The 72,089-nt window shown below is 34.9% G+C and overlaps 2 protein-coding genes and 1 non-coding gene across 3 annotated transcripts; all 3 read right to left on the bottom strand.

Moving 5' to 3' along the window:
* Positions 1-20,032: 20,032 nt before the first annotated feature.
* On the bottom strand, positions 20,033-21,613 carry LOC131182453 (NAC transcription factor 32-like). The gene is made up of 3 exons (XM_058152005.1): positions 21,291-21,613; positions 20,830-21,113; positions 20,033-20,742 (listed from the first exon to the last, which is right to left on the bottom strand). The coding sequence occupies exons 1-3, from the start codon at positions 21,547-21,549 to the stop codon at positions 20,206-20,208; spliced, it is 1,080 nt and encodes a 359-aa protein (XP_058007988.1). The 5' UTR covers positions 21,550-21,613; the 3' UTR covers positions 20,033-20,205.
* Positions 21,614-46,274: 24,661 nt separating this feature from the next.
* LOC131182423 (NAC transcription factor 32-like) lies at positions 46,275-47,791 on the bottom strand. The gene is made up of 3 exons (XM_058151971.1): positions 47,533-47,791; positions 47,072-47,355; positions 46,275-46,984 (listed from the first exon to the last, which is right to left on the bottom strand). Exons 1-3 carry the CDS (start codon positions 47,789-47,791, stop codon positions 46,448-46,450), a joined length of 1,080 nt encoding a protein of 359 aa, XP_058007954.1. The 3' UTR covers positions 46,275-46,447.
* Positions 47,792-55,874: 8,083 nt separating this feature from the next.
* LOC131182726 (small nucleolar RNA R71) lies at positions 55,875-55,981 on the bottom strand. The gene has a single exon (XR_009150987.1). It is a non-coding gene; the product is annotated as a small nucleolar RNA R71 (small nucleolar RNA).
* Between the last annotated feature and the right edge of the window lie 16,108 nt (positions 55,982-72,089).

Raw genomic sequence — 72,089 nt, 5'->3', positions numbered from 1 at the left:
TTGTAAGAGAGATTCTAGTGCATTATAACATATAATTATAGGTTCATTTAAGGTAAATCTTATTACTAATTGGGTGGCCATAGCATGCTATGCTAGGTGTTAACCATGGTCTATGAGGTTCATAAAATGATTTAGAGAAATCATTTATGGTAAGAAAGAGTTCTGATGATATTAAGAGTTGATATCATGTCTCATTGCCAATTAGTGATGAGCCTAGTAAGTCACACACATACACAAGTTATCACCTATTTAAATATGATTTAATTAATTAATTAAAGAGTTTAATTGATTAATTAAATAGATTTGGTTTGCAATAAAATTGCAAAGTCCTAGCATGACTTGAAACCAAATCTAGATTATTAGATGTGTAGTATAAATTAAATTTATATTTAAAGTGTTTAAATATGAATTTAATTGATGAAATTAATTAATAGAGATTAATAAATTAATTTATATTTGATATAAATTAATTAGAAGAAGAAAATAATTATTTTGGGTTAAGAACTCAAAATTAAGACACAGGGCATTTTGGTCATTTTGCAGTGTGACACGTGGCACCATGAGATGGTGACACATGGCATAACACATAAGCTTGCCAAATATTTTTAATCATGTAAGATGATTAAAATCAAGATTAAATATAGGTTTGACACTTGGCACAATGTGATTGGGTCACTTAAACCTAGAGCTAATCAAAAGGTGACATGTGGCTAGGGTTTAATGTGTTAACCTAGCTATTTAAGTGGGGTTATGAAAAGAAAACATAACCAGCAGCCTCTCCTCTCATATGTCACGCCACTTTGAGCCTCTCCAGCTATTTCTCTTCATCTCTCATCAATTCAAAGAGATTAGCCATCAATCTCTTGAATTAAGAACACTAGAAATTGTTTCTAGTGTCCTGTTTGCATCTCTAATCTCTTAAAAGGCAGAACTTGAATTTCTAATTAATAGAAAAGGCTTTAGAAGCTGTTCAAGGGCTGCCATAGGTGTTCTTGGTGTGGACAAGCTAGAGGGACAACATCTGGTGTCCTGAAGACGAATCTCAAAGGCGCAAACACGCTGCAGCACATCAAGAGGTTAGTGTAATCGTTCTTGATTTAATCTAGGGTTCTAAAATTAATCTGATTAATTTTAAAATCTTAAATGGCAAATACAGATCCAAAAACATATTAAAAGAGTTTTAATATGTTGTTTATCATTGAAATCAAATAGATAAAAATAAATCTTGCATGGTGCATGTGACCTTAGGTGAAAATTTTTGAATTCAATGGTATAATCTTATGTTTTTCACGCTTCCGTTCCTTCACACATAACCCAGTTTTTCCTTTAACAAATTCAAATTGTTAGCACAATTTGGGTCACTGAAACTGCCAACCCAGAAAATGACCAAATGAACAGTACGTGTTCATTTGGTCATAACTCTCTCTATACTGGTCCAAATGACCTAAAATTTTACCCATGGAAAGCTTAGACAGAGGGCTACACTTTTCATGAAGACCACTTAACCCAGTTTTGCCTTTAACCAATTCAAATTGTTAGCACAATTTGAGTCACTAAAACTGCCGACCCAGAAATTGTCCAAAAATATTGTCCCTTTGGTATGCTTGACCAGTTTTGGTAAAAATGCCATAACTTGGTTTGCAAAGCTGCAAATTGAGTGAAACTAGTGCCAAAAGTTTTATAAGACATAGCACAACAATTTTTATGTTTTGACAAAGCTCTAGAAACCATTGCATCCTAGGGAAAATATTAGCCAAAATTAGGAATTGAAATCTAGAAAATGTTAAGTTGAACACAGAATGCCATTTGATACCTGTGTGTTCATTTGGCCATAACTCCCACTAGGAAATTCCATTTGAGATGTGCCAATATGATCTAGAAACATGATACTTAGGGCTACAATATTGATTTAGACACCTTTGCCAAATTCTAAGTGTAAATACCCTAACAAGAGGGTCAAACATACTGCCCCGAAGTTGGTTATTGCCCTTATAAGACTGAGAGTCTAGGTTAATACACTGACTATAACTCACTATACCAAGCTTGAAAAATTATGAAATTGTACCTGGGAGTCCCTAAGACATAGAGGAACATATCTTGTGAAGGAACCTAAGTCTAAAAATGACCATAAAATGATCAAATGACCGGTCAAAGTTTATTGACCAGGAATTGTAAATTCTGGACAGCTTAGATGCAAAGGGACCAGTTATGGTATTTTGACCATAACTTGAGTTCTATAACTCCAAATTCAGTGATTCCAAAAACTGAAATTCAAGTTTAAACATAGAGAAGCAATTGTTATGAAGGAAGTGTGACTAAATAGACATCCTAACCTAGTCAAATTCATAGATAAAGATAACACATCAACATGAACCTAAAGAAAGGTTCATGGGAAAAATGCTATATATGATAATTAAAATACTCATAAGGAAAATTAAATATTAAAAATGATATGAATATGTAAATTGGGACTAATGTCCTATTAATATGAAATTAATGGTACTAATGAACAGTACTAAAAAATAGTAACAGTGAATAGTGCTAAATTAATTAAAAATGTTTAATTGCCCATAGTATACCTAGACTTATTTATTTAGTTTGGATAAATTGGTATACCAATTAGGGACTATAGATAGCAGTACTGCCTACCGAGAAAAATCATGAACTGACAATATATGTCTGGTATGATTATTCTACAGGCTATATGCCTACTTACTGGCCATCGTGCCTACTTTATTTCTGGCTTTACAAGCCTGACAATGGTCTCGTGCGACGGTGGCCTCGTGCACACGGATGTATACTGGGTAGACATATGGCTGTCTAACCCGTATACTCCCGTGTATCCAGCTTTTATAATTTGTTATAGGTTTCTTGGGCATTGATAATAATTAATTAATACTGAATATATAATAAGTAAACAGGAAAGATCCCAATAATTTTAATTGTTTCCAAAGTGTAAATAAAAAAAAATGTAAAAGACCCAGAATTTATGATTTGTAAATATTAATTCAATTGTTTAATTATTGTTATTATAAATTATGCACCACTAAGCGTTATGCTTAGCGCGTTGGTTTTCCATCGCAGAGGTATCGAAGATCGTGATCGCCACAGTAGTATTTGGACAGAGTTCCAACCAGATCTGCCACCGATCAGAGTCACCTCACCAGGCTATTGTATTTTGGTAGGGCCCATGTGTAGACTAGTATTTTGGTTCATTATGTCTAGTCATGATGTAATTACTAGTTTATGATGTATTTTATTTTGGACTTGAAATAAAAACTTGTAATTTATTATCTATGAATTTCTATATGAATGCAATAGATAATACTTCATTTTGAGATCTCATAAATAATTGTAAATGATATGATACATGAGAATATGATATGGAAATGTGTAAAATGAATATGAACATGTTAACAGGTGATTAGTGGAATCCGCCAGATGCTAATAAAATAAGGGAGGCTCTGTCCGGGTCTCCACAGAAATAAGATATATAAAAAAAAAAAAAATTCTACTCATATAATACATGTTTTAAATGACATCAAAAGTTTACAATAGATATGATAAAACAAGATAGGGTGCTCCGGCACCGAATGTGGCACTTCTTGCTCTGCTATACGGTAGACGGGTAAGGGGCGTCACAGCATTAGACTTTCCTTTCCTCCCCAATGTGCATGGCCCATGCACATTAGCAGGATGAGATATGACTAGCATGGATGGTATCCTTTCTCATATAGATGAACATTTGATCTTGTGTGGTTCACAGTGTTATGTCACATAATCATTACGTTCTATCATGCTTTTCTCATAAAAAACAGAGGATTTGCTCTATATATTTTGCTTCCACCCCCCCCCCTCTCTCTCTCTCTCTCTCTCTTTATGCACACACACACACACATACACACACACACAGACACACACACAACCCCACATTCAGTTTCTTTATATTTTGCGCTACATATAACCCACCCCTTCATCGAATTTCAGTGACTGCAATAGCTATGGTGTAGAAGAGCTCATTTAAAACCTCAAACTTATCCCTTCCTACCTTTTTGTCATTTGAAATTAGGAGAGACAGAACACTATTTAGTTCACAACTCCATTCTTTTCATCATTGCTTCAATCATTTTTCCATGGCTCCATTTCTTCCATCTTCATTTCACAATCTACCTGAGGAAGTATATTGGGTAATGGCAGCAACCACTGCCAATTGTTCAGAAATTTGGAAGGCCCCATCTGGAAATGACTAAGCAAACTTCTCAGAGTTTAGAGTACTAGGGATTGAATGGAAATGGAGATTCCGCAACGTCATTTGGAGTATGGGCAGTTGAGCTTGCGTGAAGTTCTTGAAATGGAATCTGTTTTGACTTTTTATTTTTATAATTTTAATAATTAAAAATTATTTAAAAATATTATAATATTATTTTTTATGCCACATCAGCATATTTAAAAAGGCGTTAGAAAAAATGCCTTCAATTGATAACGATGCATAACTATAGGGTATCACTTTGTCACGAACTAAATCTCAGACCCTGAAGTGAAAATTATGCAAAATAACATGATACTTTTTTATAATTTCCCTATTTTCTATATGAACATATGCATATATCAATTTTATGGCCCTAGTCATGCTCTAAAAGTCCATTCTCCAAAATCCTACCATTGCCTAATGCATAATGTGTGTGTTTGTAGTAGAAATGTAACTCAATGCAAGCCCACCCACCTAAATATTATCACACACAGGGGCGGGGGATATGTTTGTTTGTTTTTTTTTTTATCAATCATAATATATTAACGAAATATTTACATGGTGTACATACATAGAATATATATATAGTAAGTAAAAATAATATAAAATATTAAATTATAAAAATTTGTTATCAATTAAAAAATTATAATAAAATCTCTATAATAAATATAAATATTATAAAATTATAGTTTTGGTCATTATATAACTTAATAATATTAAATCCTTACATAAAATTTAAATTTTCAAAGTAAAAAAGTAAATATAAGCACCAAATAGTTAAATTATATGAAAATTAAGAAAAATAATAATCAATAAAATTAAATTGATATGAAAAAATTAAAGTAATACAAAATAATAAAGTAAATATATCGTAAATTTATATTTAAGTCCATCACATTAAAAATTATAGGAGAATTAGATTAATAATTTTACCTACTTGTACATATATATATATATATACATATATAATTACAATTACTAATCATTAATGGTTAATTACAATTCACAATTTAATTCAAAATAATTATATAATCAAATTAAAATATGATTTTTTTTATATAAATATGTAATCTCTCACTTCAAAATTTTAAAAATATTTTTAAAAAGGAAAAACCAGGTTTTGAATTTCCATTAAATTAAAAGTAACTAATTGATCGATTTCCCATGGATAGAAATTTTTTAAGTAAAAATGATCCTCTCGACGAAACATCTTTTTTTTTTTTTTTGAGCTGCTTTGAAGAAATATCCCATGATATGATGTCCTCCTGCATTGTATAATCGGACGCTGCCCGTTCGCTTTGTCATAGCAGAAGACTAATTTTAATCCTTCAAACTCGTCGGCCCTCGGTTTTTCTTATTTTTGTCTTTTTCACTTTCTTCAAAATTAAGAAGAAATGGCAGAAGCAGTGTTTTTTAACATTGCAAATGAAATCTTCAAGAAGTTAGAATCTCAAGCTCTTATTGAGATCGGGAGGTGGTGGAATCTTGAAGATGATCTTGAGAAACTCAAGAACACAGTTTCTACCATCCAAGCAGTGCTTCTTGATGCCGAGAAACAGTACTCACAGAATCGACAAGTCAAGGTTTGGCTCCAAAGGTTGAAAGAAGCAATTTACGATGCAGATGACTTGCTGGATGATTTCGCTACAGATGGATTGTCGGAGCAAGCGATGAGCGAATACAAGAATTCTGCAAAGGAGGCATGCTTTTGCTTTCCAACTTCAAAAAAGCATTTCTCTATGGTTTTAAAATGGCTCATGAGATTAAGAACATTAGAGAAAGGCTAGAAGATATTAAAGGGGATAGAGGGTGTGACGCCCCTTACCCGTCTATTGTATAGCCGAGCAAAAAGTGCCACATTCGGTGCCGGAGCACCGTATCTTGTTTTATCATATCTATTGTAAATTTTTGATGTCATTTAAAACATGTATTCTATGTGTAGATTTTTTTTTTTTTATATCTTATATTTGTGGAGACCCGGACAGAGCCTCCCCTGTTTTATTAGCATCTGGCGGGTTTCCACTAATCACCTGTTAAAATGTCCATATTCATTTCACACATTTCCATATCATATTTTGTTGTATCATATCATTTATAATTATTTATGAGATATAAAAATGAAGTATCATCTATTGCATTCATATAGAAATTAATAGATAATAAATTACAAGTTTTCATTTCAATCTCAAAGTTTAATCACAAGTCCAAAATGAAATACATCATGACTAGACATAATGAACCAAAATACTAGTATATACATGGGCCTTACCAAAATACAAAAGATCGGTGAGGTGACTCTGGACAGTAGTAGATCTGGTCAGAGCTCTATCAGTGCACTACTGGTGCTGCTGCTGCGGCTGCTGGGACTGATCTCCAGTACCTACGCGATGGAAAACCAACGCGCTAAGCATAACACTTAGTGGTGCAGAATCTATAATAACAATAATTTAACAATTTAAATAATAATGATAAATTCATAATTTTTGTGTCTTTTACATTTTTATTGCACTTTGGGAACAATTTAATTTATCAGGATCTTTTCTGTTTACTTATTGTATATTCAATCTTAATTAATCATTTTCAATGCCCAAGAAACCTATAACAAATTATAAAAGCTGAATGCACGGGTGTATACTGGTTAGACAGCCATATGTCTGTCCAGTATACGTTTGTCAGGCACGAGGCTAGCTGTCGGGCACGATACCCACTGTTAGGCTTGTAAAGCTAGAAATAAAGTAGGCACAATGGCCAGTAAGTAGGCATATAGCCTGTACAACAATCACACCATACATATATTGTCAGTTCATTATTTTCTCTATAATGGCCTGGCCCACTAGTGATATTGTCCGCTCCGGGCCGAAGCCCTCACGGTTTTAAAACGCGTCATTAGGGGTTACGAACTGCCAACTTATAAACCCAGCATCTCTCCCGTATTTTGTCGATGTGGGATTTGCCTAGGGTGTTACAATGCACCCCCCTTATGGGACTCAGCGTCCTTACTGAGGTTTGCCCCACCATCACTCAAGGTTGCATGCGGAGCGGCTCTGATACCACAAATGTAATGGCTCGGCCCACTGGTGATATTGTCTGCTCTGGGCCAAAGCCCTCACGGTTTTAAAACGCGTCACTAGGGGTTATGAACCACTAACTTATAAACCCAGCATTTCTCCCGTGTTTTACCGATGTGGGATTTACCTAGGGTGTTACAATCCACCCCTCTTATGAGACTCAACGTCCTCGCTGAGGTTTGCCCCACCATCGCTCAAGGTTGCACGTGAAGCAGTTTTGATACCACAAATGTAATGGCCCGGCCCACTAGTGATATTGTCCGCTCTGGGCCAAAGCCCTCACTGTTTTAAAACGCGTCACTAGGGGTTACGAACCGCCAACTTATAAACCCAACATCTCTCCCGTGTTTTGCCGATATGGGATTTGCCTAGGGTGTTACATTCTCGGTAGGCAGTATTGCTATCGATAGTCCCTAATTGGTATACCAATTTATCCAAACTAAATAAATAAGTCTAGGTATACTATGGGCAATTAAACATTTTTAATTATTTTAGCACTATTCACTGTTACTATTTTCTGGTACTGTTCCTTGGTACCATTAATTTCATATTAATAGGACATTAGTCCCAATTTACATATTCATATCATTTTTAATATTTAATTATCCTTATGAGTATTTTAATTATCATATATAGCATTTTTCCTATAAACCTTTCTTTAGGTTCATTTTGATGTGTTATCTTTATGTAGGAATTTGACTAGGTTAGGATGTCTATTTAGTCACACTTCCTTTATAATAAATGCTCCTCTATGTTTAAACTTGAATTTCAATTTTTGAATCACTGAATTTGGGTTATAGAACTCAAGTTATGGTCAAAATACCATAACTGGTCCCTTTGCCTCTAAGCTATCCAGAATTTACAATTTCTGGTCAATAAACTTTGACTAATCATTTGATCATTTCATGGTCATTTTTAGACTTAGATTCCTTCACAAGATATGTTCCTCTATGTCTTAGGGACTCCCAGGTACAATTTCATAATTTTCTAAGCTTGGTATAGTGATTTATAGTCAATGTATTAACCTGGACTCTCAGTCCTATAAGGGCAATAACCAACTTCAGGGCAGTATGTTTGACCCTCTTTTTAGGGTCTTTACACTTAGAATTTGGCAAAGGTGTCTAAATCAATGTTGTAGCCCTAAGTATCATGTTTTCAGATCGTCTTGGAACATCTCAAATGGAATTTCCTAGTGGGAGTTGTGGCCAAATGAACACATGAGTATCAAATGGCATTTTGGGTTCAACTTAACATTTTTCAGATTTTAATTCCTAACTTTGGCTAATATTTTCCCTTGGATGCAATGGTTTCTAGAGCTTGGTCAAAACATAAAAATTGTTGTGCTATGTCTTATAAAACTTTTGGCACTAGTTTCACTCAATTTGCAGCTTTGGAGACCAAGTTATGGCATTTTTGCCAAAACTAGTCAAGCATACCAAAGGAACAGTATTTTGGACTATTTCTGGGTTGGCAGTTTTAGTGACCCAAATTGTGTTAACAATTTGAATTGGTTAAAGGCAAAACTGGGTCAAGTGGTCTTCATGAAAAATGTAGCCCTATGTCTAAGCTTTCCATTGATGTAAATTTTAGGTCATTTGGACCAGAGTAGAGAGAGTTATGACCAAATGAACACGTACTGTTCATTTGGTCATTTTCTGGATTGGCAGTTTTAGTGACCCAACTTATGCCAACAATTTGAATTGGTTAAAGGCAAAACTGGGTCAAGTGGTCTTCATGAAAAGTGTAGCCCTATGTCTAAGCTTTCCATTGATGTAAATTTTAGGTCATTTAGACCAGTATAGAGAGAGTTATGACCAAATGAACACGTACTATTCATTTGGTCATTTTCTAGGTTAGTAGTGTTTGGTCATCTAGGTTTGGGCAGAGAATTGGTCATGATTTTGGCAAAATTTGGGCATGGTGTCTACATGAAAAATGGGCTATTTTGAGTCTATTTTCACCTCCAATTGGCCTCATACCAATTGGAGTCACACATTTTTAGTTATGGGTCAATAAACCCATTGGACTCATTGAGTCTAAACCTACAGAAAATTGAACACTCCCAACATCTCAATTCCTTCAACTTCCTTACTTCAATTTGCATGCAATACACTTCTATAAGCAACAATCTCAACTCAATAGGTCAATTTCAACATTTACACCAAGTCCTCAAGCATTTACACAAACCCTAGTTTTCAAAGTTTTAAATTTTCATAAACACTACACAATCAAACACCCAAACATTTCAACTCATCACACATTCTCATGGAACCATTTTTCATCACTTAAAAGCAACAAACTTCAAGTTCCATGGCTGCCAAAAATTCAAGGGTTCTTTCCTCAAGATTTTCTTTTTGTTTTAATGATATTTACGCTTGGCGAAACATGCTTTTAATGTTTAATAAAGAGAAGAAGAGGGATTAGTATACTAACCTTACTTGAGCTTCCCTAACTTCAATTTTTCTTACTTCCAATGGGTGTCTATAGCTTCCTTAGGGTGTAGGGAGTATTTTTTGTGAAGTAGGCTATGGGTTTTAGTGTGTGGAAGCTTGGGAAATCAAGCTTGGAAGCTTGATAACAATGGAGGAAATGGGGAAACAATGGTGCTAGCCATGTAGAGGAAGAGAGAGAGAAAGAGTGGAGAAGAAGATGGAGTTGGTGGCTTTTATCTTCTAATGTGTGTGTGTGTGTGTGTGTGTGTCTATATATATATATATATATATATATATATATATATATATATATATATATATATATATATATATTCTATTGTGTACTTAAAATTTTAAAATTTCCATAAACTTTTTTTTCTTTTCTTTTCTTTTCTTTTCTCTTCTCATTTTTCAAATTCAAATTCATAAATTTAATTTATGTTAATTATATTATTTCCTAATTTTAATTTGACATTTAGGTCAAAATTCACCTCTAGGGGTGAAATGACCAAAATGCCCTTCATGGTGCTCATCGGGTTATTTTTATTATTTTATACGAATTAATAAATTCTCTAAATTTTATTTTATTTTCTCAAAATTTTTTCTATATTTTTTTAAATATTTATTTCATTAATTTATGCCTCCTCACTATAGTTTAAGTGTAGTTCCAGATATCCTGACTGTCCGAACAGACATTAATCATCAGAACAGTAAAATATATGGACTACCTATGGTGAGGGCGTTACAGAGGGTTTCATTTGGATGAATGCCGAGTGGAGAATTCTCTAAGGATTAAAGAAAGGGAGCAAACTCATTCTTCTTTGCCAGAAATTGTTGTTGGTAGAGAAGATGACAAAACTGCAATTTTAGATATTTTATTGTGTTCTAATCAGGAAAAGAATTTATCAGTAATTTCAATAGTTGGAATTGGAGGATTGGGGAAGACCACTCTAGCTCAAATTGTTTACAACGATGAAAGAGTTAAAACATATTTTGAGCTAAAGGGATGGGTTTGTGTGTCTGAAAATTTTGACGTTAAACTCATAATTGAAAAAATTTTAGACTCTATGATTGGTCAGAGACCTGACAATCTTGGGGTGGATGCACTGAAAAACAAACTTCATGCGGAGATTAATGGAAAAAAGTATATCATTGTATTAGATGAAGTGTGGAATGAGGATGCACAAAACTGGCTTAGCTTAAGGGATGTATTAGTAGCAAGTGCAAAAGAAAGTAAAATAATAATAACCACACATTCCAAAATAGTTGCCAAAAGGGCACGTTCATCTTCAATTTATGAATTGAAGGGCCTATCTCCAGCTGAGTCTTGGTCATTGTTTAAAAAAATAGCATTTGATCAAAGGCAGAAACCAAGCTTGAGCCAAGAGGCACTTGGATAGGAGATTGTAGCAAAGTGTGTAGGGCTTCCTTTAGCTATAAAATCAATAGGAGCTTTGCTATATTGTAAAAATACTGAGTTAGAGTGGCGATCCTTCAAAGAATATGAACTCTCAAATGTGCAAGAAAATAATATCTTGTCAACTCTTAAGTTGAGTTATGATCATCTTCCATCTCACTTGAAACATTGTTTTGCTTATTGTGCCATTTTTCCTAAAGATTGTGAAATTGATGTGGAAAAATTTATATATCTTTGGGTGGCATAAGGGTATATTGATTCGTCCAATTCTAGCTAAAGTTTTGAAGAAATTGGTTTTTCATATTTTAAGAATCTTCTTTCTATGTTTTTTTTCCAAGATGGTGGGAGAGATAGACAGGGTAATATAGAAACCTGTAAAATGCATGATTTGATGCATAATCTAGCTATATTTATTGCTGGAGAAGAGATCATCTCTTCATCAGTATCAAATGAATGTGTTGGGAAAACAACTCGACATATGTCATTTTATCTTGATTATCTTCCAAGCAACGTTTTCAATGCAAAGAAGGCACAAACACTCCTTTGGGATGGACAATGCACACGAAATTTGGAAAGCCAAATCTTTCCTGAATTTGAATATTTACGAGCGGTGGCTTTAGGCCATTACAGAAGGGAAGTGCCAAGTTCCATTTACAAATTGAAGCATTTGAGGTAACTTGATTTTTCCTTCAGCAGAATCAGTGACCTTCCAAATTCAATTGCCAGATTACTAAACTTACAAGTTTTGATTCTTGTAAATAACCGGGTGCGTACAAGATTGCCAGATTCAATAGTTAGACTACCGAACCTGCAAGTGTTCATATTGGACTATTGTTTTATGCTTGAAGCACTACCAAAGGACATTAAACAGTTGGTAAATCTCAGGCATCTTAGCTTTTATCGTTGTAATTTTAGTCATGTGCCACTTGGAATTGGAGAAATGACTCGCCTTGAGAAATTATATTCATTTGTTACAGCTAAAAATGGTCCCTCCTTGGAGCCTGTTGTTGGACTGGGAGAATTAAATGGGTTAAACAATTTGAGAGGAGAACTAATAATCAGAAATTTGAGATACGTCATCAAAGATGGTGTATCTGAATTTCGTCCTGCCAATTTGGAAGAGAAGCAATATCTCCAGTCCTTGAGACTAGAATGGGTCATACACCCATTCAGCAAACCTTATTCTGGAGCAGCTTTTAACCCTATTGTGGATAATGATGATTATTATTATAAAAATGATGAAAAAGATCTTAAAAATGAAAATTTGGCATTGGATGTGCTAAGGCCGGACCCAAATCTCCAATGCCTATTCTTGTATGCTTATAGAGGAGTTGAGTCTCCAATATGGCTTCCTTCCCTTATAAATTTGGTGAAGCTTGAATGATTTTCCTGTAGAAACATCAAACATCTCCCTCCATTTGATCACTTTAATTCTCTTCAGATTTTGAAAATTCGAGAATTAGCTAATCTGGAGTACATAGATACTGATGAAAATTCCAATGATCTCTCATTGCCCTAACTTGATTTCGATGCCAACTTTTACATCCATTGAAGAACTTGATCTATATGAAGCCAACATCAAGCCATTAGAGCAGACATTGAAGATGTGGATTCCAATATCAGAATCTACCCCTTCTTCTTCTTCTTCTTCTTCTTCTTCTTCTTCAATTCCCTATGCTCTCTCTTAATTGAAAAAGATTGAAATGTCCGAGATTGTGGATCCAGAATTTCTGCCAAAAGAGTTGTTAGAATGTCTCGGCTCTCGCCAAGATCTTAAAATTGTTTATCATTGACCATGTTAAAGTCTCTGCTTGTAGTTTGCTTTCAAGGAGATGGGAAAGTAACACAGGGAGGACTGGCCCGAAACTGCTCACATCCCAAATGTTGTCTCCAGGGTTTTCCCAGATTGCATCTCTAGATTAGATAAGAATCTGGTTCCAGAAGCTCTTCGCATCACCAAATGAAGTCTCTCTGCTTTTTCAAGGGGTACATAATTATCTCTTCAAACTACTCTTTTTTAGAAACTCCTGCTGGTTCTTTTATTTAAGTGCAATTATTCTAATGTGTTTCTATATAGATGTTGCAAGTTAATTAACAATTTGGATTTTTCTTAGCGATAATGTTAAGCCTAGTGAGTGTCGCTAGGCTGATAATTAAGGGAAAATGAAATAGAGATGGAATTTTTATCACCAGGCTAGGAAAATCTTGCAATGCTCATTTTTATGTCTCATAACAGTTTTCCTTGGAGGTCTGTCACCCTGATTAGGATGAACTTCCTAGTGAGTTTCATTTGCAAAAGTTACTTATTTTCTTACTTTTCTTTTTCTTTTTGTTTTTATCTTTCCAGGAATTCTTTTTTTTTTTTTTTCCTGCATGTTTTTTAATTCAAGTGCAGTTATTCTAATGTGTTTCTATATAGATGTTGCAGGTTAATCAACAATTTGGATTTGTCTTAGCACAAATGTTAAGCGTAGGACTATTACTCTTTCTGTGCTGATAATTAAGGGAAAATGAAATGGAAGTGGAATTTTGTATCACCAGTTGGAAAAATATTGCAAGGCTTTTTTTTATGTCTCATAACACTTTTCATTGGAGGTTGAAAGAGATGAGACTCTGTGGTCTGTAACCATGATTAGGGGTGAACTTCCCAGTGAGTATCATTTGCAAGAGTTACTTATTTTCTGGCTTATTTCTTTTTCTTTTAATCTGTTCAGGAATTGTTAGTATTCAATTTCTGAATTTTTAGATTTATATTCTTTATATTTTGCAAGGAGCTCACCTTGTGAGCATGCCATGGTCCTTTGCTTTCTTGCTAATACTTGTGTTTCTTGTCCATCGAGGGACTTCAGGTTGCTGCCACTCTTCAATAGCTTGGGATTGTAGAATATCAGTATTGGTGGTTTTCTAGCCTTGCCAGAGTGCAAGCATAACCAGCTAGTTCAGATAAATACGATGCCTTCATAATTGTCGTGCAATTGAAGGATGGGTCAAGTAGCAGTTGATAAAGCTTCCTTTTGCTGCACCTTTGGATCTCCCCTTAATGCTTCGATGCTTCTCCTATTGCATTAGTTTGTGGTGATTTTATTTACACGACCTTCACCGTTCATGCCTCTGTTCGTGGGTCATTCGGGTCTGTCCTAGTTCTTAAAATGGGCTGCTATTTGAGTTGGGTTCTTTTGCTGCCTATTTTCGATTTGTAGGTACCCCTTTCGTGGTTGCAGATTTGGGGTTTGGAGGCTTTTGTGTGTGACCTTCCTACAAATTTTGCTGCAGATTGCTGCAGCGCTGGCTTGGTTCTGCAGATGCTTACACCATTAGATTTTCTTCTGCTGGCATTTGTTTGGTTTTGTTACCTGCATTTTTGTTTACTTGACTTTTGTAATGCAACTTCATTGTTGTCTTGTTAGTTTGTTTTGTACCTTTCCCTCTAGTTTTTTTCACTTAGCATGCCATTGCCTAGGTTGGATGTAAAGGGGATGCCTATCGGCTGGGTTTAGTTTGGCAATGACCATGCTTAGTTTTTCTTGGATTCAATTTATTAATAAAAAATTTTGCTTATAAAAAAAAAAATAAGCTTCCCTTTGCTTATCAAAAACAAAAACTGAAGTACAATTTTAACAAGGTGTTCACTAATTTTTTTGAATTTATAGATTTACATGGTCAATTATTTCCCACTTTTATTGCTATGCTATATATTGTCTGTTAAGCTTGCAAGTGCTTTTATTTGTTCCTTCATTTTTAATCTTATAATGAAAAGGAACATCTTCTAGTTAGCTGTAACCTTAAGCTCTTACTACTCTTAGTCTTATTAATTATAGGGGAATGGATGGATAGATCTCAAAAGTTTTTGTCACTCTTTGACCCTTCATTTTCCCTCTGTCTTTCTTCCATTTATGGTGTGATTTCTTCCTTTTCAAAATGAGATACTCACTGCTGTAATACCCAACAAGGATAAAGATGTTAAAGGTATTGTCTCACGCATACGACTTTAATGGATGATAGAGAGGATCAATATAGAAAACGTTCATCTATTCAGGTGTTCTTCTTATGATCCCTAACTAGATAGAAGTTTCATATTTTTTTTCATTATTTTCTCTCTAAAAGAAGAAATTAAAGCATTTTATTCTCTTTTTGCAAGCTTATTGACCCTCATCAAACTAGTAGTACTGTTGTCTCTCCCAGAAGGGAAGCGCATTGTGGTCCCTCTCAATATTCATCATAGGTGTAATAACTTGATGTCTTTACCAGACTAGATAGCCAATTTTACACATTGCTATCTTTAAAAGTCCATTACTTGTCATTATATGAAAGTGAATTTAATGATTTTTTTTCTAATTATTTTGCATATCTTCTCCTCCTAGGAGTTATAATTTTGATAGTTTAATACTCATATTGTCATTGCACATGCTAACAGCTGGAAAATGGAGAGGAGTGATGACCTGATCATACGATTTACATGTAATGATAAGTAGATGTTTGGAGCTAGTGCTTTCTTACTAAATTTGGGAAATGTGAAAAAGGAAGCAATTTGATGTGCTTCTTTAATTGTGTCTAGGCGTTGATCAAACGGTTGGTTCAACTTATGGAGCAGCTCAATCATCTATGTGCTTATTGCTTAGGATATGATGGGAGCATACATGACATTTGCAAATTTAGTATGGTACAAGATGAAGGTCTAAGATAGAAATTATATGAGCTAGTCTGGATTTTAATACTGGCAACTGAAGATAGTTGCCAACTCTCTATCTGTGTGCTTGTGAAAATTGTCGTAATGTGCTAGTGAATGCAAACTTTTGATTTTGAATTCAACAAACCTGTTCATTGTCTACAGAAACTGTTGTAATGTAGCTATATTTTTCTTTTATTTGATTTGGTTTTGACCAGAGCTGAAACTAAAGACTTTACAGCCTTGAAACAAATTTAATGTCAAAGGGAAAAAAGAAAAACAAAGAAGCAAATACGATGGGATTGCTCATTCTTTGTGTTTGCTCTCTTTGTTAATTATAAGAAAAAATTTGGTATCATGATTAAACAAAAAATGGTGGGAATTTCAATTTTTTAATATTTACAGTTAGAGGGATCTTGAGTCAATTTGTATGCACTGAGATTAAGTTTATTCTTGAGTAATTTTATGATCACATTTTCACATCAGCGGGTGTATTTAATATAAACAATTCTAGAGCTGAGTTGAATTTTGATAAATAAAATATGAGAGCTCTCATTTTTATTAATTGGACTAAATCTATTGGGTAGTAACCCAATTTATTATAACTTTTGTATTATTTATCCCTAATATGCATTTCTATGTGAAAATTTATTTTTCTTATTTGAATCAATGACAGTAAAAAAGAAATTTCCTTTTTTTTAAGGCTTATAACTTGAACTCAAGACCTTACAATTTTAAAATTATTATTTAAACATTATCTATATACTATCTTCCATTTTATCTTATATTTCAAATTTTAATAATTATATATTTTAAGATAAAATTATTTAGTTAAGCATTACTTAATAGTATTAATTATAACCAGAAAAAAATAATTAAAGTGAAATTTAAAATTATTATATTTATGAATTATATATGTCAAAAATTTTGAATATATATAATTATATATTATGATAATTTAGCATTACGAAAAATATGGTTTAAAACCAGAAAAAAAAAAGAACTAGAAAGTTCAGATAAATAAAATAAGACTTTCTAACTAAGGATACTCGTTAAAAAGCTTATCATAGTAGCGCTTCACCAGCCTTTGCTCCCAAGATGTATCCATATCATCTTCCTCAGTACGTATGAACCTTAAAAGGTTGAAGAAATAATTAATATACAAGGGAAATTTTCATATCAGGAAGGAGGAGAAATAGACTATGTAATGCATTACAAATTCCTAGAATTGATCCATAAAGTCCATGGTTCAATAGAAATATATTCCCAATTCCAGCTGCCTCAAACTATAACTCCCTTAACCATTTCTCAGTCTAACACTAAATCAAAGAGCTAAAATTAGAAGGAAAAAAATAAGTTGCAAGACAATATATAATTATGAATGCACAGTAATCCACATGAATTTTGTTAGAGACCAGCATACCTATATCCTTCTCTTAGGGTGTCCCGATCCGTTTTAACTGGCAATTTCACATTTGAAGACTTTTCTTTCCCTTAGAAGCTAACTGCATCAAATTGAACCCCCCAAAAATGGAACAAAAAATTCAAAACACAAGGATGATTGTAGCCTTCTTCCTTCCTCAGTGGAAGAGACTGTTCATCATCCATTTGCTGTAGGACATAAAGGATTTCACAAATACAAAACTCTCCATTTGCATAATTCCATTTATGTCCACCTTTCAGCTTAATAAAACAAATAAAGAATCTTTTAGGCCGAATACTAACAACTTCATTTTTCAAATTCTAAAGCTTCAAATCATCAACTAGCTAAACAGTATCGTACCATAATCGTTCAAGAATTTCTTGTGCCGATCGTAGGCGTTGAGGCCTCGAATGTGAGCTTGGTATTGCCTGTCTTCAGTACCCAAATCCATTGAAGAACAAATATCTACAGCAATACAGGGATCAAAATGTTAATTAGCATTGAGAAAGAGGAAAAAGGCGTCCAGATGGTACTGTTTTCTCTCTTCTCTGTCGTAGATTGCCAATTACAGATACCCAAAAGAAGCCACTTTAACCCCAGCTACTCTGTGGCTTTTGGACTTGAAGGAATTGCTGCTTTCTCCCTCAAGTCTTCGAGTTTTACATCAATTTGCAAATTAGGGCGGTAGAGAGGAGAGCTGGAAGGAAAACTGAACAGAATTACCAGGGAAATATACAGAGGAAGGAATATAGTGATTTATTTATGCTTTGAAGAAAAAAAAATAAAGATAAAGTTATTATATTATTATATTAAAAATAACTATTTATAAAAAAGGCATAATGAAAAAAAAATTAATAGTATATTTCCTTTCCGCTTAATTTGAATAGAAAACAAAATGATTCAAATGATTTTTCACAAAAAATTTTATAATTTTATTTTCTTTCTTATAAAATATGGAAATTAGACTTTTTATTTTTCATTTTCTTTTATTTTTATCAATAAAATAAGAGAGTTGCCTATTTTCTCTTTTCATACTGTTTCTTCTCTTTTTTCTGCCTTATAAAATGTCTTTATAATTTGTGTTAAATTAACGTTTCTAGTTTTTGTATTTTAAAAAATAAATAATTTTTTTTTTATTTTTTTATATAATTGACTTCAATCGAGATTTAAATTTAAAAATTTTATGATTTTAGAGATGACTCTAATTCTATTGAACCATAACTTATAAATATTTAAATTTCATGTTTTTTCATTATTTTTGTCGATATAATCAATAATCAATAATTAATAAATTAAAAGGTGATCGGTAAATAAAAATATTCATAATGATAAAATTTAAGCGTAAAATGGTAATTATCGTAAGATATTAATGTATTTTTAAGTTAAGGAAATCAATGAAAAGTTGAAAGTATATAATAAAATTAAAACTAAAAAAAATCTATTGAATAATTGAACCGTCAGATCGACCGAGTCATATCGAATCGCTTTTTTATCTGGCTCATTAATAAACTTAGACTAATTTAAAGGCTGATTCATTGGTTCACCGGTTCAATTGGCAGGTTTGATCCGAATTTAACAACTATGCATTTATATCTAAATTAAGAGATTTGCAAATAAGAAAAATGCTTCATTTGTGGTCTTATTTAAGAATTTTAACTCTTAAATAATAAGGTGAGAAGTCAATTCATTTTATTTTTATAAGTTATCTTATCCCTTGTTATTTTTGTTATTAATTTGGCTTCGATTGTGATTTGAATTTGAGATTTTATAGTTTTAAAGACAATTGCAATACTATTGAATTAAAGTTGGTTAATTGCTAACCCTTGGTTAGTTAGTGCCTTATAATTTTTATCTTAGAAATGGTGCTTTCAGAGAAATAAGGAGAATGGTAAGGAGTTGGTTGCTCACTCTTTCAACTCCCTGGACACATATACAAAAGGAAAGAGTCAAATATATAGAAATGAAAAAACAAAGCATATAGTCTCTAACCATGTCGCCGCAAACAAAGGTTCTCCAAGAAATCTCAGATGTGAAGATAATGCTCCCAAGCCACACACAAGTCCTAAGCACAGAAAATGGGTGATGAGATAGGAGGAAAAAGGAAGGGATGTTAATCTTGCTATAATCTCTCTCTCTCTCTTCTCTCTCTTTACTTTCTTGATGCTTCTAAGTCCCTTTCTCTAGCTTAGTTTCCATTCTTGTTCGGGTATCAACATGCAATTGTAAATTAAGCAGAAGGCTATTCTTGGGAAATGGATGCTGCATAATTTGCCAAACGTGCAATTTGCCAGAAAGATCTCTTTAACTTTAACCCAATAATAACAACAGGAATGCAGGCAGCTCGTATGCTTGTAATCTCCCGCATTTTTCATCTTATCTTGACACCTTCAGGACAACCAGGACCTGTTGCAAATATTATTGTATGCATTTCCAGTCTTTCTTTGATACAAGAGCAGATTTTTAAGGTTTTTGCAGTACTTCATATGTTGTTGTTTTTTCGCTGTTTTGTTTTTCAGGCTGGACTAGTGCTAGGTCCTTCATTGTTGTGCACAATCAAAAAACTTCAGGAATTCTTTATCCGGTCTTCTTCTATAGAATACTATCAACTTCTGACATTCAATTTTCGAGTCATTTTTTTGTTCTTGATTGGTTTGGACACAGACGTTCCTTGTATGAGGCGAAATCTGCGTTTGGCAAGCACTCTTGCATTTGAAGGTATAATTGCATGCACCCTTTTTGGAGCAGCTTCTGCAATCGCTATCCTCCATTTATTGAAGTAAATGGACATTGGTTATTGTTTTTCCATTGATTCTAGCAAATTCAATTTACAAAACTGGATGTTCCCTGCTAACTAACCAGTTATCATCATCCTATACATAAGTTGATCACCAAATGACTAAATAATTTCAAATCAGATGATGGTCAATCACTGTATATAACTAATTACTAACTATAGTAGACAATTGGAAATAATATCCCAATCATCCGGTGATAGTGATAGCTCGAACTCACAAGAATTCTCATTCAGATATTTAGATACGATGTCCTCTGTGGGTTGTATCTGGATGTCCTCTGTGGGATGTATCTGGATGTCCTCTGTGGGATGTATCTGAACAGGTTCAGGCATTGGTGGTGCCATACCAGTAGCATAAGTTCGATAAGATCCATAGTTGGCAGCTGCAAACATTGCTCGTTGATAATTGGCAGCTTCTAACATTGCTTGGTGATGATCATGATCGTTGATTGGAACATAAGGAGGATCTTCATAAAATGCACTTGGATTCTCTTGGATTGGGATTGAAACAATTTGCTTATTGTCATTAAGGGCGTTTGTGTAGGCTGGAGGATCGCTATTTTTGTCAACATCCCTAACAACATCAGCAGTTTGATCATCTAACTCTGCAGATTGTTCCTCATTTGAAAGTCGACTTCTCAAATTGTCTTTCGCATCCCTCTTATATATCTTGCATAAAACCACATTATCCAACTGCCACAGAAAAAGAATAGAGAATTAATCAAACAAAAGAAAAATTAATGAACAACAAACAAGAAATTTAAATATTTATTTAATTACCCTCATATCATCGGCACTTGTTTTGATTCTTGGAGGGGCATCACTGACCCTATATTCATGCATAATCCAGTTAGTCTTTGTACCATTTGGAGGCTTTCCCATGTAGAAAACAAGTGCCTTCCTATATCCAACCACAGCACCCTTATATTTAACAGCTTTATCCCCTCCAGTTGCCTTCCAGTATCCACCACCGGCATCTCGTTTTGGTCTACTTCCATTTGGATATCTCTTGTCCCTTGGTGTAAAAAAGTACCATTCTGTCTCCCCACATTGCCAATACTCCTCTGTTCATCAAAACAAGGAAAAGGTAAATCCATCGACAAAACATAGATTTAATCATAACATTGCAAAACAAAATCATAGTGGAAAAGAAGAAAAAAAATTATAGCATTGCAAAAACAAAATCATCGCGTAAATATATGCATAAGCATGGAAATAGGTTATGTTAAAGATCAAAGAACCTGCAAGCTTCTCGGGATTGTACTCATAAAGTTTAACCTCCATGATCTTGTTTGGAGGCAAGGGTTGATTGGCTATCTTTTTTTTCAAGTAATGAACGACAAGCTCTCCGTCCAAAGGGCGAAACCTATACCCGGGTGGAAAAGAATTAAAATAATCAATATCAATGAAGTTCTTTCTGTTGTTGTCATTGATGGGGTCTGTTCGAGGTTGACGAGTAGCGGTAACAGAAGCATTGGACTGCGGCTGTGTCACCTCCATAATTGGACTCTTGCGAGGAATTTTTTCCCGAGAAGACTGATGCAAGCTAACGTAAAAGTATTGAAATTCTCTCTCCCTCAACTTTCTCTCTTTTATATGAATAGACTTCTAATAAAAATTAAAATAACCCTAAAAGATAGATTTTCAAGACTTAATATTTATCTATTCTTATTAGAAACCAAGTTTGAAACTAGATAAGTGTGGGACACAAGTTTTTTTAATATCTGATAAACCAATCAAACTTCTAAGATTATTTAAATATTATCCCTATACTATCTTCCATTTTATTTTATATTTCAAATTTTAATAATTATATATTTAAAGATAAAATTATTTAGTTAAGTATTATTTAATAGTATTAATTATAACCAGAAAAAAATAATTAAAATAAAATTTAAGATTATTATATTTATAAATTATATCATCACACCTTATGATATGGATATGGATATTTATGAATTATATATGTCAAAAATTTTGAATATATATATATAATTTATTAAAAATTAAATTTCAAATGTTATATCTTTTAAATTCTAAATATTTTTTTAAAATAAAATTATCAATTAATCATTATCTATTTCTATCTTTCATTTTATTTTGTATTTCAAATTTCAAACGTTATATCTTTTAAATTCTAAATATTTTTTTTTAAATAAAATTATCATTTAAACATTATCTATTACTATCTTTCATTTTATTTTATATTTCAAATAATTATATATTATGATAATTTAGCATTATGGAAAATAAAAGACTACATTTAACCGTTGATAAAAATCAATTTATTTTAAATTTTTATTTTTAAATTAATTTTAAATTATTTTAAAAAATTAATTTTAGAATTTAAATAAATTTACATTTTTAGTCTAACTTTGACTAAACTTCTACCCAATTAAGTTTTTTTATTGTAATTTAAAATAATAATAATAATAATAATAATAATAATAATATAGGTATGAATTTTTTTTATTTATTTATCTAATAAACTAATCTTAGAAATTAATTAATTTAGTCGGTATATACATGTTACACAAATAGCAAAATATTTAGAAGAAACAAGAAACCATTGAATACAAAGCAAAATCATCCAATAGACTTGGATAGGAGTGAAACCCTATAATACGAGTGATTTGTGATAAGATTATCAAGATAGCATCTCATTTTGTTGTTGCAATCCTCATCTCATGTAACTAATGGGCTAATGTTTATCAGAGCGTTGCAACTCTTTACAATGGCCACTTCTCAAAGTTTAATCCACGCCAACTAAAACTCACTAGAGAGCTACAAAATACAAAATGGAGCATCCCTGTTTGTGCTAACAACATAGCAATAACAGGACTAAAATTCCAGAATACCAATCAACTCTCAAGACAGCAAAAGAAAGCAACAGGAAGCAAGCAGAGATCAAAACTCTGATTCATGTGGGCAATTTCTAAGAATTGATTGAATCCCCAAGATTACAAAGCCAGCCATAAGACCCCACTTTAACATCAAAGTTTAAATCTCAGCAGAATAAAAGAGCAAAGTGTGGAAATCAACAGTGTTCAGCCAACCTTGTATATATGTCTCTGAGTTTTACTCTTCACTTGCAGTTTAATGCATTCAGCTTCCATTAGACAGGCATTATTTCTTTGGAGCCACAAGGAACATGACATTGCAAAAAAGGACAGCTAAAATTCTTCTTGCATTTTCCACTAACTAGAGCCATCCATTAAAGAAATATTGATGCAAAATCCTTCGGGAAGCGAAAAACAATACCCCACCATTGAAGGAAAAGTTTCAGATGATCCTGCTAAATTGAAAGAGAAACTGTTGGGTGGATTGAAACGGATCACTACAAGGTGATTGAAACCATAAGCAGAAAAGGAGAAGGTTATAATAAAGGAGAGGAATCAACGGCTGGAGTGTTGCAAAAGGTCATTAATCCATAAAGTATCTTGCTACGGGTTCATCTGAATGAGAAAAAGACATACCCAACTGCTTTCCCATGTTGACAGCTTGCCAAGCTTCATCTGCTATGTCTAAGGAATATTCATTGGAATATTTTTCTCTTGGGGCGAGAATTCATGCGATGGATGTCACTATTTGCTGGCTTCACAATTCTTCCTGTTTTTGATCCTTTTTTCATTTTTCCGCCACCATTAAGCTTTGGGGAGATCTGAAATAAGTGATTCGCAGGGAGTGGGAGCTGGGCTGGGCTAGTAGCTATATAAGGAACCAGAGCTAAATGGTTTGGCTGGCTGGTGTTGTTGATTTGGCCCGGAGTATTGATAACAGTTGGAGAGGAAATAATGGGTGCAGGGAGGCTTACCAATTTCTAGAAGCTCTGAGTTAATAAAGGAAGATTGGCAACTGTCATTTACCGTTTGCTGTGTTGATTAAAGGTGCTAAGGGGTCCTCAAAGACAGGAGCAGCGTGCAGATAATCAGAATTCAAATTATGCTTATGCATTGGAGAACAAGATTCTGTTATCTGTATTTCAAATTCTGACGATGCTTCGATTTAAGATTTGTGGAGCTCGATGTTCTTTGGGGTTCCCAACTCGTCCCCATCTGTTTGGATGGCAAGAGTTGCCGAAGAATCGTTAAGGGAGAGGCGGCTATGGTGTTGGTTCAATAATTGATGTTGCTTATCATGCGTTGCAGATGAATTTTCATGATCGATGTAGTTGTCTTCAGAAAGGTATAACCCACTTGCACTCACATTCTCATTGCGCTTGCCAGATGCACCAATAGGGTTGTTTTCGGAGTCCACGTCAGCATCCGAACTTTCTGACAGGGACAATCGTCGTTCGTTGTTGGAGATTGGAGGTGAGAACAACTCATGGCATGGTTCTTCGGTGGCTCTGATATTGAATTTGACATGATCAATATCCACCTGAATGATTTTGTTAATAAACTCAGTAGAATCTGTCAAAATCAGCACTCTTGCGTAATCAAATCTTGATGTTGCTAGGGTTACGCCATCAAGAGGGATGAATTCTCCACAAAGACTTCCAACCCATTGAAAGAAATGTGAGGTCCGCGCATCCATGAAAAGACAAAGCATTTACATATAGATTGCTAACCTTCTTTCCATGAAAGGACAAAGCATTTGCATATTGATTGCCATGTTCGAAAACATTAGATCATGCATTTATTCTAAGTTCCAACTTGCTGATTTTTTTACCAAATGCTTAGCTGTCGTCTGTTCCCATTTATTTTCCGATCAATATTCTTGAATAATATAGAGAATAAAATTATTCTTCGGATTAAACAATGAAATACTATATCACCACCAAACTTGGCCAACCATACATCACTTTCAACTCATTAATCATATGCTATTATTATAATGCAATATGGTTTTTATATATGAATATTAAAAAAGGAATATGATTCCATAATTTATATTTCATAGAGACCACGCTCTGATGGGACCCATTTAGTCCGATATTCCTCTCTCTCTCTATATGTAAAAGAGTAGTTGATAGGAGTTGACACGTAAAATTATTATTTTTATACTAAATTTATTTTTTTATTTTTCTTTTAAATGTTATTTTTTTTATAATTAACTATCAAAACTCAAAATTTTTATTAAATTTATTATCTAAAAATTATTATATTATTTTTTTAATAAAAAAAATAAAATAAAAATATTTTTTATTTAATATTCATATGTATATATAGCGCACATAAAGTTTTCCTGATATTGTCAATAAAATTATGAAATTATAATAAATTTATTTATAAAACATAATATGTTTAATTTCGTTAAATTTTCTCTATTCTTTAATAAGGATTAATAATATTATTTTTAAAAATAATATTAATATTAATAAATAAAGAAAATATTTAATTATATTATATTTCCTTATTATATGCAGAAAATATAATAAAATTTTGATATTTAAAATAAAATGATGAAAATAACTATATAACTGAATCAATTTCAATTGTTTCCCTATTTTTAATCAATATTTTTATTATGTTATTATATTGTTATTATTTATATTATGAAATCTTATTAAAAATTTTGAGAAATTAAAAGTTTAGTCCATATATAAATAATAAAAATAAAATATAAAATAATTGATAAGAAAATTTGAGATATTATTTTATTTTCATATATTAAATTAAAAGAAAAATATATAAAATTAAAATTATTTATTTATTAAAATTATCAGTAACCACGTGTATTAGCATAGGTAATTATATATATATATATATATAAGTTAAACTCTTCTAATAGCTTGTTATATGGTATTTTAAAAAAAGAACTTGCTATGTGATATCTCAAATGATAATTTATATATAAAATATAGTTAATTAATTTCATTAAATTTTTTTTTCTATTAATTAATTATTCAATTATTTTAAATTATAATTAAGTTATTAATTATTCAATTATTTATATATAAATTACAAATTATTAAATGATTATCCTCTTGATGCTAGCTATTATCATTAAATAAGTTATAATATGTTAACACATATTTATTTTATATGCCTATAATTTTATATAGCATACACATATAATTTTGTTTTTAATTTCTTTTCCTTTTATACCACCTTTGATTCTTTTTAATTATTAATATTATTTTTTTAGAATAATATTAATATTTCTAAATAAAAATAATGTGACCACCGAACATGTGAAAGTGAACCGTTAATATTATATACCCTTTCATACCGAAAGCTTTGCTAATAATTCAATATAAAGTTGGACTTCGGCTTCCTCATTTATTTTTTTTTTATGTAAAATTATACATATTATATAACTCCAACGCTACCTAACTCATGTATTCATATAGTAATGCAATAGGGTTATTTTATAGGAGAAATTACAAAAAAGTACCCTGTGGTTATGCGTATTTTCACTTCAGAGTCTGAATTTTAGTTTGTGACAAAGTGATACCCTGTAATTATGTGCAATTATCAAATGAAGGCATTTTAACTAACATCGTTAAAATGTGATGACCTAGCATTAAAAACCAATATTATAATATTATTTTAATTATAAAAATAAAAATAGTCCCACTTAAAATAAAATTTTAAAACAAATATTTTTAATTATCATTCATTGTCGTCCTAAGCCCAAAAGTGGCATATGAGCTTTTCTTCGATGTAAATGTTCTTCCTACAGGTTTGCTATGCGAAAAATAAAGAGTTTGCTTTGGGTTTGGTTTATAATGCTTTAGAATCTTGGTGGCCTTGATCCTCCAATTGACCTTGTTTATCCCATTCTTGACCTGACATCGGTGTGGTGATTAAGAGAGAGCAACTTGACGGCCCTATTACACGATGAGTATGTGTATATATATATTTTTTTATTTTATAACAATAATACATAGGTGAAATGTTTCGCATAGTTGTAACATTTTCAAAATAAAAGCTTGTAGAAAAAACAAAAGCAAAATAAGAAAGAAACATGCGCTACAACCACTTTAGATTCTTCTCATCACACGGTTGTTATTATTGAGGATTATGTGGGCACCTCTCTACAGCTACAATTTTGCTCAATCTCAATACAACAGGTGGAGTTAGACATGTCAGGTCAACCACCTGATCCGAATGAACTTGGAGATGCATTGGACTTTCCTTTCCTCCCCAATGTGCATGGCCCATGCACATTAGCAGGATGTGATATGACTAGCATGGATGGTTGCCTCTCTCATATAGATGAACATTTGATCTTGTGTGGTTCACAGTGTTATGTCACATAATCATTACGTTCTATCATGCTTTTCTCATAAAAAAATAGAGGATTTGCTCTATATATTTTGCTTCCACCCCCCCCCCCCCCTTCTCTCTCTCTCTCTCTCTCTCTCTCTCTCTCTCTCTCTCTCTCTCTCTCTCTCTCTTTATGCACACACACACACACAACACCACATTCAGTTTCTTTATATTTTGTGCTACATATAACCCACCCCTTCATCGAATTTCAGTGACTGCAATAGCTATGGTGTAGAAGAGCTCATTTAAAACCTCAAACTTATCCCTTCTTACCTTTTTGTCATTTGAAATTAGGAGAGACAGAACACTATTTAGTTCACAACTCCATTCTTTCCATCATTGCTTCAATCATTTTTCCATGGCTCCATTTCTTCCATCTTGATTCACAATCACTGAGGAAGTATATTGGGTAATGGCAACCACTACCAATTGTTCAGAAATTTGGAAGGCCCCATCTGGAAATGACTAAGCAAACTTCTCAGATTTTAGAGTACTAGGGATTGAATGGAAATGGAGATTCGCAACGCGTCATTTGGATTATGGGCAGTTAAGCTTGCGTGAAGTTATTGAAATGGAATCTATTTTTACTTTTTATTTTTATAATTTTAATAATTAAAAATTATTTAAAAATATTATAATATTATTTTTTATGCCACATCAGCATATTTAAAAAGGCGTTAGAAAAAATGCCTTCAATTGATAACGATGCATAACTATAGGGTATCTGTGACGCCCCTTACCCGTCTATTGTATAGCCGAGCAAGAAGTGTCACATTCGGTGCTGGAGCACCCTATCTTGTCTTGTCATGTCTATTATAAATTTTAATGTCATTCAAATCAGGTAATTTATGTGTAGAAATTTTTTTTTTTATATCTTATTTCTGTGGAGACCCGGACAGATCCTCCTCTGTTTTATTAGTATCTGGCGGGTTCCATTATCACCTATTAACATATTCATAGTCATCTCACATATTTCCATATCATATTCTCTTTTATCATATCATTCACAACTATTTATGAGATTTCAAAATGAAGTGTCATCTATTGCGTTCATATGGAAATTCATAGATAATAAATTATAAGTTTTCATTTTAAGTCCAAAATGAAATACATCATAAACTAGTAATTATATCATGCCTAAACATAATGAACCAAAATACTAGTCTATACATGGGCCCTACCAAAATATAAAAGACTGGTCAGGTGACGCTGATCGGTGGCAGATCTGGTCGGAACTCTGTCCGAATACTACTGTGGCGGCTGCTGATCTTCAGTACCTACGCGATGGAAAACCAACGCACTAAGCATAACGCTTAGTGGTGCATAATTTATAATAACAATAATTAAATAATTGAATTAATATTTACAATTCATAAATTCTGGGTCTTTTACATTTTTTTATTACACTTTGGAAACAATTAAAATTATTGGGATCTTTCCTGTTTACTTATTATATATTCAGTATTAATTAATTATTATCAATGCCCAAGAAACCTATAACAAATTATAAAAGCTGGATACATGGGAGTATACGGGTTAGACAGTCATATGTCTACCCTGTATACATCTGTCAGGCACGAGGCCAGCTGTCGGGCACGAGACCCGCTGTCAGGCTTGTAAAGCCAGAAATAAGGTAGGCACAATGGCCCGTAAGTAGGCATATAGCTTTGTAGAACAATCATACGGACATATATTGTCGGTTCATGATTTTCTCGGTGGCGATCGCTATTTGTAGTCCCTAATTGGTATACCAATTTATCCAAACTAAATAAAAAAGTCTAGGTATACTATGGGCAATTAAACATTTTTAATTAATTTAGCACTATTCACTGTTACTGTAACACCCTAGGCAAATCCCACATCGACAAAACACGGGAGAGATGCTGGATTTATAAGTTGATGGTTCCTAACCCCCTATTGACGCGTTTTAAAACTGTGAGGGCTTCGGCCCAGAGAGGACAATATCACTAGTGGGCCGGGCCATTACATTTGTGGTATCAGAGCCGCTCCGCGTGCAACCTTGAACGATGGTGGGGCAAACCTGAGCGAGGACGCTGAGTCCCATAAGGGGGGTGGATTGTAACACCCTAGGCAAATCCCACATCGAAAAAACACGGGAGAGATGCTGGGTTTATAAATTGGTGGTTCGTAACTCATAGTGACGCGTTTTAAAACCGTGAGAGCTTCGGCTCAGAGCGGACAATATCACTAGTGGGCTGAGCCATTACATTTGTGGTATCAGAGCGGACAATATCACTAGTGGGCCGGGCCATTACATTTGTGGTATCAGAGCAAAGGTTTAGGCGGTCCTAGACCTAGATAGATAGAAAGAAATAGTTGCATCACATGCATGGGCCTTTAGATAGAGTCGAGGTGACATTAATGCAGATCTGTTCTTTGTCTGTTTCATAGGATCGATGGCGTCCGATCCGTCAGAGCACGGGTCTCCAAAACCGATAGAGGAAGAGGTAGAGAGTTACGCACCTGCACCTGCACCTACATCTAGTCATGGGTGCAGTAGCAGTAAAGCAGAACCATCGTTGGGTACTTTATTAAGGACACAGTAGGCCTTCCTAGAGCAAATAACTCAATTGCTCTGTCAGGTCACCAGAGCTATGCCACCACCTCCCTAGCCAGTATATAGGGCCCCAATAGAGAGAGTTAGAAATGATGAGCAGTTAAGGAGGGACAGGCAGCGCAAGAGAGGGTCTGGACCTAGCTAGTCCAATGCAGCTGCTATAGAGAGCAAGAGACCCAGGGGGTATCAGGGTCAGATTCAGAGCAGAGAATAGAGGCAGAGGTTCCGATTTGCCCCGAGAAGAGGAGGTCAGACGGTTGTATCAGTTGGCAATTTTACGGGTCTTATAGCATGAAGATCAACCCCAATGCCAGTTTGTACACATTGTGGGAAGAACCACAGAGAAAAGTGTAGATTGCTAATGGGTGGATGTTTCAGATGTGGGTCCATAGAGCATTTTTTAAGAGATTGCCCACAGAGGGGTGCTCCCACAGCTCCACCACAGACTTAGAGGTTTGCCCCGACAGTACAGAGGGGTAGAAGACCGATGAGACCAGAGATAGCTGGTACATCACAGAGAGCTTCTGAGACTATAGTTCCCCGAGGCTAAAGTAGCATCCCGCGTGTATGCTATGGCTCGAGAGGAGCCAAATCCGGTAGATGTTATCAGAGGTACATTTCCGAATTATAATACCTTTAAGTATGTATTGATGGACCCTAACTATGTTCACCCCTATACATGCATTGTACCTCCTGTTGAAAGAGGATACAGATAGATGGGTCAGAAGATGACATACTTGTCACCAACCCTTTAGGTCACCAGGTGATTGTAGATTATCAACCAAAAAGGATCGTGTTAAAGATAATAGATGGAAATGAGAAGGAGGCTGTATATGAGATGAAAGAAGATGAGTACAAAACTGATTGAAAAAAAAAAAAAAGAGTTAGCCTATTGGGATTATACCGTGGTGACTATGCAATGCTCTTGATGTTTGTGCTGTAAGCTGCATATTACAGTACCGACATGGGACTATTGTGTAGAGCTACGTATTTTCAATAGTAAATTGAGATAAGGATAAGATTGTAGAATAAGGATTAATAAGACAGACTAAAAAAAAAAGTAAAGTATTATAACACAAAAAGGTGAAAAGACAAGGAGATAGCGGTCCCTCGATTAATTACACTGTGTAAATTTCGAGGACGAAATTTTATTTAGAGGGGAAGAATTGTAACACCCTAGGCAAATCCCACATTGAAAAAACACGGGAGAGATGCTGGGTTTATAAGTTGGTGATTCGTAACCACTAGTGACGCGTTTTAAAACCGTGAGGGCTTCGGCTCAGAGCGGACAATATCACTAGTGGGCCGGGCCATTACATTAGTGGTATCAGAGCCGACAATATCACTAGTGGGTCAGGCCATTACATTTGAATGTAATGGCCCGGCCCACTAGTGATATTGTCCGCTCTGGGCCGAAGCCCTCACGGTTTTAAAACGCGTCAATAGGGGGTTAGGAACCATCAACTTATAAATCCAGCATCTCTCCCGTGTTTTGTCGATGTGGGATTTGCCTAAGGTGTTACAATCCACCCCCCTTATGGGACTCAGCGTCCTCGCTGAGGTTTGCCCCACCATCGTTCAAGATTGCACGCGGAGCGGCTCTGATACCACAAATGTAATGGCCCGACCGACTAGTGATATTGTCCGCTCTGGGCCGAAGCTCTCACGGTTTTAAAACGCGTCAATAGGGGTTACGAACTATCAACTTATGAACCCAGCATGTCTCCCGTGTTTTGTCGATGTGGGATTTGCCTAGGGTGTTACAGTTACTATTTTCTAGCACTGTTCATTAGTACCATTAATTTCATATTAATAGGACATTATTCCCAATTTACATATTCATATCATTTTTAATATTTAATTTTCCTTATGAGTATTTTAATTATCATATATAGCATTTTTCCCATGAACCTTTCTTTAGGTTCATGTTGATGTGTTATCTTTATCTAGGAATTTGACTAGGTTGGGATGTCTATTTAGTCACAATTCCTTCATAACAATTGCTTCTCTATGTTTAAACTTGAATTTCAGATTTTGAATCACTGAGTTTGGGGTTATAGAACTCAAGTTATGGTCAAAATACCAAAGGAATAGTATTTTGGGACATTTTCTGGGTTGGCAGTTTCAGTGGCCCAACTTGTGCTAACAATTTGAATTCGTTAAAGGCAAAACTGGGTTAAGTAGTCTTCATGAAAAGTGTAGCCCTATGTCTAAACTTTCCATGGGTGAAATTTTAGGTCATTTGGACTAGTATAGAGAGAGTTATGACCAAATGAATATGTACTGTTCATTTGGTCATTTTCTGGGTTGGCAGTTTCAGTGACCCAACTTGTGCTAACAATTTGAATTGGTTAAAGAAAAAACTGGGTTAAGTGGTCTTCATGAAAAGTGTAGATCTATGTCTAAACTTTCCATGGGTAAAATTTTAGGTCATTTGGACCAGTATAGAGAGAGTTATGACCAAATGAACACGTACTATTCATTTGGTCATTTTCTGGGTTAGCAGTTTCAATGACCCAAATTGTGCTAACAATTTGAATTTGTTAAAGGCAAAACTGGGTTAAGTGGTCTTCATGAAAAGTGTAGCCCTATGTCTAAAATTTCCATGGGTAAAAGTTTAGGTCATTTGGACCAGTATAGAGAGAGTTATGACCAAATGAACACGTACTGTTCATTTGGTCATTTTCTGGGTTGGCAGTTTCAGTGACCCAAATTGTGCTAACAATTTGAATTTGTTAAAGGCAAAACTGGGTTAAGTGGTCTTCATGAAAAGTGTAGCCCTATGTCTAAACTTTCCATGGGTAAAATTTTAGGTCATTTGGACCAGTATAGAGAGAGTTATGACCAAATGAACACGTACTATTTATTTGGTCATTTTCTGGGTTGGGTTGCAGGGAAATCCGAATTTGGGCAGTATTTAGCTCAAGTTTTGGATAGAATTTGGGCATGGTTTCTTCATAGAAAATGGGCTATTTTGGGTCTAGTTTCACCTCCAATTGGCCTCATACCAATTGGGGTCACACAATTTTATTTATGGCCTAAAATGTACACTGCCCTCAACAAACACAACCTGCAGAAAATTAACACTTCCAAAACTCAATCTCCTCCAACTTCCTTACTTCAATTTGCATGCAATACACTTTTGTAAGCAACAATCTCATCCCAATAGATCAATTTTAACATTTTACACAAACCCTAGTTTTCAAAGTTTCAAATTTACACAAACACTATACAATCAAACACCCAAACATTTCAACTAATTATAAATTCTCTAAACTTAATTTTTTTTTCTCTACATTTTTCCTATATTTTCTTAACATTTTTTTTTCTTCAATTTATGCCTCCTCACTATAGTCTAGGTGTAGTTCCAGACATTTTAACTGTCCGAACAAACATTAGTTGTCGGAACAGTAAAATGTACGGACTACTTATGGTGAGGGCGTTACAATTCTTCCCCTCTAAATAAAATTTCGTCCTTGAAATTTACATAGTGTAAATAATCGAGGGACTGCTATCTCCTTGTCTTTTCTCCTTTTTGTGTTATAATACTTTACTTTTTCTTTAGTCTGTCTTATTAATCCTAGTTCTACAATCTTATCCTTATCTCGATTTACTATTGGAAATACGTAGCTCTACACAGTAGTCCCAAGTTAGTACTGTAATCTGCAGCTTACAGCAGAAACATCAAGAGCATTGTGTAGTCACCACGGTATAATCCCAATAGGCTAACTCTTTTTTTTTTTTTTCAACCAGTTCTGTACTCATCTTCTTTCATCTCATATACAACCTCCTTCTCATTTGCATCTATTATCTTTGATACGATCCTTTTCAGTTGATAATCTACCATAACCTTATGGTTCAAAGGGTTAGTGACAAGCATGTCATCTTCTAACCCATCTCTCGGTATCCTCTTTTTAATAAGAGATACAATGTATATATAGGGGTGAATATAATTAGGGAATACTTAAAGGTATTATAATTAGGAAATGTACCTCTGATAATGTCTACCAGATTTGGCTCCTCTCTAGCCATAGCGTACACACGGGGTGCTACTCCAGCCTAAGGTCGTTCTGTAGTCTCAGAAGCCCTCTGTGATGTACCAGCTACCTCTGGTCTCATCGATCTTCTACCCCTCTGTACTGTCGGGGCAGACATCTGAGTCTGTGGTGGAGCTGTGGAAGCACTCCTCCATGGGCAATCTCTCAAAAAAAAAATGCTTTATGGACCCACATCTGAAACATCCACCCGTTAGTAATCTACACTTTCCTCTGTGGTTCTTCCTACAATGTGTACAAACTGGCATCGGGATTGATCTCCGTGCTATAGGACCCACAGAATTGTCAATTGATACACTCATCTGACCTCCTCTCCTCGGGGCAAATCGGAACCTCTGCCTCTGTTCTCTGCTCTAAATCTAACCCTGAGACCCCCTGGGTCTCTTGCTCTCTATAGCGATTCTTATTTGGGTGGCAGTCTGGACCCTCTCTTACCTGCTGTCTCTCCTAAACTACTCATTATTTCTAACTCTCTCTACTGGGGTCCTATATACTAGCTGGGGAGGTGGTGGCATAGCTCCAGTGACCTAACGAAGCAATTGAGTCATTAGCTCTAAGAAGGCCTGTTGTGTCCTTACTAAAGTACCCAACGATGGTTCTGCTCTACTGCTACTGCGCCCCTGATTAAATGCAGGTGCAGGTGCGTGACTCTCTACTTCCTCCTCAACCGGTCTTGGAGGTCCGTGCTCTGAAGTATCAGATGTCATCTATCCTATAAAATAGACAAAGAACAGATCTGCATTAGTGTCACCTCCACTCTATCTAATGGCCCATGCATGTGATGTAACTATTTCTTTCTATCTATCTAAGTCTAGGACCGCCTAAACCTCTGCTCTGATACCACTAAATGTGACGCCCCTTACCCGTCTATTGTATAGCCGAGCAAGAAGTGTCACATTCGGTGCTGGAGCACCCTATCTTGTCTTGTCATGTCTATTGTAAATTTTAATGTCATTCAAATCAGGTAATTTATGTGTAGAAATTTTTTTTTTTATATCTTATTTCTGTGGAGACCCGGACAGATCCTTCTCTATTTTATTAGTATCTGGCGGGTTCCATTATCACCTATTAACATATTCATAGTCATCTCACATATTTCCATATCATATTCTCTTTTATCATATCATTCACAACTATTTATGAGATTTCAAAATGAAGTGTCATCTATTGCGTTCATATGAAAATTCATAGATAATAAATTGTAAGTTTTCATTTTAAGTCCAAAATGAAATACATCATAAACTAGTAATTATATCATGCCTAAACATAATGAACCAAAATACTAGTCTATACATGGGCCCTACCAAAATATAAAAGAGTCGGTGTGTGATCGGTGGCAGATCTGGTCGGAACTCTGTCCGAATACTACTGTGGCGGCTGTTGATCTTCAGTACCTACGCGATGGAAAACCAACGCACTAAGCATAATGCTTAGTGGTGCATAATTTATAATAACAATAATTAAACAATTGAATTAATATTTACAATTCATAAATTCTGGGTCTTTTACATTTTTTTATTACACTTTGGAAACAATTAAAATTATTGGGATCTTTCCTGTTTACTTATTGTATATTCAATATTAATTAATTATTATCAATGCCCAAGAAACCTATAACAAATTATAAAAGCTGGATACACAGGAGTATACGGGTTAGACAGCCATATGTCTACCACATACATCCTGCAGCACGAGGCGGTGTCGGGCACGAGACCATTGTCGGAGCTTGTAAAGCCGTAAATAAAGTAGGCACAATGGCCAGTAAGTAGGCATATAGCCTGTGGAACAATCATACCAGACATATTTTGTCAGTTCATGATTTTCTCGGTGGACAGTGCTGCTATCTGTAGTCCCTAATTGGTATACCAATTTATCCAAACTAAATAAATAAGTCTAGGTATACTATGGGCAATTAAACATTTTTAATTAATTTAGCACTATTCACTGTTACTATTTTCTAGCACTGTTCATTAGTACCATTAATTTCATATTAATAGGACATTATTCCCAATTTACATATTCATATCATTTTTAATATTTAATTTTCCTTATGAGTATTTTAATTATCATATATAGCATTTTTCCCATGAACCTTTCTTTAGGTTCATGTTGATGTGTTATCTTTATCTAGGAATTTGACTAGGTTGGGATGTCTATTTAGTCACAATTCCTTCATAACAATTGCTTCTCTATGTTTAAACTTGAATTTCAGATTTTGAATCACTGAGTTTGGGGTTATAGAGCTCAAGTTATGGTCAAAATACCAAAGGAATAGTATTTTGGGACATTTTCTGGGTTGGCAGTTTCAGTGGCCCAACTTGTGCTAACAATTTGAATTTATTAAAGGCAAAACTGGGTTAAGTAGTTTTCATGAAAAGTGTAGCCCTATGTCTAAACTTTCCATGGGTGAAATTTTAGGTCATTTGGACTAGTATAGAGAGAGTTATGACCAAATGAATATGTACTGTTCATTTGGTCATTTTCTGGGTTGGCAGTTTCAGTGACCCAACTTGTGCTAACAATTTGAGTTTGTTAAAGGCAAAACTGGGTTAAGTGGTCTTCATGAAAAGTGTATCTCTATGTCTAAACTTTCCATGGGTAAAATGTTAGGTCATTTGGACCAGTATAGAGAGAGTTATGACCAAATGAACACGTACTGTTCATTTGGTCATTTTCTGGGTTGGCAGTTTCAGTGACCCAAATTGTGCTAACAATTTGAATTTGTTAAATGCAAAACTGGGTTAAGTGGTCTTCATGAAAAGTGTAGCCCTATGTCTAAACTTTCCATGGGTAAAAGTTTAGGTCATTTGGACCAGTATAGAGAGAGTTATGACCAAATGAACACGTACTGTTCATTTGGTCATTTTCTGGGTTGGCAGTTTTAGTGACCCAAATTTTGCTAACAATTTGAATTTGTTAAAGGCAAAACTGGGTTAAGTGGTCTTCATAAAAAGTGTAGCCCTATGTCTAAACTTTCCATGGGTAAAATGTTAGGTCATTTGGACCAGTATAGAGAGAGTTATGACCAAATGAACACGTACTGTTCATTTGGTCATTTTCTGGGTTGGGTTGCAGGGAAATCCGAATTTGGGCAGTATTTAGCTCAAGTTTTGGACAGAATTTGGGCATGGTTTCTTCATGGAAAATGGGCTATTTTGGGTCTAGTTTCACCTCCAATTGACCTCATACCAATTGGGATCACACAAATTTATTTATGGCCTAAAATGTACACTACCCTCAACAAACACAACCTGCAGAAAATTAACACTTCCAAAACTCAATCTCCTCCAACTTTCTTACTTCAATTTGCATGCAATACACTTTTATAAGCAACAATCTCATCCCAATAGATCAATTTCAACATTTTACACAAACCCTAGTTTTCAAAGTTTCAAATTTACACAAACACTATACAATCAAACACCCAAACATTTCAACTAATTACACATTCTCATGGAACCATTTTTCATCACTTAAAAGTAATAAACTTCAAGTTCCATGGCTACCAAAAATTCAAGGGTTCTTTTCTCTAGATTTTCTTTTTGTTTTAATGGTATTTATGCTTAGCTAAACATGCTTTTCATGTTTAATAAAGAGAAGAAGAGGGATTAATGCACTAACCTTACTTGAGCTTCCCAAACCTCAACTTTCTTGCTTCTTATGGGTATCTATGGCTTCCTTAGGGAGTGGGGAGTATTTTTTGTGAAGGGTGCTAAAGGTTTTGATGGGTAGAAGCTTGGGAAATCAAGCTTGGAAGCTTGACAACAATGGAGGAAGTGAGGGAAAGAGAGAGAGAGAAGAAATGGAGGAAGAAGATGGAAGTGGGTGGGAGTTTGTCCTCTAGTGCCTATTTATATACATTTTTTTTTGAATTTTCCTAAGCCTTTTCTTTTCTTTTCTTTTCTTTTCCTTTCTTTTCTTTTCTTGTCTTTTCTCTTCTCATTTTCCTAATCTATTTCATAAATTTTAATTAATGTTAATTATTTTATTCTCTAATTTTTTTTTATTTTGACATTTTGGTCAAAATTCACCTTTGGGGGTGAAATGACAAAAATGCCCTTAGTAGTGCATATTGGGTTATTTTTATTATTTTTGTACCAATTTATAAACTCTCTAAACTTAAATTTTTTTTCTCTACATTTTTCCTATATTTTCTTAACATTTTTTTTTTCTTCAATTTATGCCTCCTCACTATAGTCTAGGTGTAGTTCCTGACATATTAACTGTCCGAACAAACATTAGTTGTCAGAACAGTAAAATGTACGGACTACTTATGGTGAGGGCGTTACAGTATCACTTTGTCACGAACTAAATCTCAGACCCTGAAGTGAAAATTATGCAAAATAACATGATACTTTTTTATAATTTCCCTAATTTCTATTTGAAAATATACTTTTTTTATAATTTCCCTATTCCCTATTGCATTAGTTTGTGGTGATTTCATTTACACGACCTTCACCGTTCATGCCTCAGTTCGTGGGTCCTTCGAGTCTGTCCTAGTTCTTAAAATGGGCTGCTGTTTGAGTTGGGTTCTTTTGCTGCCTATTTTCGGTTTGTAGGTACCCCTTTCGTGGTTGCAGATTTGGGGTTTGGAGGCTTTTGTGTGTTACCTTCCTACAAATTTTGCTGCAAATTGCTGCAGCTCTGGCTTGGTTCTGCAGATGCTTACACCATTAGATTTTCTTCTGCTGGCATTTGTTTGGTTTTGTTATCTGCATTTTTGTTTACTTGACTTTTGTAATGCAACTTCATTGTTGTCTTGTTAGTTTGTTTTGTACCTTTCCCTCCAGTTTTTTTCACTTAGCATGCCATTGCCTAGGTTGGATGTAAAGGGGATGCCTATTGGCTGGGTTTAGTTTGGCGATGACCATGCTTAGTTTTTCTTGGATTCAATTTATTAATAAAAAATTTTGCTTATAAAAAAAAAAAAGAAGCTTCCCTTTGCTTATCAAAAACAAAAATTGAAGTACAGTTTTAACAAGGTATTCACTAATTTTTTTGAATTTATAGATTTACATGGTCAATTATTTCCCACTTTTATTGCTATGCTATATATTGTCTGTTAAGCTTGCAAGTGCTTTTATTTGTTCCTTCATTTTTAATCTTATAATGAAAAGGAACATCTTCTAGTTAGCTGTAACCTTAAGCTCTTACTACTCTTAGTCTTATTAATTATAGGGGAATGGATGGATAGATCAAAAGTTTTTGTCACTCTTTGACCCTTCATTTTCCCTCTGTCTTTCTTCCATTTATGGTGTGATTTCTTCCTTTTCAAAATGAGATACTCACTGCTGTAATACCCAACAAGGATAAAGATGTTAAAGGTATTGTCTCACGCATACGACTTTAATGGATGATAGAGAGGATCAATATAGAAAACGTTCATCTATTCAGGTGTTCTTCTTATGATCCCTAACTAGATAGAAGTTTCATATTTTTTTTCATTATTTTCTCTCTAAAAGAAGAAATTAAAGCATTTTATTCTCTTTTTGCAAGCTTATTGACCCTCATCAAACTAGTAGTACTGTTGTCTCTCCCAGAAGGGAAGCGCATTGTGGTCCCTCTCAATATCCATCATAGGTGTAATAACTTGATGTCTTTACCAGACTAGATAGCCAATTTTACACATTGCTATCTTTAAAAGTCCATTACTTGTCATTATATGAAAGTGAATTTAGTGATTTTTTTTCTAATTATTTTGCATATCTCCTCCTCCTAGGAGTTATAATTTTGATAGTTTAATACTCCTGTTGTCATTGCACAAGCTAACAGCTGGAAAATGGAGAGGAGTGATGACCTGATCATACGATTTACATGTATGATAAGTAGAAGCTTGGAGCTAGTGCTTTCATACTAAATTTGGGAAATGTGAAAAAAGAAGCAATTTGATGTGCTTCTTTAATTGTGTCCAGGCGTTGATCAAATGGTTGGTTCAACTTGTGGAGCAGCTCAATCATCTACGTGCTTATTGCTTAGGATATGATGGGAGCATACATGACATTTGCAAATTTAGTATGGTACAAGATGAAGGTCTAAGACAGAAAGTATATGAGCTAGTCTGGATTTTAATACTGGCAACTGAAGATAGTTGCCAACTCTCTATCTGTGTGCTTATGAAAACTATCGTAATGTGCCAGTGAATGCAAACTTTTGATTTTGAATTCAACAAACCTGTTCATTGTCTACAGAAACTGTTGTAATGTAGCTCTATTTTTCTTTTATTTGATTTGGTTCGACGAGTTGAAACTAAAGACTTTCTGACCTTGAAACAAATTTAATGTCGAAGGGAAAAAAGAAAAGCAAAGAAGCAAATACTAGGGGATTGCTCATTCTTTGTGTTTGCTCTGTTTGTTAATTATAAGAAAAAATTTGGTATCATGATTAAACAAAAATGGTGGGAATTTAAATTTTTTAATATTTACAGTTAGAGGGATCTTGAGTCAATTTGTATGCACTGAGATTAAGTTTATTCTTGAGTAATTTTATGACCACATTTTCACATCAACGGGTGTATTTAAGATAAACAATTCTAGAGCTGAGTTGAATTTTGATAAATAAAATATGAGAGCTCTCATTTTTATTAATTGGACTAAATCTATTGGGTAGTAACCCAATTTATTATAACTTTTATATTATTTATCCCTAATATGCATTTCTATGTGAAAATTTATTTTTCTTATTTGAATCAATGACAGTAAAAAAGAAATTTCCTTTTTTTTAAGGCTTATAACTTGAACTCAAGACCTTACAAACATTATCTATATCCTATCTTCCATTTTATCTTATATTTCAAATTTTAATAATTATATATTTTAAGATAAAATTATTTAGTTAAGCATTACTTAATAGTATTAATTATAACCAGAAAAAAATAATTAAAGTGAAATTTAAAATTATTATATTTATGAATTATATATGTCAAAAATTTTGAATATATATAATTACATATTATGATAATTTAGCATTACGAAAAATATGGTTTAAAACCAGAAAAAAAAAAGAACTAGAAAGTTGAGATAAATAAAATAAGACTTTCTAACTAAGGATACTCGTTAAAAAGCTTATCATAGTAGCGCTTCTGACCTTTGCTCCCAAGATGTATCCATATCATCTTCCTCGATGCGTATGAACCTTAAAAGGTTGAAGAAATAATTAATATACAAGAAATTTTCATATCGGGAAGGAGGAGAAATAGACTATATAATGCATTACAAATTCCTAGAATTGATCCATAAAGTCCATGGTTCAATAGAAATATATTCCCAATTCAGTGCCTCAAACTATAACTCCCTTAACCATTTCTCAGTCTAACACTAAATCAAAGAGCTAAAATTAGAAGGAAAAAAATAAGTTGCAAGACAATATATAATTATGAATGCACAGTAATCCACATGAATTTTGTTAGAGACCAGCATACCTATATCCTTCTCTTAGGGTGTCCCGATCCGTTTTAACTGGCAATTTCACATTTGATGACTTTTCTTTCCCTTAGAAGCTAACTGCATCAAATTGAACCCCCCAAAAATGGAACAAAAAATTCAAAACACAAGGATGATTGTAGCCTTCTTCCTTCCTCAGTGGAAGAGACTGTTCATCATCCATTTGCTGTAGGACATAAAGGATTTCACAAATACAAAACTCTCCATTTGCATAATTCCATTTATGTCCACCTTTCAGCTTAAAACAAATAAAGAATCTTAGAAATGGTGCTTTCAGAGAAATAAGGAGAATGGTAAGGAGTTGGTTGCTCACTCTTTCAACTCCCTGGACACATATACAAAAGGAAAGAGTCAAATGTATAGAAATGAAAAAACAAAGCATATAGTCTCTAACCATGTCGACGCAAACAAAGGTTCTCCAAGAAATCTCAGATGTGAAGATAATGCTCCCAAGCCACACACAAGTCCTAAGCACAGAAAATGGGTGATGAGATAGGAGGAAAAAGGAAGGGATGTTAATCTTGCTATAATCTCTCTCTCTCTCTTCTCTCTCTTTACTTTCTTGATGCTTCTAAGTCCCTTTCTCTAGCTTAGTTTCCATTCTTGTTCGGGTATCAACTTGCAATTGTAATTTAAGCAGAAGGCTATTCTTGGGAAATGGATGCTGCACAATTTGCCAAACGTGCAATTTGCCAGAAAGATCTCTTTAACTATAACCCAATAATAACAACAGGAATGCAGGCAGCTCGTATGCTTGTAATCTCCCGCATTTTTCATCTTATCTTGACACCTTCAGGACAACCAGGACCTGTTGCAAATATTATTGTATGCATTTCCAGTCTTTCTTTGATACAAGAGCAGATTTTTAAGGTTTTTGCAGTACTTCATATGTTGTTGTTTTTTCGCTGTTTTGTTTTTCAGGCTGGACTTGTGACGCCCCTCACCCGTCTATTGTGTAGTCGAGCAAGAAGTGCCACATTCGGTGCCGGAGCACCCTATCTTGTCTTGTCATGTCTATTGTAATTTTAATGTCATTTAAGTCAGGTAATTTATGTGTAGAATTTTTTTTTTTTTTATATCTTATTTCTATGGAGACCCAGACAGAGCCTCCCCTATTTTATTAGCATCTGGCGGGTTCCACTAATCACTTGTTAACATGTCCATATTCATTTCACACATTTCCATATCATATTCTCTTGTATCATATCATTTATAATTATTTATGAGATCTAAAAATGAAGTATCATCTATTGCATTCATATAGAAATTCATAGATAATAAATTACAAGTTTTCATTTCAATCTCAAAGTTTAATTACAAGTCCAAAATGAAATACATCATGACTAAACATAATGAACTAAAATACTAGTCTACACATGGGCCCTACCAAAATACAACAGACCGGTGAGGTGACTCTGATCGGTGGCAGATCTGGTCGGAACTCTGTCCAAATACTACTGTGGCGACTGCTGATCTTCAGTACCTACGCGATGGAAAACCAACGCGCTAAGCATAATGCTTAGTGGTGCATAATTTATAATAACAATAATTAAACAATTGAATTAATATTTACAAATCATAATTTCTGGGTCTTTTACATTTTTATTGCTCTTTGGAAACAATTAACATTATTGGGATCTTTCCTGTTTACTTATTGTATATTCAGTATTAATTAATTATTATCAATGCCCATGAAACCTATAACAAATTATAAAAGCTGGATACACGGGAGTATACGGGTTAGACAGCCATATGTCTACCCTGTATACATCATCGAGCCACGAGGCCGGTGTCAGCACGAGACCACATTGTCGAGCTTGTAAAGCGAGAAATAAAGTAGGCACAATGGCGATGCAAGTAGGCATATAGCCTGTAGAACAATCACACGGACATATATTGTTAGTTCATGATTTGCTCTGTAAGCAGTACTGCTATCTGTGGTCCCTAATTGGTATACCAATTTATCCAAACTAAATAAATAAGTCTAGGTATACTATGGGCAATTAAACATTTTTAATTATTTTAGCACTATTCACTGTTACTATTTTCTGGTACTGTTAATTAGTACCATAAATTTCATATTAATAGGACATTAGTCCCAATTTACATATTCATATCATTTTTAATATTTAATTATCCTTATGAGTATTTTAATTATCATATATAGCATTTTTCCCATGAACCTTTCTTTAGGTTCATGTTGATGTGTTATCTTTATCTAAGAATTTGACTAGGTTAAGATGTCTATTTAGTCACACTTTCTTCATAACAATTGCTCCTCTATGTTTAAACTTGAATTTCAGTTTTTGAATCACTGAATTTGGAGTTATAGAACTCAAGTTATGGTCAAAATACCATAACTGGTCCCTTTGCCTCTAAGCTGTCCAGAATTTACAATTCCTGGTCAATAAACTTTGACCAGTCATTTGATCATTTTATGGTCATTTTTAGACTTAGGTTCCTTCACAAGATATGTTCCTCTATGTCTTAGGGACTCCCAGGTACAATTTCATAATTTTTCAAGCTTGGTATAGTGAGTTATGGTCAATGTATTAACCTAGACTCTCAGTCCTATAAGGGCAAAAACTAACTTCAGGGCAGTATGTTTGACCCTCTTTTTAGGGTCTTTACACTTGGAATTTGGCAAAGGTGTCTGAATCAATATTGTAGCCCTAAGTATCATGTTTCCAGATCATATTGACACATCTCAAATGAAATTTCCTAGTGGGAGTTATGGCCAAATGAACACACGGGTATCAAATGGCATTCTGGGTTCAACTTAACATTTTCCAGATTTCAATTCCTAATTTTGGCTAATATTTTCCCTAGGATGCAATGGTTTCTAGAGCTTGGTCAAAACATAAAAATTGTTGTGCTATGTCTTATAAAACTTTTGGCACTAGTTTCACTCAATTTGCAGCTTTGGAGACCAAGTTATGGCATTTTTGCCAAAATTGGTCAAGCATACCAAAGGAACAGTATTTTGGACAATTTCTGGGTTGGCAGTTTTAGTGACTCAACTTGTGCTAACAGTTTGATTTGGTTAAAAGCAAAACTGGGTTAAGTGGTCTTCATGAAAAATGTAGCCCTATGTCTAAACTTTCCATGGTTAAAATTTTAGGTCATTTGGACCAGTATAGAGAGAGTTATGACCAAATGAACACTTACTATTCATTTGGTCATTTTCTGGGTTGGCAGTTTCAGTGACCCAATTTGTGCTAACAATTTGAATTGGTTTAAGGCAAAACTGGGTTAAGTGGTCTTCATGAAAAGTGTAGCCCTATGTCTAAACTTTCCATGGTTAAAATTTTAGGTCATTTGGACCAGTATAGAGAGAGTTATGACCAAATGAACACGTACTGTTCATTTGGTCATTTTCTGGGCTGGGTTGCAGGGAAATCCGAATTTGGGCAGTATTTAGGTCAAGTTTTGGACAGAATTTGGGCATGGTGTCTTCATGGAAAATGGGCTATTTTGGGTCTAGTTTCACCTCCAATTGGCCTCATACCAATTGGGGTCACACAATTTTATTTATGGCCTAAAATGTACACTGCCCTCAACAAACACAACCTGCAAAAAATTGACACTTCCAAAACTCAATCTCCTCCAACTTCCTTACTTCAATTTGCATGCAATACACTTCTATAAGCAACAATCTCATCCTAATAGATCAATTTCAACATTTTACACAAAGTTCTCAACATTTACACAACCCTAGTTTTCAAAGTTTCAAATTTACACAAACACTACACAATCAAACACCCAAACATTTCAACTAATTACACATTCTCATAGAACCATTTTTCATCACTTAAAAGCAATAAATTTCAAGTTCCATGGCTGCCAAAAATTCAAGGGTTCTTTCCTCTAGATTTTCTTTTTGTTTTAATGGTATTTATGCTTAGCTAAACATGCTTTTCATGTTTAATAAAGAGAAGAAGAGGGATTAGTGCACTAACCTTTTTGGGTGTCTTACCAAACTTCAATTTCTCTTCTTCAAATGGGTATCTAAAGCTTTCTTAGGGTGTAGGGAGTATTTTTTGTAAAGGGAGCTATGAGTTTTGGTGTGTGGAAGCTTGGAAAATCAAGCTTGAAAGCTTGACAAAAATGGTGGAGAGGGAGCACAAGGGTGGATGGCAAGAGAGAGGGAGAGTGGGGAAGAAGATGGAGAGAAAAGTAGGTGGGTTTTGTCTCTTGTGCTTTATATATTTATTTTTTTATTGTACTTAATTTTATTTTAAATTTTCATAAGCTTATTTTTTTCTTTTCTTTAAATGCCATAAGTCTTTTTATTTTCCTTTCTTTTCTTTTCTTTCCTTTTCTTTTCTTGCTCTTTCCATTTTCCAAATTCAAATTCATATAATTAATTTATGTTAATTATTCTATTTCCAAATTTTAATTTGACATTTAAGTCAAAATTTACCTCTAGGGGTAAAATGACTAAAATGCCTTTCATGGTGCTCATCATATTATTTTTATTTTTTTATACCAATTAATAAATTCTCTAAATTTTATTTTATTTCTCAAAATTTTTCCTATATTTTTTTTAATATTTATTTCATTAATTTATGCCTCCTCACTATAGTTTAAGTGTAGTTTCAGACATCCTGACTGTCCGAATAGACATTAGTCGTCGGAACAGTAAAATGTATGGACTACCTACGGTGAGGGCGTTACAGGACTAGTGCTAGGTCCTTCATTGTTGTGTAAAATCAAAAAACTTCAGGAATTCTTTATCCGGTTTTCTTCTATAGAATACTATCAACTTCTGACATTCAATTTTCGAGTCATTTTTTTGTTCTTGATTGGTTTGGACACAGACGTTCCTTATATGAGGCGAAATCTGCGTTTGGCAAGCACTCTTGCATTTGAAGGTATAATTGCATGCACCCTTTTTGGAGCAGCTTCTGCAATCGCTATCCTCCATTTATTGAAGTAAATGGACATTGGTTATTGTTTTTCCATTGATTCTAGCAAATTCAATTTACAAAACTGGATGTTCCCTGCTAACTAACCAGTTATCATCATCCTATACATAAGTTGATCACCAAATGACTAAATAATTTCAAATCAGATGATGGTCAATCACTGTATATAACTAATTACTAACTATAGTAGACAATTGGAAATAATATCCCAATCATCCGGTGATAGTGATAGCTCGAACTCACAAGAATTCTCATTCAGATATTTAGATACGATGTCCTCTGTGGGTTGTATCTGGATGTCCTCTGTGGGATGTATCTGGATGTCCTCTGTGGGATGTATCTGAACAGGTTCAGGCATTGGTGGTGTCATACCAGTAGCATAAGTTCGATAAGATCCATAGTTGGCAGCTGCAAACATTGCTCGTTGATAATTGGCAGCTTCTAACATTGCTTGGTGATGATCATGATCGTTGATTGGAACATAAGGAGGATCTTCATAAAATGCACTTGGATTCTCTTGGATTGGGATTGAAACAATTTGCTTATTGTCATTAAGCGCGTTTGTGTAGGCTGGAGGATCGCTATTTTTGTCAACATCCCTAACAACATCAGCAGTTTGATCATCTAACTCTGCAGATTGTTCCTCATTTGAAAGTCGACTTCTCAAATTGTCTTTCGCATCCCTCTTATATATCTTGCATAAAACCACATTATCCAACTGCCACAGAAAAAGAATAGAGAATTAATCAAACAAAAGAAAAATTAATGAACAACAAACAAGAAATTTAAATATTTATTTAATTACCCTCATATCATCGGCACTTGTTTTGATTCTTGGAGGGGCATCACTGACCCTATATTCATGCATAATCCAGTTAGTCTTTGTACCATTTGGAGGCTTTCCCATGTAGAAAACAAGTGCCTTCCTATATCCAACCACAGCACCCTTATATTTAACAGCTTTATCCCCTCCAGTTGCCTTCCAGTATCCACCACCGGCATCTCGTTTTGGTCTACTTCCATTTGGATATCTCTTGTCCCTTGGTGTAAAAAAGTACCATTCTGTCTCCCCACATTGCCAATACTCCTCTGTTCATCAAAACAAGGAAAAGGTAAATCCATCGACAAAACATAGATTTAATCATAACATTGCAAAACAAAATCATAGTGGAAAAGAAGAAAAAAAATTATAGCATTGCAAAAACAAAATCATCGCGTAAATATATGCATAAGCATGGAAATAGGTTGTGTTAAAGATCAAAGAACCTGCAAGCTTCTCGGGATTGTACTCATAAAGTTTAACCTCCATGATCTTGTTTGGAGGCAAGGGTTGATTGGCTATCTTGTTTTTCAAGTAATGAACGACAAGCTCTCCGTCCAAAGGGCGAAACCTATAAAATGGTGTAAAAGAATTAAAATAATCAATATCAATGAAGTTCTTTCTGTTGTTGTCATTGATGGGGTCTGTTCGAGGTTGACGAGTAGCGGTAACAGAAGCATTGGACTGCGGCTGTGTCACCTCCATAATTGGACTCTTGCGAGGAATTTTTTCCCGAGAAGACTGATGCAAGCTAACGTAAAAGTATTGAAATTCTCTCTCCCTCAACTTTCTCTCTTTTATATGAATAGACTTCTAATAAAAATTAAAATAACCCTAAAAGATAGATTTTCAAGACTTAATATTTATCTATTCTTATTAGAAACCAAGTTTGAAACTAGATAAGTGTCGGACACAAGTTTTTTTAATATCTAATAAACCAATCAAACTTCTAAGATTATTTAAACATTATCCCTATACTATCTTCCATTTTATTTTATATTTCAAATTTTAATAATTATATATTTAAAGATAAAATTATTTAGTTAAGTATTATTTAATAGTATTAATTATAACCAGAAAAAAATAATTAAAATGAAATTTAAGATTATTATATTTATAAATTATATCATCACACCTTATGATATGGATATGGATATTTATGAATTATATATGTCAAAAATTTGGAATATATATATATATATATATACATATAATTTATTAAAAATTAAATTTCAAATGTTATATCTTTTAAATTCTAAATATTTTTTTAAAAATAAAATTATCATTTAATCATTACCTATTTCTATTTTTCATTTTATTTTGTATTTCAAATTTCAAACGTTATATCTTTTAAATTCTAAATATTTTATTTTTTTAAATAAAATTATCATTTAAACATTATCTATTACTATCTTTCATTTTATTTTATATTTCAAATAATTATATATTATGATAATTTAGCATTATGGAAAATAAAAGACTACATTTAACCGTTGATAAAAATCAATTTATTTTAAATTTTTATTTTTAAATTAATTTTAAATTATTTTAAAAAATTAATTTTAGAATTTATATAAATTTACTGTGACGCCCCTTACCCGTCTATTGTATAGCCGAGCAAGAAGTGCCACATTCGGTGTCGGAGCACCCTATCTTGTCTTGTCATGTCTATTGTAAATTTTAATGTCATTTAAATCAGGTAATTTATGTGTAGAATTTTATATATATATATATATATATATATATATATATATATATATATATATATATATATATATATATATATATATATATATATATATATATATATATCTTATTTCTGTGGAGACCCGGACAGATCCTCCTCTGTTTTATTAGCATCTGACGGGTTCCACTATCACGTGTTAACATATTCATAGTCATCTCACATATTTCCATATCATATTTTCTTTTATCATATCATTCACAACTATTTATGAGATCTCAAAATGAAGTGTCATCTATTGCATTCATATGGAAATTTATAGATAATAAATTATAAGTTTTCATTTCAAGTCCAAAATAAAATACATCATAAACTAGTAATTACATCATGACTAGACATAATGAACCAAAATACTAGTCTACACATGGGCCCTACCAAAATACAAAAGACTGATGAGGTGACTCTGATCGGTGGCAGATCTGGTCGGAACTCTGTCCGAATACTCTTGTGGCCGATCTTGATCTTCCTAAGCGATGGAAAACCAACGCGCTAAGCATAACGCTTAGTGGTGCATAATTTATAATAACAATAATTAAACAATTGAATTAATATTTACAAATCATAAATTCTGGGTCTTTTACATTTTTTTTATTACACTTTGGAAACAATTAAAATTATTGGGATCTTTCCTATTTACTTATTGTATATTCAGTATTAATTAATTATTATCAATGCCCAAGAAACCTATAACAAATTATAAAAGCTGGATACACGGGAGTATACGGGTTAGACAACCATATGTCTACCCTGTATATATCTGTCAGGCACGAGGCCAGCTGTAGGGCACGAGACCCGCTGTCAGGCTTGTAAAGCCAGAAATAAAATAGGCACAATGGCCAATAAGTAGGCATATAGCCTGTAGAACAATCATATCAGACATATATTGTCAGTTCATGATTTGCTCTATAAGCAGTACTGCTATCTGTGGTCCCTAATTGGTATACCAATTTATCCAAACTAAATAAATAAGTCTAGGTATACAATGGGCAATTAAACATTTTTAATTATTTTAGCACTATTCACTGTTACTATTTTCTAGTACTTTTCATTGGTACCATTAATTTCATATTAATGGGACATTAGTCCCAATTTATATATTCATATCATTTTTAATATTTAATTATTCTTATGAGTATTTTAATTATCATATATAGCATTTTTCCCATGAACCTTTCTTTAGGTTCATGTTGATGTGTTATCTTTATCTAGGAATTTGATTAGGTTAGGATGTCTATTTAGTCACACTTCCTTCATAACAATTGTTCCTCTATGTTTAAACTTGAATTTCAATTTTTGAATCACTGAATTTGGAGTTATAGAACTCAAGTTATGGTCAAAATACCATAACTGGTCCCTTTGCCTCTAAGCTGTCCAAAATTTACAATTTCTAGTCAATAAACTTTGACCAGTCATTTGATCATTTTATTGTCATTTTTAGACTTAGGTTCCTTCACAAGATATGTTCCTCTATGTCTTAGAGACTCCCAGGTACAATTTCATAATTTTTCAAGCTTGGTATAGTGAGTTATGGTCAATGTATTAACCTGGACTCTTAGTTCTATAAGGGCAAAAATCAACTTCAGGGCAGTATGTTTGACCCTCTTTTTAGGGTCTTTACACTTAGTATTTGGCAAAGGTGTCTAAATCAATATTGTATCCCTAAGTATCATGTTTCTAGATCATATTGGCAAATCTCAAATGGAATTTCCTAGTGGGAGTTATGGCCAAATGAACACACATGTATCAAATGGCATTCTCGGTTCAACTTAACATTTTCTAGATTTCAATTCCTAACTTTGGCTAATATTTTCCCTAGGATGCAATGGTTTCTAGAGCTTGGTCAAAACATAAAAATTGTTGTGCTATGTCTTATAAAACTTTTGGCACTAGTTTCACTCAATTTGCAGCTTTGGAGGCCAAGTTATGGCATTTTTGCCAAAACTGGTCAAGCATACCAAAGGAACAGTATTTTGGACAATTTCTGGGTTGACAGTTTTAGTGACTCAACTTTTGCTAACAATTTGATTTGGTTAAAAGCAAAACTGGATTAAGTAGTCTTCATGAAAAGTGTAGCCCTATGTCTAGACTTTCCATTGGTAAAATTTCAGGTCATTTGGACTAGTATAGAGAGAGTTATGACCAAATGAACATGTACTGTTCATTTGGTCATTTTCTGGGTTGGCAGTTTCAGTGACCCAACTTTTGATAACAATTTGAATTTGTTAAAGGCAAAACTGGGTTAAGTGGTCTTCATGAAAAGTGTAGCCCTATGTCTAAAATTTCCATGGGTAAAATTTTAGGTCATTTGGACCAGTATAGAGAGAGTTATGACCAAATGAACACGTACTGTTCATTTGGTCATTTTCTGGGTTGGCAGTTTCAGTGACCCAACTTGTGCTAACAATTTGAATTTGTTAAAGGCAAAACTGGGTTAAGTGGTCTTCATGAAAAGTGTATCCCTATGTCTAAACTTTCCATGGGTAAAATTTTAGGTCATTTGGACTAGTATAGAGAGAGTTATAACCAAATGAACACGTACTGTTCATTTAGTCATTTTCTGGGTTGGGTGCAGGGAAATCCGAATTTTGGCAGTATTTAGCTCAAGTTTTGGACAGAATTTGGGCATGGTTTCTTCATGGAAAATGGGCTATTTTGGGTCTAGTTTCACCTCCAATTGGCCTCATACCAATTGGGATCACACAATTTTATTTATGGCCTAAAATGTACACTGCCCTCAACAAACACAACCTGCAAAAAATTAACACTTCCAAAACTCAATCTCCTCCAACTTCCTTACTTCAATTTGCATGCAATACACTTCTATAAGCAACAATCTCATCCCAATAGGCCATTTCAACATTTTACACAAAGTCCTCAATATTTACACAAACCCTAGTTTTCAAAGTTTCAAATTTACACAATCAAACACCCAAACATTTCAACTAATTACACATTCTCATGGAACCATTTTTCATCACTTGAAAGCAATAAACTTCAAGTTCCCTGGCTGCCAAAAATTCAAGGGTTCTTTCCTCTAGATTTTCTTTTTTTTTTAATGGTATTTATGCTTAGCTAAACATGTTTTTCATGTTTAATAAAGAGAAGAAGAGGGATTAGTGCACTAACCTTACTTGAGCTTCCCAAACCTCAACTTTCTTGCTTCTTATGGGTATCTATGGCTTTCTTATGGAGTGGGGAGTATTTTTTGTGAAGGGTGCTAAAGGTTTTGATAGGTAGAAGCTTGGGAAATCAAGCTTGAAAGCTTGACAACAATGGAGGAAATGAGGGAAAGAGAGAGAGAGAGAAGAAATGGAGGAAGAAGATGGAAGTGGGTGGGAGTTTGTCCTCTAGTGCCTATTTGTATACATGTTTTTTTTTTTTTGAATTTTCCTAAACCTTTTCTTTTCTTTTCTTTTCCTTTCTTTTCTTTTCTTTTCTTTTCTTTTCTCTTCTCAATTTCCTAATCTATTTCATAAATTTAATTTATGTTATTTATTTTATTTCCTAATTTTAATTTGACATTTATGTCAAAATTCACCTCTATGGGTGAAATGACCAAAATGCCCTTCATGGTGCATATCTGGTTATTTTTATTATTTTTGTACAAAATAAATAAATTCTCTATATTTTATTTTATTTTCTCAAAAATTTTCCTACATTTTTTTTAATATTTATTTCATTAATTTATGCCTCCTCACTATAGTTTAAGTGTAGTTCCAGACATTTTAATTGTCCGAACAGACATTAGTCATCAGAACAGTAAAATGTACGGACTACCTTTGGTGAGGACGTTACAATTCTTCCCCTCTAAATAAAATTTCGTCCTCGAAATTTACACAGTGTTATTAATCGAGGGACCGTTATCTCCTTGTCTTTTCACCTTTTTGTGTTATAATACTTTACTTTTTTTTTTGTCTGTCTTATTAATCCTAGTTCTATAATCTTATCCTTATCTCGATTTACTATTGGAAATACGTAGCTCTACACAATAGTCCCAAGTCGGTACTGTAATCTGCAGCTTACAGCACAAACATCAAGAGCATTGCATAGTTACCACGGTATATCCCAATAGACTATCTCTTTTTTTTTTTTTCAACCAATTCTGTGCTCATCTTCTTTCATCTCACATACAGTCCCCTTCTCATTTCCATCTATTATCTTTAACATGATCCTTTTCGGTTGATAATCTACAATCATCTGGTGACCTAAAGGGTTGGTGACAAGTATGTCATCTTCTGACCCATCTATTGGTATCCTCTTTCAACAGGAGGTACAATGCATATATAGGGGTGAACATAGTTAGGGTCTATCAATACATACTTAAAGGTATTATAATTAGAGAATGTACCTCTAACAACGTTTACAGTGCGGCTCCTCTCTAGACATAGTGTACACACAGGGAGCTACATCAACCTCGAGTAGTTCTAAAGACTAAGAAGCTATCTGTGATGTACCAGCAATCTATGTTCTCATTGGTCTTCTACCCTCTGCATGCGTGGGGCGGACCTGCAGTGCGTGGTGGAGCTGTGGGAGCACTCCTCCGTGGGCAATCTCTCAAAAAATGCTCTTTGGACCCACATCTGAAACATCCACCCGTTAGCAATCTACACTTTCCTCTGTGGTTCTTCCCACAATGTGTACAAACTGGCATCGGGGTTGATTTCCGTGCTATAGGACCCGCAGAATTGCTAATTGATACACCCGTTTGACCTACTCTCTGATGCATACATTTTGCATAGTCATTTAGGTCTAGTTTCATAGCTATTCTATTTTATTATTAGTCATTTTTAGCTAATTTCATTAGTTATTTAGTTAGTTTTTCATAATTGTCAATTTTAGATTAATTTGTAATTTTTACTTTGTTTTGTAGGAAAAATGGTGTTTTTGAAGGACTGAAGAGAAATTTTGCCATTGAGGAGTGACTTCTACAGCCAAAGATGTCAAAAACAAGTTTTCAAACTGAAATGTGCATTGACCAAATTGTGCATAACTTGCCGCATAAGCTATGCAGATCTGCATAAGGAGAAAAATCACTGTTCCAATACCTGCCGAAATGTGCATAAGAAGACTGCATAGCTTATGCACATTGACGCCTCCCTTATGCACTCTCACGGAATTGTGCATAACCTATGCACCAAGTCTTGCAGTTTCGCATAAGTGACCCAGCTTGAAAGCGCATAAGGGATGCATGACTTATGCGATCCATAAAGAGTTCATTAATGGTGTGAGAAGATTCCCTCAAAATCCCTCCTCAAACACACTATTTTAGGGCTCCATGTCAGAAAATGTTATAAATAGACCCATTTCCCATTTTAAAAAGGGGGGAAAAAGGGAGAAGAAAGGAGCAGAAAAGGAAAGGGAGAGGAGAGGCAGAATTTGAAGAGTCACTTTCACCTTCCACACCATTTTCAACCAAGATTTGCAGATTTCTTTCTTTCCTTACATTTCTAGTGCTTAGTTTCTTGTTTCTTAGCTTAGATTAAAGCTTTATTTCCATTTAAACTCAATATATCTTGTAAGGATTATGGGTAGTGAGTAGTTTACCTTTGATTAGGAAGGGTTGTAATATTTGAGATATTTTGTGGATTTTGATTGGGTAATCCATACTTTGTGGTCTTAATGAGTTTTATTCATTTCTTGCGTGCTTAATGACATGCTTAGTGTAGGATCCCATTAAGTGATGTTCTTAATCCATGGTTGAGGCACCGAAAGGAGAAGGCCTTATGATAGATAATCAAGGAATTGGACTTAATTAACTTAGATCTAGAAATAGACTAAGGATTAAGAGGATTCACAGATTAATTAAAGAACTTAATGGGTCTTAATTAATTCTAACTCCACGAAAGTAGGATTAGTTTGATTAAGGCACTCTTTGTCTCACTCGAAAGGGTATTCAAAGGATTTAAGAATTAATCTCCTTAAAATTCGTAAGTTCCATGAGATTGGATAACCAATTTAAAATCCCAAAATAGCTCTAATATGAAATCCAGAACTCCGGAATCGCCTTTTTATTATTGCTAATTTTCAATTGAATTTAATTGCTTGCCATTTTAAACCCTGCCATATTTGAACTTGCTTATTTCAATTTGATGCAATTTTAGTTTAATTAATACATTGTTAGATAGATTATTAATTTTGCACATATAGATTTCATACTCCAATACCCATTCAATCTATTGTTTTAATTTTGAAATTAGTTCAATTTAGTCAACTTTTTATATCAAAAATTCAATCATTAACACAACTCCTCGTGGGAACGATATCTTTACTGTATTACTTGTACGACCCGTGCACTTGCGGTTGGGCCACATCAAGTTTTTGGCGCCGTTGCCGAGGAGTTGTTTGTTTAAGATTGAATTCTTGATTATTTTAGTTATTTTTAGTTTTATTTTTGTTATCTTTTCATTTTGTGTTTGTTTGTTCTTTTTCAGGTACTTTTAATCTTTTATGAGAAGAGCTAGAAGCACAAGTGACACATCCTTATTGTTCAATCCTGAAATTGAGAAATTTTGTAAAGCCAACAAGAAAGAAACTAGAAGAAGAAAAGAAGCATTGAGAGAAATTGAATTAGAAGAAGTCATGGCTGATGAAAGAATGAGAATTGGTCTTAATGCTGGAAATGATCAAAACAATGAAAATGTAGCCCAAGGTGAAGAGGTTGTTAATGCTAATGTGCCTAGGGGAAGTATGATGGATCATGCTTTTCCTCGTTTTGATGACTTGAGAGAGAGCATAGCAAGACCAAGAATTGATGCAAATAGTTACAAGATGGATTTTGGAGTTCTTTAAATGATTCAAAATTCCCAATTCGGAGGACATCCTTCTGAAAATCCACACACACATTTGAAGAAGTTTGCTATGATTTGTGATATGCAAAAACAACCTGGAGTGTCTGATGATGCAGCAAGATTAAAGCTATTCCCATTCTCTTTGAAAGATAGAGCATTGGATTGGCTTGATTCTTTACCTCACAACTCCATTACAAATTGGGAGCAACTCACTGATGCATTTCTTGCACAATATTTTCCACCTGGAAAAACTCAAGAATTGAGGAATCAAATGACAGCTTTCAGACCAAGAGAAGATGAAACTCTATATGAGTCATGGATGAGATGGAAGGAATTAGAGAGACAATGCCTACATCATGCCATTCCAAAATGGATGATAAATCAGAATTTTTACACAAATGTTACTCCTGCAATTAGAGGGATTATTGATGCTCAAACAGGAGGAGAATTTATTATGAAGCATGAAGATGAAGCTTATGAGCTATTGGAGAAAATTGCAAAGAATACTCATCTTTGGAGTAGTCCAAGAGGACCAGCTCCAACTCAAAAAAGGCAAGCTGCTAGAATGTATGATCTTGATCCGTTCAACATGATTAATGCAAAGTTTGATGCACTTACAAATGTCTTGGCTAAGAAGATGGAAGATTTGAGTATGTTGGTTAGTTCATCATCATCATCTGGAAGTTCACAACAAGTGGCTTATGCAGAGGGAACTACCAGCTGTGGAGTAGACTATGGAGAGCAAGCTGCATATGTTGGTAATTATGGAAACAAGCAAATGGGGAATCCTTACTCTCAAACCTATAATCCAACTTGGAGGAATCATCGACTTTTCATGGGGAAATCAGCAAAGTCAAGTTTCAAATCAGAATTTTCAACCACAACAACAACAAGGAATTCCATATCGACAAAATAGGCAACCATTGCCTAATTTTCGTGAGAAAAATATGAACCCTCCACCAAAGCAGCCAAGAACAAAGTCCCACCACGAAGCTTTATTACAATGATTCTTGCTAACCAAACTAAGCATGATGAGGAGATGAGAGAGATGAAAGCAAGGCTAGAGCAGATGCAAACACATAACAGAATCTTTGGAAAATCAGATTGCACAACAAGCATCTTCCTCAGGTACCAAGTCTTTTGGAAAACTTCCAAGTCAACCAGAAAACCCAAGAGAGTAGTGTCAAGCTATTACTTTAAGAAGTGGGAAAGTTGTAAATAATGAGAAGAGTGAAAAAAATGAGAAAAGTGAAAATAGTGAAAAGAGAGAAAATGAGAAAGAAACTGATAAGAGTGAAAAACAAGAGAGTGCAAAAAAATGTAAAGAGGAGGTTGAAGAGAAAGAAGAGAAATACATACCTCCAGAGCCTTATAAGCCACAGCTTCCCTTTCCACAAAGATTTCACAAAGCCAAGCTTGATAAGCAATTTGGGAAGTTCTTAGAGGTTTTGAAGAAGCTATACATAAATGTGCCTTTTGTTGATGCTCTTTCACAAATGCCCTCTTATGCGAAATTCTTAAAAGAAATTCTCTCAAACAAGAGAAGAATTGAAGACCATGAAACTGTAGCTTTGACAGAAGAATGTAGTGCTATCCTCCAAAGGAAACTTCCTCCAAAGCTCAAGGATCCAGGGAGTTTTTCAATTCCATGCCACATTGGGGAATCATGTTCTACAAAAGCTTTATGTGATTTAGGGGCTAGTGTAAGCCTCATGCCCCTCTCCATTTATGAGAAGCTCAATATGGGAGATCTTAAGCCAACCCACATTTCTCTTCAGCTAGCTGACAGATCAATTAAGTATCCTGAAGGGATTTTGGAGAATGTGCCTCTGAAGGTTGGAAAGTTCTATATACCTGTTGACGTTGTCATCTTGGACATGGAGGAAGATTCTAATATTCCAATTATCTTGGGACGACCCTTTCTCGCTACAGCAGGAGCATTGATTGATGTTAAGGGAGAAAAATTGACTCTTAGAGTTGGTGAAGAGCAATTGGTTTTCAATATTAATAACACTATGAAGAAGCATCATTCTGAAGCTGATACTTGCTTGAGGGTTGATATCATTGATGAGCTGGTTGAAGAACACTTCAGAAAGAAATATCCAGAAGATCCACTTGAAAATTGTTTGGTTCATGGAGGAGGCATAAACTATGACAACCCTCATGTGGCTGCATATGCTCAACATCTAGAGGGAAGTCCACCATTCATTTCTGCTCCAGTTTTTCAACTCACACAAAAGGAAAAAGTCGAATCTAAGCAACCATCATTCAAGGAAGAAGATGCACCTAAGGTAGAACTTAAGCAACTTCCTTCTCAGCTCAGGTATGAATTTCTTGGCACCAATAACACTTATCCAGTAATTGTAAATGCAAACTTGAGTACCTTAGAGGCTGATAAGTTGTTAAGAGTGTTAAGGCAATTCAGAAAAGTTTTAGGATACACCATAGATGACATTAAGGGAATAAGCCCACACTTTTGCATGCATAGAATTATTTTGGAAGAAAATTGTAAGCCATCTATTGAACATCAGAGGAGGTTGAACCCAAATATGAAAGAAGTTGTTAAAAAGGAAATTTTGAAGTTGCTTGATGCAGGGATCATATATCCCATCTCAGACAGTACTTGGGTGAGCCCAGTACATGTTGTCCCAAAAAAGGGTGGAATAACAGTTGTCAAAAATGAAAATAATGAATTAATTCCCACCAGAACAGTGACTAGTTGGCGAATGTGCATAGATTACAGAAAACTAAACATTGCCACTAGAAAAGATCATTTTCCACTTCCCTTCATTGATCAAATGTTAGAAAGATTGGCTAAGCATTCTTATTTTTGCTATTTAGATGGATACTCAGGTTTTTTTCAAATCCCTATCCATCCAAATGATCAAGAGAAAACCACTTTCACTTGTCCATATGGAACCTTTGCTTATAGAAGGATGCCATTTGGGTTGTGTAATGCACCAGCCACTTTTCAAAGGTGCATGATGGCAATCTTCTCAGATTTCATTGAAGATATAATGGAGGTTTTTATGGATGACTTTTCTGTATATGGATCTTCATTTGACATATGCTTGGCTAACCTTTCTAAAGTTTTGCAGAGATATGCGGATACTAACCTTGTGTTAAACTGGGAAAAGTGTCATTTCATGGTCCAGGAAGGGATAGTGCTTGGACATTTAGTATCTAACAGAGGAATAGAGGTTGATAAAGCCAAGGTTGAAGTGATAGAGAAGATGGCTCCTCCTACCAATGTCAAGGGAATTCAAAGTTTCCTAGGACATGCCGGGTTCTACAGACGCTTTATCAAGGATTTTTCTAAAATAGCCAAACCTTTGTCTAATTTGTTAAGTAATGACACACTATTTGTATTTGACCAAGAGTGTTTGGATGCCTTTTGCAGGTTGAAGCAAGCTCTTATCACTGCACCTATCATGCAACCACCTGATTGGAGCCTACCTTTTGAAATTATGTGTGATGCTAGCAACTATGCAATTGGAGCTGTTCTTGGTCAAAGAAAGGACAAAAAGGCTTATGCTATTTATTATGCTAGTAGAACACTGGATGAGGCTCAAACAAATTATGCAACAACTGAAAAGGAATTTTTAGCAATTGTCTTTGCATTGGAAAAGTTCAGACCTTACATTATTGACTCAAAGGTGGTTATATTTTCAGATCATGCAGCCATCAGGTATTTACTCCGTAAAAAGGAGGCTAAACCTAGGCTCATTAGGTGGATTCTGATGCTACAAGAGTTTGACTTGGAGATTAGAGATAAGAAGGGAGCTGAAAATGTAGTTGCTGATAATCTTAGTAGGCTGAAATTGGATGATGAAGAATTGGATGAAATCCCTATTAATGAGTTTTTCTTGGATGAACAACTCTTTTCTCTTGTTGCTAAACTACCTTGGTATGCAGACTTTGTGAATTATCTATCTTGTGGAGTTTTACCTCTAGGAATGACATGGCAACAAAAGAAAAAGTTTTTGCATGAGATGAAGTTTTATAGATGGGATGATCCTTTACTCTTTAGGAGATGTTGTGATGGTTTAATAAGGAGATGTATTCCTGATGAAGAGACACAGAGTATTATGCATCATTGCCATGCTTCTGATTATGGAGGACATTTTGGAATCTCTATAACAGCTAGTAAAATTTTGCAAGCTGGTTTCTTTTGGCCAAATCTTTTTAAGGATGTGAGGAAATTTGTGTTAGAATGTGATAAATGTCAAAGGAGTGGAAACTTGTCAAAAAGAGATGAAATGCCCCTAAATGGTATTCTTGAAGTGGAATTATTTGATGTCTGGGGAATAGATTTTATGGGGCCATTCCCTCCTTCATTTGGTAATAAATACATTCTAGTTGGAGTTGACTATGTGTCAAAGTGGGTAGAAGCTATTGCAACTCCAACTAATGATGCTAGGGTGGTAGTGAAATTCTTAAAGAAATTTGTCTTGAGCAAATTCGGAGCTCCTAGGACTGTAATTAGTGATGGGGGTTCCCATTTTTGCAATAAGCAATTTGAGAGTTTAATGAGGAAGTATGGTGTAGTGCACAAGATAGCTACCCCATACCACCCTCAAACTTCAGGACAAGTTGAAATTTCTAACAGAGAGCTCAAACATATCTTGGAGAAAACAGTGAACAATTCTCGGAAAGATTGGTCTATCAAACTAGATGATGCTTTATGGGCATATAGGACTGCCTACAAAACCCCTATAGGAACTACTCCATTTAGGTTGGTGTATGATAAGTCTTGTCATTTACCTGTGGAGCTAGAACATAGAGCATATTGGGCCATTCAGACCTTGAATTTTGATCTTAAGGAAGCTGGTGAAAAGAGACTATTGCAGCTTAATGAGCTTGAAGAATTAAGGATGGATGCTTATGAAAATGCCCGTATTTACAAAGAAAGAACTAAAGTTTGGCATGATAAGCATCTTAGGAAAAAGGAATTCAAAGAAGGTGATTTAGTTTTGTTGTTCAACTCAAGATTGAAATTGTTCCCTGGAAAACTTAAATCAAGGTGGACTGGTCCATATAGAGTTTCTAAGGTTTTCCCTTATGGAGCAATTGAAATTTGGAGTGAAAAATCTGGGAATTTTAAGGTCAATGGGCATAGATTGAAGCATTACATAACTGGAGACCCAATAAAGGGAGCAAGCTGTTACAAGCTCTCCAATCCCTCACCTCTTTTCAGTGAAATTCATGAAAGGTCCAGCTAAGGACTATAAATTAGCCCTCTTGGGAGGCATCCCAAGCTCTTTTATTTTCCTTTTTGTTGATTTACTTTTATTTTCATTGTTTTTGTTTTTATCTTGAATCTCCCCAAATTCAATTTTTGACATTGTTGAATTTTGTCCCTAGTAGATGTATTTCAATGGAGGAAGGTTGGTGAACTGCTGGGGAGTGATTCTTAACTTGAAAATTTTGTCCTTCAAACTCTCCCAAAAACTGATTGGTTTTTGCTACATAACCTGTGCAGGAGCTGTTATCTGGTTTATGCAGAGGAAAAATGAAATCTGCAGTAAAAATGGTGTCTGCAGCAGATGGCTTGTGTTTTTGGTGAGGTTGGGTGTGTAACTTTTAAGTATATGTGCTTTTAATGTTAATATAAGTGAGCCATTTTTGCAGTTATGAGCTTATTTGGGTTGTGGAATTCAAGGTGGACAATATTGCATTCTCTTGGCATAACTTGGAGAGTTCATTTCATCATTTGTGAATAGATGCAATCTTATGCAGGTTTTATTGAGTTCTTATTGTGCTAAATGTTGATTTGCAGAATTTGAGTAAAAAATGGCATGGTTCACAAAGGTCTTTTATGTAGGATCCATTTCTACATGCTTGTGTGATGAAATTTTGATGGACTTTGTATATATTGATGTGTTTTTGGTGAAAATTTCTCATAGTTTATGCTTCATAGAATTATATTTCTTCATCCTAGGGTATTTTTCACACTTGCAAATCATTTTCCATTGCAATCTCAATCTTGTTGAATTGTGCATAAGCAACTGCATAGCTTATGCAATCCTGCATAACCATAATTCTTGCCATTTTTCACCTTTATTGTAAGTGCATAAGGAGAGTGCATAGCCTATGCAATTGTGCATAACCTCATTTGTCAAATTTCATATTTGTCAAAAATTGCATAAGCAGAGTGCATGACTTATGCACTTCTGCATAACCAAAAACCAAAAATTCCAAACTTGCGGAAGGGTGCATAAGCAGAGTGCATGGCTTATGCACTTCTGCATAACCAAACTCCAAAAATTCCAAACCTGCCGAGGGGTGCATAAGCAAAGTGCATGACTTATGCACTTCTGCATGATCGAACTCTACAAAAATTAAAAGCTGCCGAAGTCCGCATAAGCAGAGTGCATGACCTATGCACTTCTGCATGACCCGATTCTCTGAAAAACCAAATCTGCCGAAAGGTGCATAAGGGGAGTGCATGACTTATGCACTCCCGCATGACTTCACTCCCCAAATTTCAAAAGTTGCCGAGACTTGCATAAGCAGAGTGCATGACCTATGCAATTCTGCATGACATATTTTTCTGAACTTCAAAATAGGGCGAAACTTGCATAAGCTAGTGCATAAGCTATGCACATTCACTTTCCCCTTATGCAGTTTTTACAAAACCCGTTTAAATCAAACTTTTCTCTTCGGCAATTTTTTTTTTCTTTCCCACCTTCACCCCGATATCCCTGTTCACTGTTTTTCTCCTCTCACGATCCTCGTTCCGGCATAACCCTTCCTCTCCCCTTCTTCTCCACTCGCATTTTCGTCGGACAAACCCTAACTTCTCCCTGCGTTCTCATTTCCGCCCTCATCTCCTCCATCCTCACTATCAAGAACCATGGAGTCGCCTCCCCATTCCCGTCCAGTTTCACCTCTCCAGGTTTCACCATTGTCAACGCTACCTCCCAATCCCGATTCCCCTCCACAAGCGACACCCCCACCACCCTCCACAACCACGTATAAACGAAAAATCAGGTCGAAATCCACTAGGCCCATGTCCTCTGCACCTCCTTTATCCAAACGCAAGGAACCACCCACCCCATTGTCGGAACCACCACCCAAAAAGCCAAAAACTTCAGCCTCCACACCCTCTTCCAGCAAAAAGCCAATTTCAGTAGCTTCACAGGTATCAAAGTTACCTTGGCCTCTTCCTGATACAATTCAAAAGGCAGCTTTTAAGAGACTCAAGGATAGGAGGGTACAACCCACTAGGTATATTTCTGCCGATTCTCTACAATCTCTTGGTTTATTTGACAATGTAGTTGCATATCTTGATGGTATGGGTTGGATGGAATTTGTGCATAAGCAGGAGATAGTTTATCCAACTCTAGTTTTGGAGTTTATTTCTTCATTCTCTGCTACCCTCAAATTGCATGATGTAGACCATAAGCCAATTATTAAATTTAGATGTTTGGGGCAAAATAGAGAGCTGTCATTGGACCAATTTCATAGCATTTTTGGGTTTGCAATTGATGGGCTATTTCGAGTGCCACATACTGGAGTAGAGGTAGCAAACAAAGGTATTTGGAATGCTACTCAGTTTTGGAGAGTTATCACAAACCAACCTCAACCCTTTTCTGCTGGCAGATCCAAAACTTCTCAAATACTAGACCCTGCACTTAGGTTTATTCATAGACTGATTGCTAGCACTATCTTGGGCAGAGGGACTAGTTCTGGTGCTGTGGGGAAATCTGAATTATTCATGTTATGGTGTGCTTTTCACAAGGTCAAAGTTTCTCCTGGTTATTTCTTTTGTGAGCATGTGTTGCATATTGCCACCAAATCCATAGGTGACATTGTTTTGGGTGGGCTCATAACTGTCATAGCCAAGCATTTTGGTTTTAATCCTGAAGAGCACCCAATACCAGCACTTGTAGACACCTTATATTTTGATGCTACACACCTATCTAAAACAGGATTCAACCTGCTATATTCTGACATTGCACAACCAGCAACAGAAACTGAACCCATTGCACGACCAGAAGCTCAACCTGTCCAATCACCCCACAAAGACTCTCTCAAACTATCCCACCCCTCAATGCACAGACACCCCGGTTTACGCACGACCCACACCTCCTATAGCTGAACCCTCCTCATCCACAGCCCCTCCTGCATTCAACACTGAAGCCTTATTCACCTATCTTGAAAGGCTTAGTGATGATATATACTTTGTGGATAGGAAGCTTGACATTGGTCTTGATACCCTCAAGGATCGTCATGATCACCTATTTGACCTTGTCATGGAAACCAGAGATAAGCAGAAAGAATTGAAGGAGATGATGAAGCAGCTCATGATCTTTCTGGGAATGCCACCTCCACCTCCATCACCTCCTCCAGCACCATCATTTCGACAGCAAGCAGCAGCCACCAGCCCCTTAGCAACATCTTTGGACAAGGGCAAAACAATAGAACTAGATTAGCTTCTGTTTTACTTTTGTTCAATCTTGTAGGACCTTTTCTTTGTAAATATGTTCAAACAATTGTAGTTTGTTTTGAATTATGTTTGTTTGTTTTGAATTAGTTTGTTTTGAATTCTGTTTTTCTTAAAGGTTTATTGGATAGCTCTTACATTAGTTTTCTTTGATTTTCATTGCACTTATTGCCCTTTTTGTGCATATTTGTCCATACTCTGTCTATATTTGCATGCTTCTACTGGTGGTTGCACATTTGTCCTTGCTCAGCATCATGCAGCAGCTTTTGCACATACTGCACAGGCTGTAATCCCCTTATGCAAATGTCCTGCATAGCCTGTGCAGCCCTTATTGCCACTCATGCAGAACCGCATGGCTTATGCACCCTACTTATGCACATGTTCTGATAAAGACTTTACTCTGCATAACCTGTGCAGCCCTTATTGCCACTCATGCAGAACCACATGGCTTATACACCCTACTTATGCACATGTTCTGGACAGCACTTTACTCTGCATAACCTGTGCAGCTTCTTATGCATCCCTTTATATCTTGAATTCTCCTCTGCTCCATACTAGGTAACTCTTTCTTTTTGCTCTTAATTTTCACTAATCCTGGTTATTCCCTTTGCTTTGAGTTTTGATATTGCATTGCTTGAGACATTGAGGACAATGTCTAATTTTGAGTTTGGGGGTGCATTTTGATTTTTGCTTCATTTTTCACATTTTGAGTATAGAGCATCCCATGTCACACCCCGGCTTAGTGGGCCCCAGCTCAAGCCCCTCTAGTGAGCCTTCTTGCCAGCGTACCCTTCTAGAGGCCGGGCCTGCAACTCAAATCAGTACTGTCCGCTTTGGTGGAGTTAATCCCTTGGCCCTACAGAGCTAGGATTCGAACCCAAATCACCTCACGGTTTTACTCGCCTCTTACCAATTGAGCTGCAGCTCAATTGGTAAGAGGCGAGTAAAACCGTGAGGTGATATGGGTTCGAATCCTAGCTCTGCAGCTCAATTGGTAAGAGGCGAGTAAAACCGTGAGGTGATATGGGTTCGAATCCTAGCTCTGCAGGGCCAAGGGATTAACTCCACCAAAGCGGACAGTACTGATTTGAGTTGCAGGCCCGGCCTCTAGAAGGGTACGCTGGCAAGAAGGCTCACTAGAGGGGCTTGAGCTGGGGCCCACTAAGCCGGGGTGTGACAATAAAAAAAGGAGCTCAATTGGTAAGAGGCAAGTAAAACCGTGAGGTGATATGGGTTCGAATCCTAGCTCTGCAGGGCCAAGGGATTAACTCCACCAAAGCGGACAATACTAACTGGAGAAGGATCGGGCTGTTACATCCCATCCCATTCCATTTACATATATTGTAAATATTTTACATATACATCCATACATACATATACATTACACATTTACACACACATTATACATCACTTAGAAATTGTACATATTGCACACAAATAGATTCCCTCCATTTAGTTAATGCATTACTCATTTTTAGGAATCATGCATCATGCATTCAAATCTTTTGCCAAATCCCTTGAGTATTGAAAAGCTACCTATGAGAGTGATTTGACTTACCTTTAGTTGGGTTTGTGGATTGAAAGTTTCCTAAGAGATGCAAGGTTTTGAAGTGTCTATCCCTCGCCTATATCTTTTTAGCGAAAAAGCCACCCAACTAGTCATTTGGAGATGGAAGTGTTTAGAGGGAATTATTGGATATAAGGTAGTCAAATGATGTCTTACCAATCCTAGAATAAATTTTCTAAACCTTTCAAGGCGAAATACCAGCTTGTACTTGAAAAGAGAAATGATTAGGCATTCTTTGATTTAAACCTTCTCATTTTAAACCTTTGGGCCTTTTTCCCAATTAAAATTGACCATTGCAAACCCCTTTGAGCCTTTTTGTCCCTAATTTTTTTTTTCTTGAAATCCTTATTACTAACTAGCCAATGAACCAAACACTCCAACCTTTTTCATGAGAATAACTATTCATAATATTAGGTACATAAAAAAAAGAAAAAAAGAGAAAAGAAAAAATACAATAAAAGGGAGAAGAAATGTTTGTCATCTTGTAAAAAAGGGTGCTAGTATATGTGCTTTTTACCATTGTCATTCAAAATGAAAGAAATCCACCCAAAGTATTAAAAGAAATGAGTTTGGGGGTGGCAAATTTTAGGGACAATCATCAAAAGAAAATGCAAAATACAAGTTAAAGTATCAAAATGTCCCTCCATTTTTATGTGTCTTGTAAAATGTGCTAGCACTTGACAACTCTCATTGTGTATTTCTCTCCTCCACATATATATATATATATATATATATATATATATATATATATATATAAAAGAGAGAGAAAAAGAAAAAAAAATATAATAAAATAAAAAAGTGTACCTTATGTTGTCAAAATTGAAAATATTCTCATGCTTTGAATCCTTTTTACCCATCTTTCTTCTTAGCCTCATTTTAAACCCCATGGCCCCATTGCATCCCTAAAAAGACCTTTGATTTCTTGATAGTACTTGCTACATTAGTGGAGATAGGAGTAGGGAATTTGCCTATGGGATTGGAAAATTATCTATTCATTCATTTAATTCCATCATGGAGACACTTTGCCTATTGATTGTCCTAGAATTCCTTTTGAGCATAACTTTCTCTTTTGATTGGTTGGTTTGGGGATTTTGAATGATAATTGACTTGATGGCTAAGCGGTATTTTAAAAAAAAAAGAACTTGCTATGTGATATCTCAAATGATAATTTATATATGAAATATAGATAATTAATTTCATTAAATTTTTTTTTCTATTAATTAATTATTCAATTATTTTAAATTATAATTAAGTTATTAATTATTCAATTATTTATATATAAATTACAAATTATTAAATGATTATCCTCTTGATGCTAGCTATTATCATTAAATAAGTTATAATATGTTAACACATATTTATTTTATATGCCTATAATTTTATATAGCATATACATATAATTTTGTTTTTAATTTCTTTTCCTTTTATACCACCTTTGATTCTTTTTAATTATTAATATTATTTTTTTTAGAATAATATTAATATTTCTAAATAAAAATAATGTGACCACCGAACATGTGAAAGTGAACCATTAATATTATATACCCTTTCATACCGAAAGCTTTGCTAATAATTCAATATAAAGTTGGACTTCGGCTTCCTCATTTAATTTTTTTTTTTATGTAAAATTATACATATTATATAACTCCAACACTACCTAACTCATGTATTCATATAATAATGCAATAGGGTTATTTTATAGGAGAAATTACAAAAAAGTACCCTTTCAGAGTCTGAATTTTAGTTTGTGACAAAGTGATACCCTGTAATTACGTGCCATTATCAAATGAAGGCATTTTAACTAACATCGTTAAAATGTGATGACCTAGCATTAAAAACCAATATTATAATATTATTTTAATTATAAAAATAAAAATAGTCCCACTTAAAATAAAATGTAAAACAAATATTTTTAATTATCATTCATTGTCGTCCTAAGCCCAAAAGTGGCATATGAGCTTTTCTTCGATGGAAATGTTCTTCCTACAGGTTTGCTATGCGAAAAATTAAGAGTTTGCTTTGGGTTTGGTTTATAATGCTTTAGAATCTTGGTGGCCTTGATCCTCCAATTGACCTTGTTTATCCCATTCTTGACCTGACATCGGTGTGGTGATTAAGAGAGAGCAACTTGACGGCCCTATTACACGATGAGTATGTGTATATATATATTTTTTTATTTTATAACAATAATACATAGGTGAAATGTTTCGCATAGTTGTAACATTTTCAAAATAAAAGCTTGTAGAAAAAACAAAAGCAAAATAAGAAAGAAACATGCGCTACAACCACTTTAGATTCTTCTCATCACACGGTTGTTATTATTGAGGATTATGTGGGCACCTCTCTACAGCTACAATTTTGCTCAATCTCAATACAACAGGTGGAGTTAGACATGTCAGGTCAACGACCTGATCCGAATGAACTTGGAGATGCATTGGACTTTCCTTGTAATAGCCCGATCCTTCTCCAGTTAGTATTGTCCGCTTTGGCCCATGGGCCTCACGGATTTGTCCCTTGGGAGGTTTCATTCCCAAAAGCGCGCTGACCAGGTGAGGAAGGCTCCCACATATATGGCCCAAATCTTTTCTTCCCGTTTCCGACGTGGGACACGAAGTTTTCACCCCAGTGCGTAGCTGGTTGAACAAGCACGTCCCAACCCCATCCCTGGGTCGTGACAAGCCCACCAGCTTTCGCCTGGTGCGTCCTCGCACCACACACCATACTAGAGGGAACCTGGCTCTGATACCACTAAATGTGACGCCCCTTACCCGTCTATTGTATAGCCGAGCAAGAAGTGCCACATTCGGTGCCGGAGCACCCTATCTTGTCTTGTCATGTCTATTGTAAATTTTTGATGTCCTTTAAATCAGATAATTTACGTGTAGAATTTTTTTTTTTTTTATATCTTATTTTTGTGGAGACCCGAACAGATCATCCTCTGTTTTATTAGCATTTGGCGGGTTCCACTATCACTTGTTAATATATTCATAGTCATCTCACATATTTCCATATCATATTCTCTTTTATCATATCATTCGCAACTATTTATGAGATCTCAAAATGAAGTGTCATCTATTGCATTCATATTGAAATTCATAGATAATAAATTATAAGTTTTCATTTCAAGTCCAAAATAAAATACACCATAAACTAGTAATTACATCATGACTAGACATAATGAACTAAAATACTAGTCTACTCATGGGCCCTACCAAAATACAAAAGACTGGTGAGGTGACTCTGATCGGTGGCAGATCTGGTCGGAACTCTGTCCAAATACTACTGTGGCGACTGCTGATCTTCAGTACCTACGCGATGGAAAACCAACGCGCTAAGCATAACGCTTAGTGGTGCATAATTTATAATAACAATAATTAAACAATTGAATTAATATTTACAAATCCTAAATTCTGGGTCTTTTACATTTTTTTTTTATTACACTTTGGAAACAATTTAAAATTATTGGGATCTTTCCTGTTTACTTATTGTATATTCAGTATTAATTAATTATTATCAATGCCCAAGAAACCTATAACAAATTATAAAAGCTGGATACACGGGAGTATACGGGTTAGACAGCCATATGTCTACCCTCAGATACATCCATCGTGCACGAGGCCACCGTCAGCACGAGACCATTGTCGAGCTTGTAAAGCCAGAAATAAAGTAGGCACAATGGCTAGTAAATAGGCATATAGCCTGTAGAACAATCATATCAGACATATATTGTGTAACAGCCCGATCCTTCTCCAGTTAGTATTGTCCGCTTTGGCCCATGGGCCTCACGGATTTATCCCTTGGGAGGTTTCATTCCCAAAAGCTACCGACAGGTGAGGAAGACTCCCACATATATGGCCCAAATCTTTTCTTCCCGTTTCCGATGTGGGACACGAAGTTTCCACCCCAGTGCGTAGCTGGTTGAACAAGCATGTCCCAACCCCATCCCTGGGTCATGACAAGCCCACCAGCTTCCGCCTGGTGCGTCCTCGCACCACACACCATACTAGAGGGAAACCAGGCTCTGATACCAAATTGTAACAGCCCGATCCTTCACCAGTTAGTATTGTCCGCTTTGGCCCATGGGCCTCACGGATTTATCCCTTGGGAGGTTTCATTCCCAAAAGCGCGCTGACCAGGTGAGGAAGACTCCCACATATATGGCCCAAATCTTTTCTTCCCGTTTCCGATGTGGGACACGAAGTTTCCACCCCAGTGCGTAGCTGGTTGAACAAGCATGTCCCAACCCCATCCCTGGGTCATGACATATTGTCAGTTCATGATTTGCTCTGTAAGCAGTACTGCTATCTGTGGTCCCTAATTGGTATACCAATTTATCCAAACTAAATAAATAAGTCTAGGTATACTATGAGCAATTAAACTTTTTTAATTTTTTAGCACTATTCACTATTACTATTTTCTAGTACTATTCATTGGTACCATTAATTTCATATTAATGGGACATTAGTCCCAATTTACATATTCATATCATTTTTAATATTTAATTATCCTTATGAGTATTTTAATTATCATATATAGCATTTTTCCCATGAACCTTTCTTTAGGTTCATGTTGATGTGTTATCTTTATCTAGGAATTTGACTAGGTTAGGATGTCTATTTAGTCACACTTCCTTCATAACAATTGTTCCTCTATGTTTAAACTTGAATTTCAGTTTTTGAATCACTGAATTTGGAGTTATAGAACTCAAGTTATGGTCAAAATACCATAACTGGTCCCTTTGCCTCTAAGCTGTCCAGAATTTACAATTTCTAGTCAATAAACTTTGACCAGTCATTTGATCATTTTATTGTCATTTTTAGACTTAGGTTCCTTCACAAGATATGTTCCTCTATGTCTTAGAGACTCCCAGGTACAATTTCATAATTTTTCAAGCTTGGTTTAGTGAGTTATGGTCAATGTATTAACCTGGACTCTCAGTCCTATAAGGCAAAAATCAACTTCAGGGCAGTATGTTTGACCCTCTTTTTAGGGTCTTTACACTTGGAATTTGGCAAAGGTGTCTAAATCAATGTTGTAGCCCTAAGAATCATGTTTCTAGATCATATTGGCACATCTCAAATGGAATTTCCTAGTGGGAGTTATGGCCAAATGAACACACGGGTATCAAATGGCATTATGGGTTCAACTTAACATTTTCCAGATTTCAATTCCTAACTTTGGCTAATATTTTCCCTAGGATGCAATGGATTCTAGAGCTTGGTCAAAACATAAAAATTTGTTGTACTATGTCTAATAAAACTTTTGGCACTAGTTTCACTCAATTTGCAGCTTTGGAGACCAAGTTATGGCATTTTTACCAAAACTGGTCAAGCATACCAAAGGAATAGTATTTTGGACAATTTCTTGGTTGGCAGTTTTAGTGACTCAACTTGTGCTAACAATTTGATTTAGTTAAAAGCAAAACTGGGTCAAGTGGTCTTCATGAAAAGTGTAGCCCTATGTCTAAGCTTTCCATTGATGAAATTTTAGGTCATTTGGACCGGTATAGAGAGAGTTATGACCAAATGAATATGTACTGTTCATTTGGTCATTTTCTGGGTTGGCAGTTTTAGTGACCCAACTTGTGCTAACAATTTGAATTTGTTAAAGGCAAAACTGGGTTAAGTGGTCTTCATGAAAAGTGTAGTCCTATGTCTAAACTTTCCATGGGTAAAATTTTAGGTCATTTGGACCAGTATAGAGAGAGTTATAACCAAATGAACTCACCTCAGTGCGTAGCTGGTTGAACAAGCACGTCCCAACCCCATCCCTGGGTCGTGACAAGCCCACCAGCTTCCGCCTGGTGCGTCCTTGCACCACACACCATACTAGAGGGAACCTAGCTCTGATACCAAATTGTAATAGCCCGATCCTTCTCCAGTTAGTATTGTCCGCTTTGGCCCATGGGCCTCACGGATTTGTCCCTTGGGAGGTTTCATTCCCAAAAGCGCGCTGACCAGGTGAGGAAGGCTCCCACATATATGGCCCAAATCTTTTCTTCCCGTTTCCGATGTGGGACACGAAGTTTTCACCCCAGTGCGTAGCTGGTTGAACAAGCATGTCCCAACCCCATCCCTGGGTCGTGACATTCCTTTCCTCCCCAATGTGCATGGCCCATGCACATTAGCAGGATGTGATATGACTAGCATGGATGGTAGCCTCTCTCATATAGATGAACATTTGATCTTGTGTGGTTCACAGTGTTATGTCACATAATCATTAAGTTCTATCATGCTTTTCTCATAAAAAACAGAGGATTTGCTCTATATATTTTGATTCCACCCCCCCCCCCTTCTCTCTCTCTCTCTCTCTCTCTCTCTCTCTCTCTCTCTCTCTCTCTCTCTCTCTTTATGCACACACACACACACAACACCACATTCAGTTTCTTTATATTTTGTGCTACATATAACCCACCCCTTCATCGAATTTCAGTGACTGCAATAGCTATGGTGTAG

This window comes from Hevea brasiliensis, chromosome 8, assembly GCF_030052815.1.
Source record: "Hevea brasiliensis isolate MT/VB/25A 57/8 chromosome 8, ASM3005281v1, whole genome shotgun sequence".
Taxonomy (NCBI): Eukaryota; Viridiplantae; Streptophyta; class Magnoliopsida; order Malpighiales; family Euphorbiaceae; genus Hevea; species Hevea brasiliensis.
This window is presented reverse-complemented; position numbering and strand designations above follow the sequence as displayed.

What these genes read in the sequence shown, in the direction of transcription:
- LOC131182453 (XM_058152005.1), bottom strand. Translation starts at nt 21,549, where the DNA reads ATGGAGGTGACACAGCCGCAGTCCAATGCTTCTGTTACCGCTACTCGT. An exon ending in CAATCCCGAGAAGCTTGCAG is followed by an intron (nt 21,114 to 21,290) that starts GTTCTTTGATCT and finishes TTTGATGAACAG; the next exon opens with AGGAGTATTGGCAATGTGGG. An exon ending in CAAGTGCCGATGATATGAGG is followed by an intron (nt 20,743 to 20,829) that starts GTAATTAAATAA and finishes TTTCTGTGGCAG; the next exon opens with TTGGATAATGTGGTTTTATG.
- LOC131182423 (XM_058151971.1), bottom strand. Translation starts at nt 47,791, where the DNA reads ATGGAGGTGACACAGCCGCAGTCCAATGCTTCTGTTACCGCTACTCGT. An exon ending in CAATCCCGAGAAGCTTGCAG is followed by an intron (nt 47,356 to 47,532) that starts GTTCTTTGATCT and finishes TTTGATGAACAG; the next exon opens with AGGAGTATTGGCAATGTGGG. An exon ending in CAAGTGCCGATGATATGAGG is followed by an intron (nt 46,985 to 47,071) that starts GTAATTAAATAA and finishes TTTCTGTGGCAG; the next exon opens with TTGGATAATGTGGTTTTATG.